General features: G+C 41.7%; 1 protein-coding gene across 1 annotated transcript; it reads left to right on the forward strand.

Moving 5' to 3' along the window:
• Window positions 1-797: 797 nt before the first annotated feature.
• On the forward strand, window positions 798-55399 carry LOC120052109 (pituitary adenylate cyclase-activating polypeptide type I receptor-like). The gene is made up of 15 exons (XM_038998959.1): window positions 798-876; window positions 999-1129; window positions 2869-2977; window positions 26758-26862; window positions 42260-42360; window positions 49720-49817; window positions 50038-50174; window positions 51204-51353; window positions 51557-51617; window positions 51770-51839; window positions 52004-52095; window positions 52520-52649; window positions 54564-54605; window positions 55002-55155; window positions 55395-55399. The coding sequence occupies exons 1-15, from the start codon at window positions 798-800 to the stop codon at window positions 55397-55399; spliced, it is 1464 nt and encodes a 487-aa protein (XP_038854887.1).
• The last annotated feature ends 5129 nt before the right edge of the window (window positions 55400-60528 follow it).

The raw sequence follows: 60528 nt of genomic DNA on the forward strand, positions 1-60528 counted from the left end.
TTCCATGGCACGAAGCCTCCAGTGATGATCCATGGCATGAAGCCTCCAGTGATGATCCATGGCAAGAAGCCTCCAGTGATGGTCCATGGCAAGAAGCCTCCAGTGATGGTCCATGGCAATAAGCCTCCAGTGATGATCCATGGCACGAAGCCTCCAGTGATGATCCAAGGCAAGAAGCCTCCATTCCGGAGCCTCCAGCGATGTTCTCCAGTCCGGAGCCTCCAGCGATGTTCTCCAGTCCGGAGCCTCCAGCGACGTTCTCCAGTCCGGAGCCTCCAGCGACGTTCTCCAGTCAGGAGCCTCCAGCGACGTTCTCCAGTCCGGAGCCTCCAGCGACGTTCTCCAGTCAGGAGCCTCCAGCGACGTTCTCCAGTCCGGAGCCTCCAGCGACGTTCTCCAGTCCGGAGCCTCCAGCGACGTTCTCCAGTCAGGAGCGTCCAGCGACGTTCTCCAGTCCGGAGCCTCCAGCGACGTTCTCCAGTCCGGAGCCTCCAGCGACGTTCTCCAGTCCGGAGCCTCCAGCGACGTTCTCCAGTCCGGAGCCTCCAGCGACGTTCTCCAGTCCGGAGCCTCCAGCGACGTTCTCCAGTCAGGAGCCTCCAGCGACGTTCTCCAGTCCGGAGCCTCCAGCGACGTTCTCCAGTCCGGAGCCTCCAGCGACGTTCTCCAGTCCGGAGCCCCCAGCGAGGGTGTGGTGATGAATGGTTTCTGGTCTAGTTCTGTGAGAGGGATAGGTGTAGTGGGGGGAGGGGGAAGAGCGATGAAGAGGGAGAAGGGGGGTGGGAGTAGTGGAGGGTATGTCTATCGGGCTGGTGCTGGAGGATAGAGTGAACAAACAGGACTCAGACCTGCCTGGCTTCGGCGCACTCACCAACAGTATATGTTTTCATTGTGAGTGCCTCCGTGGGGGCAGATCTCTGTACGTACCTTGTGCTGTCTATGGATGGATTCACTCATGTGGAGGCAACCATGAGCAGCCATATATCTGCTGCTACCAGGGCTGGAAAACCAGGAGTTGGTGCTGCGTCTTGTGCTGGGACTGTACGCCTGGAAGCAACAGGAACCGGGAACCAGGAGGAAAGACAACTTGAGGAGCAAGCAGACACACAAGGGAGCCCTAGACCCAGGGGTCAGAGATGGCCCTCCCCTGGGGTCCACTCGCTCCGGGTTAAGGTGCGATGTTTGGTCCCCCCTCCATCCTCTTTTGGTGGTGGAGGGTTCCGGGTTGGTGTGTGATAGTGGGAGGTAGGTGTAGGTAGAAATTGAGAGAGACAGAAAGGGGGGGTGGTGGTAGAAAATGTGTTCATTGGCCTTTGCTGGTGCTGGAGCCTTGGTCGTCGCGTAAAAGCAAAGCGACGCGGCAGCCAGGCTGAAGGCTAAAAACCGGGTCTGAGTTTTGTCTTGGTCTGGGCAGCTCGGGGGGCAGTTAAGATTTTGAACTTCCATCTTGCCACCCTCCTCCTCAGTCATTCATTCCACAGTTTGATGCTGGTTAGATCCTGATGTTCCTTGGCTCCCACATATATAACATTTACTTAGAAATTCACTTGATGAAGGCGACAGGACTGAAAATGAACGAATTCAGCAACATTGTCTCTGTCACTAACAAATACAGTCATGGGTAATAACTCTGCAATTCACTTGAAAAGGCAAGGTGACCTGGGAAATTATATTGGAGGCGTGGCTTGGTGGGGGCAATGTTCAAGATGATACCACTCAAATTTGGACCCCCTACAGGGTCGCAGTGACTTTATTGGTTTGAGTAATGATGACAAAATCACTTTACGTAACTGTACTCATATGTTACGTGCAACGGGTTTCCTTAAAAGTTTTGAGTAATGACAGCACATTGGGTTTTACAGTGCAGCCTCCACCTCCAGCCTGTTCACGTGTTCTTAGAAAGTCATTGCGCAATCACGTGTGAAACAGAGTTTTGACTGGCCACTATTGAAAAAAGGATCCCAGCTTTCTTGGACTGCGATATTTATTGCTCAACTCTTAAAATTAAGGACATGAATCCACTTTACAACCAGTGTAGCCTACCTGGCAAATTAAAAACGTATCCACAGGAAGCGCTCCCTCCATTCGCTATTCGAGTGCAGGATACGGATGACGTGTCTTTTTTTGCTGGAGTTGATGAATATGAGGTTGAAAAGTGGTGGAATTTTCCTATATAGACGTTGGTTTTACTGTAATATATCTCAAAGATATAGATCTATCTCACTATGTACACTTCTTCCACTGCCATTAATAATACTTTCATCCAGTTGAGCAAGCACACAAAGTTTATACTGAAACTTCCTTTTCTACTGTAGTTATAGATACTGTCACTGTCTTTGGAGAACTGTCACCTTCTCCCGTGGGTGGGTGTGGGTATATAAACAGAGCCCTAACCCAAACAGCATCAGTAGCAGATGGTCTCTATAAGGAAGTAAACAAGGTGGTGTTTCAAAGGGAGATGCTGTTTTGCTGTGAGTAGTTTTGGTGGGACTGTTTTTCACTGCCCTACAGATGGGACAGGAGGGGAGAGATGGTTGGAAGACAGGGTGATAATGAGTGTGTAACTCTACAGTATGTGTTGAATAGTTAATGATATAGTGTGCATAAAGGGACAATGTTGTATGGTGGCACTTGTCATCTCGGTAAAGATGTACAAATGCAGGAATATGTTTCACATTACACAAGTTCTGTGCTTTTTCATAGCTAAAAACATCTCCCCTTCCTTCCTTCCTTCCTTCCTTCCTTCCTTCCTTCCTTCCTTCCTTCCTTCCTTCCTTCCTTCCTTCCTTCCTTCCTTCCTTCCTTCCTTCCTTCCTTCCTTCCTTCCCTCCCTCCCTCTCTCTCATACTCCCTCCCTCCCCCCTCCAGGTCGAGGCCATCCATCCAGACTGTGCCTTGGTGTCCCAACACATGAAGGCCCAGCAGAGCTGTATCCACACACGCAGACAGGAGGGTCGCAACCGTTCTGCCAGGACAGGTACTGTAAACCCAAACAGTACTATTCATTTATTGGATTAAGTCCTGTAAATCTAATCAATGTGAAAACTTTGTAGTCACAAATGTTTTAGGTTCCCTTAACAGGCACATTCAGTCTTGATTTTGTGAGACTATTTTTGATTCAGATGAAATTTTTTAGGTGAACAGGCCTTGTGGTGATAGATTTACAAATACGTCTTTCAAGTTTTACCTTGATTACATCTGACCTCCTATACGATGACTGCACATTTAGGTTCAGAAAAAAATATTTCCAAAAATGGTGGCACAAATTGGAATTATCTACGTAGCAAGCTTTTATCTATTGTTGCCGCTTTTTTTCTCCCCAATTTCGTGGTATCCAATTGCTAGTAGTTAGTCTTGTCTCATCGCTGAAACTCCCGTACGGACTCGGGAGAGGCGAAGGTCGAGAGCCATGCGTCCTCCGAAACACAACCCAACCAAGCCGCACTGCTTGTTGACACAATGCGGATCCAACCCGGAAGCCAGGCGCACCAATGTGTCGGAGGAAACACCGTACACCTGGCTACCGTGTCAGCATGCACTGCGCCCGGCCCGCCACAGGAGTCACTGGTGCGCGATGAGACAAGGACATCCCTGCCGGCCAAACCCTCCCTAACCCGGACGACTCTGGGCCAATTGTGCGCCGCCCCATGGGCCTCCCGGACACGGCCGGCTGTGACAGAGCCTGGACTCGAACCCAGAATCTCTAGTGGCACAGCTAGCACTGTGATGCAGTGCCTTAGACCACTGCGCCGCTCGGGAGGCCCAGTGTAAACCTTTTTAATTGTAAAAAATGTGTGAATTAATTTGTATCATGATTGTGTAATTTGTCGCACTGTCAAGCTAGCAATCAGACAACTGGCAAACCAGGGCTACGTAGGCATCACAAGCTGGGTTGCATCACCTAATAAAAATATAAACGCAAAATGTAAAGTGCTGGTCCCATGTTTCATGAGCTGAAATAAAAGATCCCCAAAATTGTCGATATGCACAAAAAGCTTATTTCTCTATAAAATGTGGCACAAATTTGTTTATCTGTTCGTGAGCATTTCTTCTTTGCCAAGATAATCCATTCACCTGACAGGTGTGGCATATCAAGAAGCTGATTTAACAGCATGAACATTACACAGGTGCACCTGTGCTGGGGACAATAAAAGGCCACTCTAAAATGTTCAGTTTTGTCACACAACACAATGCCACAGATGTCTTAAGTTTTGAGGGAGCATGTTGCCAGATAATTTAATGTTCATTTCTCTACCATAAGCCATCTCTAACGTTGTTTTAGAGAATTTGGCAGTATGTCCAACTGGCCTCACAACCACAGACCACATGTATGGCTTCATGTGGGTGAGCGGTTAGCTGATGTCAATGTTGTGAACAGAGTGCCCCATTGTGGCAGTGGGGTTTATGGTATGCGCAGGCATAAGCTACGGACAACGAACACAATTGCGTTTTTATCAATGGCAATTTGAACGCACATAGATACCGTGACGAATTCCTGAGACTCGTTGTGAGGTCCATTTTGTTAAAGGTATCTGTGACCAACAGGTACTCCCAGTCATGTGAAATGTATTTATTTTATTTAACCTTTATTTTGACAAGGAATACGAATTTATACCAAGGTCTCTTTTCTTAATGCACCCTGATAATTAAGTGATAATGCCCTCGAAGCCAATGTTTGGAGGATATATTGGCACGATATATTGGCACGATACAACGGGTTACCAACATATTCAAAAAATGACTGACATATTTAAGGAAAAACATTATTTTGATGAATTTATTCATATTATTTCATCCTTCCAACAAATATAGTCCTGACACAAATCTTTGTATATATCTATAAAAATGATGCCAGCTGATTCATGATTTCGACTGAGAAATGCTGTCTGTCTTGTCCGGACTCTGCACATGTTCATTACTATGGGACAGTTTAATATTGAAACAATGTTGCAAATGTTGGAGAGACAGACAGCAAGGTTTATACAAATCTAAATGTTAAATGTTAGTCTAAAAGAAATGTGACATAATGTGTAGATGCTTTTTTATAGTGGAGATCCAGTTTTTAAATTGCCTGGCTGGGCTGATGAGACAGTGAATTTCGCAGTCAGATGGAACAGAGTACACAGGCATTTTAACATCATAGATTTAGCCGGTGGTAACTTGTAGAATAGTCTCTGGCTGGAATGCAGTTTTAACCATTCAGGATTAGAACCTCCCGTTGTATAATACAATATAAAATACACACATATATATATATATATATATATATATATATATATATATATATACAGTATATACATATATATATTACTACTGTTCAAAAGTTTGGGATAACTTAGAAATGTCCTTGTTTTCCATGACAACATACATGAAATGAGTTGCAAAATAAATAGGAAATATAGTCAAGATGTTGACAAGGTTATAAATAATGATATTTTAATTGAAATAATAATTGTGTCCTTCAAATGTTGCTTTCGTCAAATAATCCTCCATTTGTAGCAATTCCTCCATCCAGTGTCTGTTCTTTTGCCCATCTTAATCTTTTCTTTTTTTTGGCAAGTTTGAGATATTACTTTTTCTTTGCAACTCTGCCTAGAAGGCCAGCATCCCGGAGTCACCTCTTCACTGTTGATGTTGAGACTGGTGTTTTGCATATACTATTTAATGAAGCTGCCAGTTGAGGACTTTTGAGGCATCAGTTTCTCAAACTAGACACTCTATTGTACTTGTCCTCTTGCTCCAATTGTGCATGGGTTCTCCCACACCTCTTTCTATTCTGGTTAGAGCCAGTTTGCGCTGTTCCGTGACGGGAGTAGTACACAGCGTTGTACGAGATTTTCATTTTCTTGTCAATTTCTCACATGGAATAGCCTTCATTTCTCAGAACATGAATAGACTGACGAGTTTCAGAAGAAAGTTATTTGTTTCTGGCCATTTTGAGTCTGTAGTTGAACCCACAAATGCTGATGCTCCAGATAATCAATTAGTCTAAAGAAGACCAGTTGTATTGCTTCTATAATCAGCACAACAGTTTTCAACTGTGCTAACATAATTGCAAAAAGGTTTTCAAATGATCAATTAGCCTTTTTAAAATGATAAAATTGGATTAGCTAACACAACGTGCCATTGGAACACCGGAGTGATGGTTGCTGATAATGAGCCTGATAATGTGTTTCAATTAACAGGTGTGCCTTTGTTAAGGTAATTTGTGGAGTGTCTTTCCTTAATGCGTTGAGCCAATCAGTTGTGATGTGACAAGGTAGGGTTGGTATACAGAAGACCACCCTATTTGGTAAAAGACCAAGTCCATATTATTGCAAGAACAGCTCAAATAAGCAAAGAGAAACAACAGTCCATCATTACTTTAAGACTTGAAGGTCACTTAATCTGGAACATTTTAAGAACTGAAAGTTTCTTCAAGTGCAGTTGCAAAAACCATCAAGCGCTATGATGAATCTGGCTCTTATGAGGACTGCCACAGGAAAGGAAGACCCAGTTACCTCTTCTGCAGAGGATAAGTTCATAAGTTCACAGTTAACTGCATCCCAAATAAATGCTTTAGAGACTGTGTGAATCAAGCCTTCGTGGTCAAATTTCTGCAAAGAAACCACTACTAAAGGACACCAATAAGAAGAGACTTGCTTGGGCCAAGAAATACGAGCAATGACATTAGGCTGGTGGAAATCTTTCCTTTGGTTTGAGATTTTTGATTCCAACTGCCGTGTCTTTGTGAAACGCAGAGTATTTGAACGGATGATCTCCACATGTGTAGTTCCCACTGTGAAGCATGGAGATGGTGTGGGGGTGCTTTGCTGGTGACACGGTCTGTGATTTATTTAGAATTCAAGGCACACTTAACCAGCATGGCTACCACAGCATTCTGCAGCGATACCCCATCCCATCTGGTTTGCACTTAGTCCCACTATCATTTGTTTTTCAACAGGACAATGACCCAAAACACACCTCCAGTCTGTGTAAGGGCTATTTGACCAAGGAGAGTGATGGTGCTGCATCAGATGACCTGGCCTCCACAATCACCTGACCTCAACCCCAATTGAGATGGTTTGGGAGGAATTGGACTGGAGAGTGAAGGAAAAGCAGTGTGCAAAGCTGTCATCAAGGCAAAGGTTGACTACTTTGAAGAATCTAAAACATATTTTGATTTGTTTAACATTTTTTGGTTACAACATGATTCCAATGTCATTGTGTTACCACAATTTTAATATTGCAAGTGCACCCTCTTAAAATGTTGTATTCTTCCACAGAGCAATGGCAGCCTCAGACCCTCAAGCCATGTTACTTTGCATTGTTAATGCTGACCATACAAGGAAGATAAACCTCATCTCCCATCCAGCATCCACTGTTGACGTAAACATTTTGAAGGAAAAGTTTGAGTTGAACCACGACTTCCGCTTGCAGTATGAAGACCCTGACATTGATTTACAACTTACCTGCCTGATGATCATTGAAGAGTTGCCACAAAAAGCAACACTGCACATTTTAGTGGACGAAGGAGATTCAAGTTCTACTCCAACCACTGACAGAATTACAGGGACCATGTCTGTTCCCTCAGCTACGTGTTCTATTAGTTCCCACAGCCCTATATTTCCTCAGCCCTATGTTCCCTCAGCTCTATGCTGAGGGAACAATAGCTAGTATTTTTGGAGCTGCACTGAATGTACCCCTGTTTAATTAAGAGGGGGTAAACAGAAAATATGGATATTATAGACAACTGTCTGTTATGTGATAACAAATATTTCACATGGCGTATATTTTCTACACCCTTGATGTACACTCTAAAAAATGCTAGGTTGTTTGGTTGCCTCAACTGCTGGTTTGCAGATGTTGTTGGATTATTTTCTTTAACACAATACCAGACGTATTTTCATTTACCCTAATACAGGATCTTGAAACTCATACACATCACTTTCAACCAAACCATTCCCATCATTATCATATTTCCCAGCATACTCTACAGCAGCAAGTTGCAAGTGAATAAAAATGTTAGATTGGAATTACGGTGTATGTCTCTTTCTGTTGGGGAAGGGGCGGCGTATGGGCTGGCAGTTCCTGGATGGAGGTGGCAGTTGTGTTTGATCGGTGTTGTGTCCAAATCAAATTGTATTAGTCACATGCGCCGAATGCAACAGGTGTAGACTTTACAGTGAAATGCTTACTTATGAGCCCCTAACCAACAATCCAGTTAAAAAAAATATATGGATAAGAATAATAGATAAAAGTAACAAGTAATCGAAGAGCAGCAGTAAAATAACAATAGCGAGACTATATACAGGGGGGTAATGATACAGAGTCAATGTGCGGGGGCACCGGTTAGTTGAGGTAGTATGTACATGTAGGTAGTGTTATTAAAGTGACTGCATAGATGACAAGAGTAGCAGTGGTGTAAAGAGGGGGTGAGGAGGGGGTGGGGGGCAATGCAAATAGTCTGGGTAGCCATTTGGCTAGATGTTCAGGAGTCTAATGGCTTGGGGGTAGAAGCTGTTTAGAAGCCTCTTGGACTGAGATTTGGTGCTCCAATACCACTTGCCGTGCAATAGCAGAGAGAACAGTCTATGACTAGGGTGGCTGGAGTCACTGACAATTTTTAAGCCCTTCCTCTGACACTGCCTGGTATAGAGGTCCTGGATGGCAGGAAGCTTGGCCCCAGTGATGTACTGGGCCGTAGGCACTGCCCTCTGTCGTGCCTTGCGGTCGGAGGCCGAGCAGTTTCCATACCAGGCAGTGATGCAACCAGTCAGAATGCTCTCGATGGTCCAGCTGTAGAATCTTTTGAGGATCTGAGGACCCATGCCAAATATTTTCAGTCTCCTGAGGGGGAATAGGTTTTGTCGTGCCCTCTTCACAACTGTCTTGGTGTGCTTGGACCATGTAAGTTTGTTGGTGATGTGGACACCAAGGAACTTGAAGCTCTCAACCTGCTCCACTGCAGCCCCGTCGATGAGAATGGGGGCGTACTCGGTCCTCTTTTTCCTGTCGTCCACAATCATCTCCTTTGTCTTGATCACTTCGAGGTAGAGATTGTTGTCCTGGCACCACCTGGCCAGGTCTCTGACCTCCTCCCTATAGGCTGTCTCGTCATTGTCGGTGATCAGGCCTACCACTTGTGTCCTCTGCAAATGTATTGATGGTGTTGGAGTCGTGCCTGGCCATGCAGTCATGAGTGAACAGGGAGTACAGGAGGGGATTGAGCATGCCTTCCTGAGGGGCCCCTGTGTTGCGTATCAGCGTGGCGGATGTGTTATTACCTACCCTTACCACCTATGGGGCAGCCCATCAGGAAGTCCAGGATCCAGTTGCAGAGGGAGGTGTTTATTCCCAGGGTCCTTAACTTATTGATGAGATTTGAGGGCACTATGGTGTTAAACGCTGAGCTGTAGTCAATGAATACCATTCTCACATAGGTGTGGATCTGTTGGGGTGGTATACAAATTGGAGTGGGTCTAGGGTTTCTGGGATGATGGTGTTGATGTGAGCCATGATCAGCCTTTCAAAGCACTTCATGACTACAGACATGAGTGTTACGGGTCGGTAGTCATTTAGGCAGGTTACCTTAGTGTTCTTGGGCACAGGGACAATGGTGGTCTGCTTAAAACTTGTTGGTATTACAGACTCGGACAGGGAGAGGTTGAAAATGTCAGTGAAGACACTTGCCAGTTGGTCAGCGCATGATAACAGTACACGTCCTGGTAATCTGTCTGGCCCTGCGGCCTTGAAAGCGGCAGCTCTAGCCTTTAGCTCAGTGTGGATGCTGCCTGTAATCCATGGCTTCTGGTTGGGGTATGTACGGTTGAAGTCGGAAGTTCACACACACCTTAGCCAACTACATTCAAACTCAGTTTTTCACAATTCCTGACATTTAATCCTAGTATAAATTCCATGTCTTAGGTCAGTTAGGATCACCAGTTTATGTTAAGAATGTGAAATGTCAGAATAATAGTTGAGTGATTTTATTTAAGCTTTTATTTATTTCATCACATTCCCAGTGGGTCAGAAGTTTACATACACTCAATTAGTATTTGGTAGCATTGCCTTTAAATTGTTTAACTTGGGTGAAATGTTTCGGGTAGCCTTCCACAAGCTTCCCACAATAAGTAGGGTGCATTTTGGCCCATTCCTCCTGGCAGAGCTGGTGTAACTGAGTCAGGATTGTAGGTCTCCTTGCCCGCACACGTTTTTTTCAGTTCTTCCCACAAATTTTCTATGGGATTGAGGTCAGGGCTTTGTGATGGCCGCTCCAATACCTTGACTTTGTTGTCCTTAAGCCATTTTGCCACAACTTTGGAAGTATGCTTGGGGTCATTGTCCATTTGAAAGACCCATTTGCGACCAAGCTTTAACTTCCTGACTGATGTCTTGAGATGTTGCTTCAATATATCCACATAATTTTCCATCCTCATGATGATCTAGTTTGTGATGTGCACCAGTCCCTTCTGCAGCAAAGCACCCCCACAACATGATGCTACCACCCCCGTGCTTAAGGGTTGGGATGGTGTTCTTTGGCTTGCTGGCATCCCCCTTTTTCCTCCAAACATAACGATTGTCATTATGGCTTAACAGAGGACATTTCTCCAAAAAGTACGATCTTTGTCCTCATGTGCAGCTGCAAACCGTAGTCTGGCTGTTTTATGGCGGTTTTGGAGCAGTGGCCTCTTCCTTGCTGAGCGGCTTTTCCGGTTATGTCGATATAGGACACGTTTTACTGTGGATATAGACACTTTTGTACCGGTTTCCTACAGCATCTTCTTCCTTTGCTGTTGTTCTGTGATTGATTTGCACTTTTTGCACCAAAGTACGTTCATCTCTAGGAGACAGAACGCGTCTCCTTCTTGAGCGGTATGACGTCTGCATGGTCCCATGGTGTTTATACTTGCGTACTATTATTTGTACAGATGAACGTGGTACCTTCAGGCATTTGGAAATTGCTCCCAAGGATGAACCAGACTTGTTGTCTACAATTTTTTTTCCTGAGGTCTTGGCTGATTTCTTTTGATTTTTCCATGATGTCAAGCAAAGAGGCACTGAGTTTGAAGGTAGGCCTTGAAATACATCCACAGGTACACCACCAATTGACTCAAATGATGTCAATTAGCCTATCAGAAGCTTCTAAAGCCATGACATCATTTTCTGGAATTTTTAAAGTTGCTAAAAATGCAATGTCAAATTAGTGTATGTAATGTGTTATTATGTGAACTTCTGATCCACTGGAATTGTGATACAGTGAATTATATGTGAAGTATTCTGTCTGTAAACAATTGTTGGAAGATTTCTTGTCATGCACAAAGTAGATGTCCTAACCGACTTGCCAAAACTATAGTTTGTTAACAATAAATTTGTGGAGTGACTGAAAAATGAGTTTTGATGACCCCAACCTAAGTGTACGTAAACTTCCGACTTCAACTGTACGTACGGTCACTGTGGGGACGACGTCATCGATTGACTTATTGATGACGGTGTACTCCTCAATGCCTTCGGAGGAATCCCGGAACATATTGCAGTTTGTGCTTGCAAAACAGTCCTGTAGCTTAGCATCTGCTTCCTATGACCACTTTTTCATTGATCTGGTCATTGTTGCTTCCTGCTTAAATTTTTGCTTGTAAGGAGGAATCAGGAGGATAGTATTATGGTCAGATTTGCCAAATGGAGGGCTAGGGAGAGCTTTGTATGCATCATTGTGTGTGTGGAGTATAGGTGGTCCGGAGTTAATTTTCCTCTGGTTGCACATTTAACATGCTGATAGAAATTTGATAAAACAGATTTAAGTTTCCCTGCATTAAAACTTCTTCGGGATCTGTGTCTCTTCCATGGGACGGTTGAGCTAACGTAGGCTAATGGGATTAGCATGAGGTTGTGTAACAAGAAAGTTTCCCAGGACATAGACATATCTGATATTGGCAGAAAGCTTAACATCTTGTTAATCTAACTGCACAGTCCAATTTACTGTAGCTATTACAGTTAAAAATAGCATGCTACTGTTTGAGGCGAGTGCGCAGTTTTGAACATGAAAAGTTATTAATAAACATATTAGGCGCATTTGGGCAGTCTTGACACAACATTTTTAACATAAATGCAATGGTTCATTGGATCAGTCTAAAACTTTGCACATACTCTGCTGGACAAATCTAAATTGCACCTGGGCTGGAATAATACATTATGGCCTTTCTCTTGCATTTCAAAGATGATGTTACAAAAAAATACAAAAGAACGGTTGTTTATTTTCTTTGTATTATCTTTTACCAGATCTATTCTGTTATATTCTCCTATATTGCTTTCACATTTCCACAATGCTCAAAGTGTTTCCTTTCAAATGGTACCAAGAAAATGCATATCCTTGCTTCAGGGCCTGAGCTACAGGCAGTTAGATTTGGGTATGTCATTTTAGGTGAAACTTTTTAAAAAGGGGCGTATCCTAAAGAGGAAAATCGCTGGCTACTAGGACCGCTCCCGCTGGGTGAGATTTTTCGTTTTTGCTTATGGCGGAATACAGCTCATTCAATGCAGTCTTAGTGCCAGCCTCTGACTATGGTGGTATGTAAACAGCTACTAAAAATACCGAAACTCTCTCAGTAGGTAGTGTGGTCTACAGCCTATCATGTGATACTCTACCTCGGGTGATCAAGAGCTCGAGACTTCCTTAGATATCGTGCACCAGCTGTTGTTTACAAAATACATAGACCGCCGCCCCTTGTCTTACCAGACGACGCTGTTCTATCCTGCGAGTACATCGTATAATCAGCCAGCTGTATGTTAATATTTGCGTCGTTCAGCCACGACTCCATGAAGCATAAGATATTTGTTTTTAATGTCACGTTGGTAGTTAAATGTCCTGCTAACTCGTCGATTTTATTTTCAAAAGATTGCACGTTTGCTAGCAGAATGGAGGGAATTGGGGGTTTATTCGGTCACCTACGAATTCTCAAAAGGCAGCTCGACCTTCGGCCCTTCTTTCTCTGCTTCCTCTTCACACAGATCACGGGGATCGGGGCCTGTTCGAGGAAGCAGTATATCCATCGCGTCGGGCTCGTCAGAGTCGTGAGAATCGAGAGTTGTGAAAGGGAAAAAATGATTCTGCTAGTCGTGATGAATACTCGTAGTCCTGATGTCTAGAAGTTATTTTCGGTTATAAGAGACGGTAGCGGCAACATTATGTACAAAATAAGTAAAACAACGCAAATAAATGAACAAAAAAATACAATCGGCTGGGGGCACGTAAAACATCTGCCTTCTTCTCCGGTGCCATCTTACAGGGTTGGTGCTGGTGTTGTCCCTGAGACCATGAAAACCTGGGTTGGAAATTATGTTGGAGCTGGGCCTGGAAGTCGTGCTGGAACTGTAGTCCAGGGGTTGGTGCTGGGTCTGGGGACCGGGAAACCGGAACCGGGAATTGGGGCTGCTGCAGGTGCTGGATCAGGATCTGGGTCTGTAGAGGGGAGGAAGGACAACCTGAGGAGCAAGCCAACACACAAGGGAGCCCCAGACCCAGAGGTCAATTGTAGCACTCCCACTGTGGCCTGCTCGCTTCTGGTGAAAATCTGGTGCCTCGACCGCGCCTTGTCTTGTGGTTTGATGCTGGAAAGTGGATGTGGATTGATGATGGGACTGGTGCTGGATCTGCAGAAGGAAGGAACAACAACCTGAGGAGCAAGCAGGCACACCAGGGAGTCCTAGACCTGGGGGTCAGTGGTGGCACTCCCCTGTGGTCTGCTTGCTCACGGTGAAGGTTTGACTGACATTCATGTGTTTAAGTAATGATGGACTGTCGTTTCTCTTTGCTTATTTGAGCTGTTCTTGCCATAATATGGACTTGGTCTTTTACCAAATAGGGCGATCTTCTGTATATCAACCCTACCTTGTCACAACACAACTGATTGACTCAAGCGCATTAAGAAGGAAAGAAATACCATGCATGTACTTTTTAACAAGGCACACCTGTTAATTGAAATGCATTCCAGGTGACTATCTCATGTAGCTGGAAGAGAGAATGCCAAGCGTGTGCAAAGCTGTCATCAAGGCCAAGGGTGGCTACTTTGAAGAATCTCAAATATAAAATCTATTTTGATTTGTTTCACTTTTTTGGTTACTACATGATTCCATGTGTTATTTAATAGTTTTGATGTCTTCACTATTTTTCTACAATGTAGAAAATATTAGAAATATAAACCCTTGAATGAGTAGGTATGTCCAAACTTTTGACTGGTACTGTGTTATTGTAATAATGTTATACCTGGTGGCGCTGCTGAAACATGAATACACTTCCACCCGAAAGCTTGCAAGTTAAAATCTCCAAAGTATTTATGCACACATTACATGGTGTCCCTGCTCACTGCTTTTTGTTACATTGGTGATGTCAGATAATTGGACAATTACAGTGTCTTGCAAAAGTATTCACCCCCTTGGTGTTTTTCCTATTTGTTGCATTACAACCTGTAATTTATATTGATTGATTTTTATTTGGATTTCATTTAATGGACATACACAAAACAGTAAAAACTGGTGAAGGGAAACTAAAAAAATTACTTGTTTCAAAAAAATAAAAAAAAATAAAAAACGGAAAACTGCTGTGTGCATATGTATTCATCCCCTTTGCTAAAAAAGCCCCTAAATAAGAACTGGTGCAACCAATTACCTTCAGAAATCACATAATTGGTTAAATAGATTGCACAGAGATGGACTTTAAGTGTCACATGATCTCAGTATATATACACCTGTTCTGAAAGGCCCCAGAGTCTGCAACACCACTAAGCAAGGGGTACCACCAAGCAAGCGGCATCATGAAGACCGAGGAGCACTCCAAACAGGTCAGGGACAAAGTTGTGGAGAAGTACAGATCAGGGTTGGGTTATAGAAAAAATATCTGAAACTTTGAACATCCCACGGAGCACCATTAAATCCATTATTAAAAAATTGAAAGAATATGGCACCACAACAAACTTGCCAAGAGAGGGCCGCCTATCAAAACTCACGGACCAGGCAAGGAAGGCATTAATCAGAGAGGTGTAACAGTATAACTTTAGACCGTCCCCTCGCCCCGACACGGGCGCGAACCAGGGACCCTCTGCACACATCAACAACTGACACCCACGAAGCGTCGTTACCCATCGCTCCACAAAAGCCGCGGCCCTTGCAGAGCAAGGGGCAACACTACTAATAGGTTTCAGAGCAAGTGACGTAACTGATTGAAACGCTACTAGCGCGTACCCGCTAACTAGGCTAGCCATTTCACATCCGTTACAGAGGCAACAAAGAGACCAGAGATAACCCTCCGACAAACAATTGGATAAGGTACCCTGGTTCAGATGAGACTAAACTTGAGCTTTTTGGCAACCAATGGAAAACACTATGTCTGTCGCAAACCCAACACCTCTCATCACCCCGAGAACATCATCCCCACAGTGAAGCATGGTGGTGGCAGCATCATGCTGTGGGGATGTTTTTCATCGGCATGGACTGAGAAACTGGTCAGAATTGAAGGAATGATGGATGGCGCAAAATACTGGGAAATTCTTGAGGGAAACCTGTTTCAGTCTTTCAGAGATTTGAGACTGGGACGGAGGTTCACCTTAGAGCAGGACAATGACCCTAAGCATACTGCTAAAGCAACATTTGAGTGGTTTAAGGGGAATCATGTCTTGGAATGGCTTAGTCAAAGTCCAGACCTCAATCCAATTGAGAATCTGTGGTATGACTTAAAGATTGCTGTACACAAGCGCAACCCATCCAACTTGAAGGAGCTGGAGCAGTTTTGCCTTGAAGAATGGGCACAAATCCCAGTGGCTAGATGTGCCAAGCTTATAAAGACATACCCCAAGAGACTTGCAGCTGTAATTGCTGCAAAAGGTGGCTCTACAAAGTACTGACTTTGGAGTGGTGAATAGTTATGCACGCTCAAATTCTTTTGTCTTATTTCTTGTTTGTTTCACAATAAAAAATATTTTGCATCTTCAAAGTGGTAGGTATGTTGTGTAAATCAAATGATTCAAAGCCCCCAAAAATCTATTTTAATTCCAGGTTGTAAGGCAACAAAATAAGAAAATACAAAAGGGGGTGAATTCTTTCGCAAGCCACTGTATTGACTTGATTCTGGGCAACTTTTATCAAAGTGCAGAGATCTATTCTTTCCATTAAATCTTTGACCAATCTCTGTCATGCCCACACCTGGTGGAGTAGCATGAAATTCAAGTAATTAGCAACCAAGCAGTTGTGATTTCAAATCCCAAGTGAGATATAGTCACAATTAACCAGCATTCAGCAGCATACTGTCCTTTTACAGCAATAACACCTTAATTCAGTAACTTGTTGTTTACCTTACATCCACTGCAACCAGTAGCCTGTGGTGTACCGTCAAATTACAATAATTTGTTATATTTGCATTTCATGGCAGAAAAGGAAAACATGTCAGAGAGGGAAAGAACAGGATGGTTCTTCACAACCATCACAGCAGTAAAAAACGATTCCTCATATGCCCCCCAAAAATTGCTACACGTATCACCCTCACCCCTGACAAAGAACTGCTCTTTGTCAGGGGTGAGTGTATGCTTGTCCAGCAAAACCATGCCCCTCATTATCATATTTCCCAGCATGCTATAATGCAGTTAGATTTTTAGATTTGTTTGTTTCAGTATCTATGTTTTTGCATGTACATTGAGTAATTAAAACCACTTCGCTGTAAAGTCCTCTGTTTTAGGGGACCTTCGTGGTTCTGGTACTGGTTGTGGAGTTTTTTCCAGCTTAATGCGTTTGAGCCAATCAGTTGTGTTGTGACAAGGTAGGGTTGGTACAGAACCGCTCAAATAAGCAAAGAGAAACGACAGTCCATCATTACTTTAAGACATGCCTCATGGGCTTAGTTCAACTGTCACACTCCATGAGAACTCAAAATATAAGCGTGTTTTTCTCCAATGTTTTTAAACATTGTAAATGTAACAAACACTGTATAGCCTCATAACATGGTTAAAACAATCATTTTGATCATATTCATGGATGGTCAGTCCTTGCATCTATAGCTCTGTCTATGACAGTTTTTGACAATTGCTTACACATGATTTCTGAAACTATGGCTCCTTTTCTCTAGACTCTACACACAAAACCCCAAAAGACACACACAACATGCAAAATGTCACACATCTCTTGCAAAACCAAACACAAAATGGGGTTTTTGCATCAAAACTCTACACACAAACCATCAAATGATTAGCTCTTATACACGTCAACTACACACGGATGTGACAAATGTAAAACACTACTATCTTGTGTCTTTTGCATGTTCAGTGTGCAGTGGAGTCCATGGCAGTTTGTCATAGCACACACACGTACATGTATGTGCACAAATATATACAGTATGTATGCATATTCAGTATATATTTACACTATAAACAGAAATGCAAGGGGGTAAAAATGTTATGTATTTCTTTCTCAAAACATATTCTCATCCAGATTTCGGGATGAACAGTAACAGACGAAACAAATACAGTAGAAGATAAATAAATAGGTTTGTCCTTGTTCTCGTCCCCCTCTTACTCTCACTCCTCTTCCTCTAACTCTCTCTCCAAAATTGGCTTCCATTGTTGCCTATTTATAGTGCTCAAGCTCTGAGTTCTAAGTGAAGAAATTAGCTATAAGTGTTTTCACACGTCAGCACTGGGTGTAGGTAATCGGTAAATGAGTGTGGCATTTGGAATGGCAGTGTTTTCTAAATGAAACACAAGACCTGTTAGTTTTGAATGATGTGTCTAATGTAGAGAACTGTGTTTAGTGTTTTGCAAAAAGTGTGTTTTACAAATGCAAACTGAGTGTAAAGCAGATAATGTGCTTGCAGACTTGGTCTGAAGATTAGGTACATGAGGTAATGGTTTCACTAAGTGTGCCTCAAGCACCACTTTTAGTGTGTAAGCGATTGTGAAAAACTGTAATCTGTGTCACTCCCTGACCATAGAGAGCTTTTATTCTTTAGGTTGGTTAGGTCGGGGTGTGATTTAGGGTGGGTCATCTAGGCGTTTATATGTCGATGTTGGCCTGTTATGGTTCCCAATCAGAGGCAGCTGTTTATCGTTGTCTCTGATTGGGGATCATATTTAGGCAGCCATTTCCCCTTTGTGCTTTGTGGGATCTTGTCTATGGATAGTTGCATGTCAGCACTATTATTTAGCTTCACGTTTAGTATTTTGTTGTTTTTGTTCGGTGTTCATTTAATAAAGGAAAATGTACGCCTACCACACTGGACCTTGGTCCATTCATAATGACGAGCGTGACAATCTGAGAGTGGTTACATTTCTCCAGGCCCATCTCTCAGCTTTTTACCAAAACAGAGGCGGGATGGCCGTTTTGTTATTGTTTCGTCTGTGTATTTTCCCTTTAAACAGCTGCATATTATCAAGAGATCAAAGTGTCACCAACAAAAAGGTAAACAATAGGCCAAATGTAGCATATGGCATTCATTCTTCAAATGTAAATAGCACTTTTCAGTAGTGCTCAAAGGATGCCATTCCATGAGCGCAACATTTATTTTCAACCTCGAATCAATGAGCCCAATCAGTTCTCCATGACAACAAAATCATAATCAACAGAGTAGGGCTGGCTAATAAGTCCTTAGTTTTAGGGTTATGCTCAGGTAAAACAATCTATACTTCCATATTTCCAAGTCCTATTCTTGAATGTCAATGGGTAAAACATTTATTGGAATGACTGGAATTCTGATAGACTTTAGTTTTTAATGTAAAGATATAATTTAATTGTATTACTATATGTAGTAGAAAGCGATGGGTTAGAAGAAGCCTACATATCCAACCCATAAAGTAAAATGTAGCATCCATATGTCAATTTTGATATTGATTTATCCTGCAATAGATGTCGCTCAATTGGTAACATACATTTTGGTGTTCTTCTAATGTCTCTTAAGGGGAAAGTAATCTAAAAGTAACTGAATGTAATCAGATTACATTACTGAGTTTGAGTCATCCAAAAGTTACGTTACTGTTAAAAAAATTGGACAGGTAACTAGTAACTGTAACGGATTACATTTAGAAAGTAACCTACCCAACCCTGGTCTGTTATCTGTGTGAAGCAGGATGTCAAATCTGACACCACTTGAAGCTGGGATGTCAATCCTAACATTTAATTCGCTCTTCTGACTGTCCATCAACTCATTGCTCAACCTTATATCACAGCCACTAAAAACGCATATGCCTGGAATCCTTACATCATAATGCAGCAGGAGAGAGTGGTTTTGTTACTGTAGCACATGTAGAGATTGATTTATATCCAGTAATTTAAAATAATTCATAGATTTGAAACAAACAACACTTTCTCTTTGTTAAAGATGTACAAGATTAATGAGATTTCAGGAAGCCAAGCTAGAGCTCTGTGAGACGTTCACAGCGATCGGGGCAGAAGTTTTGATCAAGAGAGACGTTTAGAAAATATGCACATTTTCTCTAACAATAAATAAACAAATATGTATTTTACAATTATAAGGAAGGTGAAATCATATACTAGGTCATTTTATAAATACTATATTTAGAAAAAAAATGTCATTTCAAGCCTTATTCATACAGTTTTGTTAAAAAGGAAATACGTCATATAAAATATATTATGTTTTTATATTTTTATCATATTTGTACTGTGTACCACACCTCTGCAATTTACAACTAATTTTACCAGAAAGGTGAGATGTTAACCTTTCTTGGACTATGCAGCATTACTAGTTATTGTTTAAATAATTACTTTTGGAAATTAGGTAGATTACATTTTCGATTACATTATATTACATTTAAGAGTTACATTTTATTCTTTGTAAGGCAGCCGTCTGCTTCTCTATAGTGACCCGTTTGCGTTTCAAAATAATCCCTTTTTTATAGAGCTTTGTGAGACATATGATAAGGTCTAAGGGTCATCAAATTCCTCCAGTTTCCTTTGACAGCCGTCTTGGAAAAGGTGAACATGAAAGGTACCTTATCTGTGAGGTCTGTTTGTCTGTCAGGGCTCTTCAACCCTGTTCTTGGAGTCCTACCATCCTGTAGATTTTCAGTCCAACCCTAATCTAGCGCACCTGATTCTAATAGTTAGTTAGTTTATACGCTGAACTGGGTTAGTTATAACTGGGGTTGGTGCGAAAATCTGAAGTGCTGACGAAAGTCTACTGTATGTGTGTCTTCATCCTGGCTGACACCATTACAGACGCCCAAGGGGAGATGGAGCCTGAGCTCCTACTGGTCCTGGGCCTCCTAAGTGCCCCCATATCCCCTCATCCAGGTGTGTGTGTGTCTGTGGGCATCCTAAGTGCCCCCATATCCCCTCATCCAGGTGTGTGTGTGTGTCTGTGGGCATCCTAAGTGTGCCCATATCCCCTCATCCAGGTGTGTGTGTGTGTATCTGTGGGCATCCTAAGTGCCCCCATATCTCCTCTAGAGTAGGGATGAAAGATGGTAACATTGAGTTCAACCAACATAGAAAACAGGTAAGATTGGTGCATTAAAACCAAAAATGATTCAGTCAAAAAGAGGGCGGTTCACAGTTCACAAACAAAACAGACAAACTCCAAAATATTCATTTTGTGACTTTTACTGTGTTTATTTTCTTGTTTGGAGGAGCAGGGTGAAATATATTAAAGACACACAGGCATTTCAGTCTAAGCCAGCGTTTCCCAAACTCGGCCTTGGAACCCCTTTTTTTAGGCCCTAACACAACATAGCTGATTCGAATTATTAAAGCTTGATGATTAGTACATTTTATTATCAGCTGTGTAGTGCTAGGTCAAAAACCAAAATGAACACCCCTTGGGGTTCAGAGGACTGAATTTGGGAAAGTCTTCTTCAGTGTGTGTGAAGGAGTGCTCAACCATTATTCTGTGTGTGTGTGTGTGTGTGTGTGTGTGTGTGTGTGTGTGTGTGTGTGTGTGTGTGTGTGTGTGTGTGTGTGTGTGTGTGTGTGTGTGTGTGTGTGTGTGTGTGTGTGTGTGTGTGTTCATGTCAGTGGAGGCTCCTCAGAGTAGAAAGGGGAGGACCACATTTAAAAAGTTATCTTTTTTAGATACAAATATACTGATCAATAATATAAACACAACATGCAACAATTGAAACAATTTTACTGAGTTACAGTTCATATAATGAAATCAGTCAATTAAAATGAGTTTCATCACCTGTCCGGGTGGCTGGTCTCCGACTATCCCACAATTGAAGAAGCTGGATGTGGAGGTCCTGGGCTGGTGTGGTTACATGTGGTCTGTGGTTGTGAAGCTGGTTGAACGTACTGCCAAATTCTCTAAAATTACGTTAGAGGCAGCTTATGGTAGAGAAAATCACATGAAATTATCTGGCAACAGCTCTGGTGGACATTCCTGCAGTCAGAATGCCAATTGCACGCTCCCTCAACATCTGTTGCGTTGTGTTGTGTGACAAAATATGAACATTTTAGAGTGGCCTTTTATTGTACCCAGCACAAGGTGCTACTGTGTAATGATCATGCTGTTTAATCAGCTTCTTGATATGCCACACCTGTCAGATGGATGGATTGTCTTGGCAAAGGAGAAATGCTCACTAACAGGGATGTAAACAAATTTGTCCATAACGTTTTAGAGAAATATGCTTTTTGTGCGTATGGAACATTTCTGGGATCTTTTATTTCAGCTCATGTATAAACTCAACACTTTACATGTTGAGTTTATACACCCTGTTTTGCAATCAAAGGATCATAGAATGAGTCTAATACTGAACTCATAACCTACAGCTAGCTAGCACTGCAGTGCATAAAATGTGGTGAGTAGTTGACTCAAAGAGAGAGCAAGATTATAGTTGAACAGTTTTGAACAAATTAATTTCTTCAAAAATGAAGGAGATGCAAGAGAGAGAGAAACACAGAGAGAGAGCTGTATGTTGTCATTTTTTCCACTTTCACTTACTCTCCCTGGAGGTAGGAAGCTTGGAGAGGGGAATGAAGTGGGCTGCCTTGGAAAATTGGTCAATAATAGTGAGGATGATTGAGTTACCATTCGATGGGGGAAGCCCAGTGACGAAGTCCAAAGCTATGTGTGTGACCAGGGGCGACTGGGTATGGAAAGAGGACGAAGCAGACCAGATGTAGGTTTGGTGGAGGTTTTATTTCGGCACAGACCGAGCAGGCTGAGATTAATTCCCGAGTGTCTCTCTCCATGGTGGACCACCGAAATCGTTGGCGCAGGAAGGCGACTGTCCGATTCATGCCAGGGTGACAGGTGAGGTGAGTAGAATGGGCCCATTGAAGAACATCAGAACGAACTGAATCTGGCACAAACAGAGCCTTACAAGGACCGTTTCTAGGATCAGGCTGGTTCAGCTGAGCCTGACGAACATGGGACTCAATCTCCTAGGAGACAGCAGCAATGATGCAGGAGGATGGCATAATGGTTTCATTCTCAGAACTTGTGTTGTCTGCGGTGAACTGACGAGAGAGGGCGTTAGGCTTGGTATTCTGGACACTCGAGATGAACAAATGTCTGCATACTTGACCTGGGGAAACTTGGGCTCTCATTGAAGAGAGAAGTTTCTCCGGCTCATCACATCTACTTTGTGCATGACACGAGTAATTTTTCCAGCAATTGTTTACAGACAGGTTATTTCACTATTAATTCACTTTATCACCATAAGAGTGGGTCAGAAGTTAACATACACTAAGTTGACTGTGCCTTTAAACAGCTTGGAACATTTCAGAAAATGATGTCATGGCTTTAGAAGCTTCTGATAGGCTAATTGACATCATTTGACGCTCCCCATCCAACCTGACAGAGCTTGAGAGTATCTGCGGAGAAGAATGGGAGAAACTCCCCAAATACAGGTGTGCCAAGTTTGTAGCATCATACCCATGAAGACTCGAGGCTGTACAAAGTACTGAGTAAATGGTCAAAATACTTATGTAAATGTGATATTTAAGTAGGTTTTTTTTATTTATAAAATTATGTGTGTAGATTGATGGGGGAAAAAACTATTTTAGCCATTTTAGAAGAAGGCTGTAACCTAACAAAATGGCAAGGGGTCTGAATACTTTCCGAGTGCATTGTATATATACACCATATAAACACTCACTCACACACACACACTACATTGACACTCCCACACAAAACCCACACATACACATACACTACATATACGCACCAATGGTGGTCAGTGCTGTTTAAGATGAGGGAGGATGATACTTTTTTTTTATGAACATTACAGCATTACAGCATATTGGATGACTGTGATTCATATTATATTCACCCAGCTTAATGTAACATCGGCAGGTTTAGGCTACTACAAGATTCTTCACATTTTCCCTGTACTCATCATGAGGTTGCTATAATCTAGCCTATGATCAAAGGAAAGTTTACAACGCGGGTCGAGAGAAAGATTTGAGGTGACAGACAGTGACACATTGACAGATAGTGACACATTAAATATTACACTCTTGCCTGCATCTAGCTGATCTAGAGTGTAATCACTAGTCCAACAGTTGCAAGCAAGATTTTTTATTGAACATCTTCTAGGTATATACAGTATCTTGCCCCTTCTTCATTTCTTTCCTTCTTCCCTATTGGCCAGATGTTCACAACAAATCGGCATCTTCACATAATGTCATTTCTGGAATGCCATAGGTGTAGAAATACGGTATAGTAAATCCAGACTGAACAATATTGTAAACAGCGTTACAACCAAACCGAGAGCTATCTGTGTATGACAAATGGAGAAATGGAAAAGAAATGGAACCACTAAAAATCTGAAAGTAAAGCCTGAGGGGAAAAGTGCAAGCCAGAGGAGTGAGAGAAGGATAGATTGAAACCTGCAGAAAGGGAGAAAAAAGATGTAAGATCTTAATTGCATCACCCTGTTGCAGGAAAACTTTCCTGCAACAGGGTGATGCAATTAAGATGCAGGAAAACTTTCCTGCAAAGCAGGACATTTTTTACTTGTAGTAAAAAGGCTTCTGAGGTTTGTAATTTCCACTTCTAAATTTCAGACTTGATTTTCTCTTACGAAAAACGTATCAACCCCTACAAAAAATATCCATTATTTATAATTCACATAGTTATTCACATATCCTGTTACTGGAATATTATTTTCCTGCTGTGGCAAACGGGCTCAAATGAAGTTCCTATATCTGTACACTGAGCTTATTTCCCAATCTAATTCCACCACTCTCTCAAACCAGATCAGGTGCACTGTAAACCCCAATGTGCTGACAAAACCTGTTGCACTTAATATATAGGACAGTCACTTAAAGTACAGTTACTTAAAGTGATTTTGTACTCATTACTCAAACCTATAGAGTCACTGTGACCCTGTAGGTGGTTCAGATTTGAGTTGTGCCAGTTCCTAGGCGAATGTTCCATGCGCACGCATTCGCATACGCATATCGACGCCTCACACTTTCACACTTCATGTACGCTGTTGCTACTCTGTTTAGTACACATCCTGATTGCCTAATCACTTTTACCGTTACCCACATATGCATACGGTATTACCTTAATTACCTCAACTACTGTACTGTACCTCGTACCCCTGCACATTGACTCAGTACTTGTTCTCCTTGTAAATAGCCCCATTATTGTTTTTATTGTGTTACTAGTTCCTTTTTAATTTCGCAAATATTTGTCTTCCTTTTAACTCAACGCTTTTCAGAAAGTCTACAGCTGTTGTACTCCGCGCGCGTCTGACCAACGGCATTTGATTTGATGCACATCTCTCTGCCTCTCTCGCTCTCTCTTCTGTCGCGTGCATATGGGTCTTTCTATAAACTAGGATACCAGTGAGGATTTCCGACGCTGACCCACTTGTTACAGCTGTTGATAAGTCATTGATAATAATCTGCCAATTTGTTCATGTCATTACGTTAAAACATAAGCGGGAATCGTAGCTATATTCAATCAAATTCAACAATTCATAAGTTCTCCAGCTGCCTTATAATTATTTGTGATTACATTTTTTATCAGTTTTAGCAAGAGATGTGGCCACTTTCATTTGTTTCCCACCGCTTCAATTGAAGGGTGTTGTGCTACTCCGTTGCAGTCAAACCCAATGTGGTTATTATGAGGACGATAGCATCTAATGTTGTCTTCAACTTGGCTTTCCAAACAAATCCTTCCATTAAAAAAGGAACCTGGTTTTTGGTCACTTTCGCATAATAAAAACAACGATGGTGAGATTAATGATACAGCTATTCATGTCTTTATTACGTGTGCCTGTGTTGGCCAAATACTGTATATTACAGAAATATCTCCATGCATGCATCCAATCTACGTATTTAGCCAGGCAATATCCACATGATTTGCACATATTTTAGAATGTAAAAATATTTTCAACATCAAGGCTTAAAAAATGCATTATTCTTAAAGTGGTGTAGTGGCACACTTCATGCATGCTTTTTGGGGAGGTGGGTTCTATATTAGGCCCTATATGTACAATTATATAAATTATACAATTGTATAACATTGAGGTCCTTGAAAATTACAATTAAGTGCTTGAAAAAGTCCCTGAAAGTCCTTGAATTTGACTTGCCAATGTCTGTATGAACCCTGCTTAAAGGATGTATAGTCCTAGGTCTATGTTGTTGTATAGGTGGAGCTATGGGCTAATTTGCATATATTCACTTTTATTTCTCTAAGAACACATGAGGAGCTGCATAAAAAAATCATTTTTCTTTTGTTTCAAACCATTTTGAAATGTTTATCTCAATGTCACACATTGGCCCCATTATTTATAGAAAGACCTATATGCACGCATGATATTAGTGTTCTGTTATTAAAAGGGACTTTGTGTCTCATGGCCAGGAGTTGGTTATGATTACACACTGTCATTACTTTCCCTGTTCCTCCAGTCCCAATGTGATCTACATTCTGATCTACATCCTGACTGGTTGCATCACTGCCTGGTATGGCAACTGCTCGGCCTCCGACCGCAAGGCACTATACGACGTAGTGCGTACGGCCCAGTACATTGCTGGGGACAAGCTTCCTGCCATCCAGGACCTCTATACCAGGCGGTGTCAGAGGAAGGCCCTAAAAATGGTCAGATTCCAGCCACCCTAGTCATAGACTGTTCTCTCTGCTATGGCAAGCGGTACCGGAGCACCAAGTCTAGGTCCAAAAGGCTTCTACCCCCAAGCCATAAGACTCCTGAACAGCTAATCAAAGTGCTACCCAGACCCCTCTTTTACGCTGCTGCTACTCTCTGTTTATTATCTATCCATGGTCACTTTAACTCTGCCTGCAAGTACATATTACCTCAATTACCTCGACTAACCGGTGCCCCCGCACATTGACTCTGTACTGGTACCCCCTGTATATAGCCTCGCTATTGCTATTGTTATTTTACTGCTTTTTGTTATTTTAAATGTTTTTTTTTACTTTTCTATTTTTTACTTAACACATTTTTCTTCTTAACTTCTTAAAGCATTGTTGGTTAGGGCTTCTAAGTAAAAATTTCACTGTAAGGTCTACACCTGTTTTATTCAGCGTATGTGACAAAACATTTGATTTGATTGTTAGAGTTTACACTGGACCCATCAAACCCGGCACAAATCCGCTGTCCGTCTACAGCTTGCTGACAGGAAGTGACAAACTGTGTTCGTATCCTTTCCTCCTTCCTCCTGTGTGTGTGTTATGCGTGGGTGCATGCATGTGTGTGTGTGTGTATCTCAGGGTGGCGTATTGAGTGGGATGAAGTGAGGTGCTAACATCCATTCTTTCTGTGTGGGTGCGTGTGTGTGTGCATGCATGCCTCTGTGTGTGTTTCTCAGGGTGTCGTACAGAGTGGGATGAGGTCAGGTGCTGGTACCGGGCTGATGTGGGCCAGATTGTCAATGTGTCTTGCTCAGACATCTCCCAGCTCTTCGCCAACAAAGGTAATGATGTCCAACCTTTCACCTTTAACTTTTGGCCCTATCCTTTGACCTTTGAGCGATTTGTCCCTGAGCAGTTTTTCCTAGACAATATGCCTCTGCTTCTGCTTACCCTTTGGGGTCTATAGCCTGGGTAATGGCATATGCATTTTGTGACAACTGCTGATGTAAAAATAACTTTATAAATACTTTTCATAGATTGATTGATTGACCTTTAAACATGGCCTTAACCCACACATCTCAGTGGGGAGAAGTTTATATAAGCAGAACCAATGTAGCTTCTGAAGAGGTGTAAGGAAGGATGTCAGTATGTGTGTGTTTCCTGATCAATCCACTGATGTATATCGAAAGATCAGAGGTGAAAGCTTCTACTGTTTACTGTTGCTATGAGTTGGGTCATTAATAGCGCATGCAAACACCAAAGATACGAATCAGTTGGCGAATAAAGGCTTCTGCATGCTTCAGTTCGGCTGGCGCATACCCGAACTTGTCTAGGTTACCCGCCTGAGCATTTTTTATGCTCCTTTGGCACAAAACTACCTCCATACTTCCATTGGTTTGTATGGGTTACCGTCAGACGAGTCCCGTGACACTTGTTTCTAGCAATTTTTTTTCTTCTAGCTAACAATTTTTTTTCAAATCCTCTTCGCTATATTCCGGTTGAAACATGTATGGTTGAATGCCACCATGTAGCTAATAGAATAGAACATACAAAAATGCTCCATTGTCAATTTCGTGTTGATGAGAGGAATCACTTGAAGCCATTGCGGTCTGGTCAGTTCTTTCAGTTTTGCCCAAAGGATTGTGTTGTTAGTGTCCGCCTCCCTTTCAAAATAGCCCACCTTGTGGGAGGGACAGGGCCAGAACACAAAGCACCCGCCCCACACAAGTTGTAGTCTTTCACAGACTGGAATAAAAGGTTCAGCTTGTATATTTAGCAATGAATCCACCTATAGGAACATCACTGAAAGATGTCCAATTAATATATTGAACAAGTCCAACCATATCTACACGCACAAAACAAATAGTGCGATCAGTATAACATAGAGCCTTTGTGAAATGCCACAAAGCAGGACAACATTTTTTTTCAGATCTCGCACCTCCCCAGACCTGCCTTCCTCCTGGTCAATTATGTGTGAAACACATCTCACTGACTTAGAAATGCCTCAGACATTATGAAAACAAGCCTAGATTCCCCCAGGGTGAAATTACCCTTGAAGGGAACAAGGTGACATCACCTTAACTCTAATTTTAATACACCAATGGTAACATGATATCTATTACCTAATTTAAATAAGTACCGCCTCGGAGAAGGCATGTTTGCACAGTGGTGTGGTTTATATAGCTAGATAGCTACTCTACTGGTGGCAAAATTTGACTGTAGGGTGTCAGCAAATACAGTTAAAAATGTACCCTATTAATCTATGGCAAAGATACTTATATATTTCCCCTTTCATCTGTGTCTTATATTAGCTAGTTAGTGTCATGGAGGGCTAGGTCTTCAGGCTGTATGGAACTAAAGGAGGGGAAGGGTCGTTTAAAAACTCCAACGCAGCTGTCAATTCAACACATCTGTCAGTGCTGCTGTGAACTGCGTCACAAAAGACATGCCAACTGGGAGCTGTTTAAAATATCGTTGATACCTGTAGCTAGGTATACATCCAATTTGTGACAGATTTTCAGTTGAATATTCAAAAATCTGCACAAAACAAAATGTGCATTTTACCAGCAGAGATGTTTCCATCAAACTGACTTTTTGCGGTTGAAAGACTGTGCGTGATAACATACTGCACATAAAAATAACTTTTACCGTTAAATTCAATGGAAAAGTATCAAATCAAATCAAATTGTATTGGTTACATACACATGGTTAGCAGATGTTATTGCGAGGGTAGCGAAATGCTTGTGCTTCTAGTTCCGACAGTGCAGCAATATCTAACAAGTAATCTAACAATTCCACAACAACTACCTAATACACACAAATCTAAGTAAAGGGATGGAATAAGAATATATGAATATAAATATGTGGATGAGCAATGACAGAGCGACATAGGCAAGATGCAATAGATGGTATAAAATACAGTATATGCATATGAGATGAGTAATGCAAGATATGTAAACATTATTAAAGTGGCATTATTAAAGTGATTAGTGATCCATTTATTAAAGTGGCCAATGATTTCAAGTCTGTATGTAGGCAGCAGCCTCTCTGTGTTAGTGATGGCTGTTTAACAGTCTGATGGCCTTGAGATAAAAGCTGTTTTTCAGTCTCTCGGTCCCAGCTTTGATTCACCTGTACTGACCTCACCTTCTGGATGGAAGCAGGGTGAACAGGCAGTGGCTCGGGTGGTTGTTGTCCATGATGATCTTTTTGGCCTTCCTGTGACATCGGGTGCTATAGGTGTCCTGGAGGGCAGGTAGTTTATAGTTTAAATACATGTTAACCCAAAGTCGATGTCCGCGCCCCGCGGAAATCTAATTATCATAATAAAAAAATCCCCATCAAAATCCGTTGGGTGAAAGCTATAGATATCTGGCGGGGGGGGGGTTTCACTGGATGTGCGCACAAGCATCTTGGGACTCATCTGAAGTCGGGACAGCCAATCTGCCAACTTCTTCTGTAGCGTCCGAACAGTTTGGGCTACACACTAATATGACCCCTCTGTGGAAAGGTGAGACTCTCACAAATACGTACAAGTTGTTTTGCTCTTCTGACAGTCCCCCGGTACCAGTTGAAAAAAATTATGGAAGTATACATGGAGTCCCAAAAATAAGAGGTTGAATACATGTAAAATAAATACATTAAATAAAAATGTTTTGTGATCTTATATCTCTCAGATATAGGACAGACACTTCAGAAATAACTTCCTTTGGATTTTTTTTGGGGGGGGGGGGACTATCTGTTGTTCCATGTAGTGAATCTGTAATTCCATGCATTTGTATGGGCTAATAGCAGTAAGGCCCAAAATAATTTTTCATCAAATAATTTTTGTATATATTTTTTATACTTCAAGGGTTCTTGAGGATTTCCAGGGTTCCTTGAGTGACCACTAATTCTAGGAGTGTACACTAAAGAACCAACACTGTTATGGCCTCTCTCACGGCTCGTAAAATGGTTGACATTGGATAAGGTGTTTAAACATGATACATTCAACACTGTGTGTGTGTTTTATGTTCTTAAAACGAATACACTAAGAAAGTCTCCATGGAGTCAGAAACACACTCTGTGGAAGTATGTGTGTGTGTTGACCAAAATGCATGTGTGACTGCAGGGAAATATGTAGTGTGTATTGGTTTGATATGTGTTAACCAATATTAATGGGTAAGTTTAGGGAAATATTCAGTGTTTTTGGTGTGGAGGTTTGTGTATATGGCTTGTACTTCTCAATGACAGGGAGAGCAAAAGACGGAGAATGTGTGTGTGTGTGTGTGTGTGTGTGTGAGAGAGGGAGATAAATATCAAAATAAAAATGGAAAGAACAAGAGAAAGGGAAAAACCCCTTGAAGCATTATCTCAGTGAAACTTGAGCTTGGACTTAAACTTTAAGAGTGAGTGGGAGTAAAGGGTGGGGGTTGTCAATGTGATCGATGACCTCATAACTCAATTAAGAGTGGGAGCTAGCCTACAGAGCACTCCCTGGATCCCCTCCCCCGCAGACTCAGTCAACGATAAGTACACCAGAGGCACTTAGAGCCACGGAGGGAAAAATAAAGAAATAATCAAAAATCAAAGGGTTCAACTGAGAGAGTGAGGAGGAGTGTGAGGATGAGCATTGTTGAAGCTTGTTAGCCACAGTTGTTCAGTCTCTACTGTCTCTGGAGTTTTAGCCTTAGCCCTCAGTTACGCTATGCTACCGCTAGGCTAGATAGTACAGCTGAGTCATCCACTCACCCACCAACCCTGTCTTACCATGGCTGCAGGGCTACAGGCCTCCCCATGCTATGGCCACTAGCCACTTTATGCTAATGCTAATACAGAATCTAAAATCTCACTGGCATCTTATCAGTCAAGCCGCCCACTCTTCACTATACTGTTCAATACCCCACATTCATTCTCCTACCGCTCACCGTCTCACTGTGGAGCAAGGTACTGGATGGGTGCAGTTATAATGTATTATCCATAACAGCCAATAGACAGCTTCACAGTCCCATTGTGTTAAACCCTCTTTAACGTTCTTTTCTCAGTAAGCTGCTGTATTGATACAGGGCTACTGAGCTGTTATAAAGGTGTCATTAGTGGATAGTAATTCACTACTTCTACAGTGGGAGGCCAGAGGCAGGAGAGAGGGGGCAAGGAGATAGCATAGTGGAAGATGCTTAGTCTACAAAATAAACACAACACCTATTCTCAAAGCCATAATCAAATCTCATGCGTGGGTAAATAGCAACATCAACGCAAAACTGAGAGCGTGGACCAAGGCATTCAACTCTGGTCAGATTTCTGGGGATATGGATGAATACAAAACTACCCAAATTCAATCAACGTGTAGCTCTCGTAGTTCATTGTTATACAATGGATGGTGCTAATCCTGAATGCTGATTGTTAAAACCACATTCCAGCCGGTGTCTATTCTACAAGTTACCACCGGCTAAATCTACAACGTTAAAATGCCTATTTACTCTGTTCCATCTGATTGCGCAATCCACTTTTTCATCAGCCCAGCCAGACAATCTATAAACTTGATCTCCACTATAAAAAACATCGAGACATTATCTCACATTTCTTTTAGACAAACATATCGTTTTAAACAGCGGAGATTTGTATAAACCTCGCTGCCTGTCTCTCTGATATTTGCAACATTGAAAAAAAAAGGTAATCAAGGTAAAATGAAACGAAGTGCAGCTAGTTTGCAGTCTTTCCAGCTTCAGTTTGAGGTGATTGTGTTAGCTATGTTATTGGCTCCACTGAATAATAGTGTCCTAACGAGAGAGCACATTTTCTATGCCAGGTGAAATCGTGCCTCATTAGTTCATTGTTATGAATGTATCCAAATAAATGTCACTAGAAAACAGCTAAAACAAATGCAAATCAAATCAAACTTTATTTGTCACATGCACAAGTGTAGACCTTACCGTGAAATGCTTACTTACAAGCCCTTAACCAACAGTGCAGTTCAAGAAGAGTTAAGAAAATATTTGCCAAATAAACTGAAGTTAAAAAAACATAAAAAGTAACACAATAACATAACAATAACGAGGCTATATACAGGGGGTACCGGTACCGAGTCAGTGTGTGGGGGTACTGGTTAAAGGTAATTTGTACATGTAGGTAGGGGTGAAGTGACTATGCATAGATAATAAACAGTGAGTAGCAGCAGTGTACAAAACAAATGTAAGTCCGGTGGCCATTTGATTAATTGTTCAGCAGTCTAATGGCTTGGGGGTAGAAGCTGTCAAGGAGTCTTTTGGTCCTAGACTTGGCGCTTCAGTATTGCTTGCTGTGCGGTAGCAGAGAAAACAGTCTTTGACTTGGGTGCCTGGAGTCTCTGATAGTTTTATGGGCTTTCCTCTGACACCGCCTATTATATAGGTCCTGGATTGCAGGAAGCTTGGCCCCAGCGATGTACTGGGCCGTTCGCACTACCCTCTGTAGCGCCTTACGGTTAGATGCCGAGCAGTTGCCATACCAGGCGGTGATGCAACCGGTCAGGATGCTCTCGATGGTGCAGCTGTAGAACTTTTTGAGGATCTGGGGATCCATGCCAAATCTTTTCAGTCTTCTGAGGGGGAAAAGGTTTTGTCGTGCCCTCTGCATGACTGTCTTGGTGTGTTTGGACCATGATAGATCGTTGGTGATGTGGACACCAAGGAACTTGAAACTCAGCTACTTTGTTGTTATTCTGGCTGCACAGTTTGACGTGACTGTAAGTTAGCCATAGTTGGCTAGCTAGCAAGCAAGGGATAAGAACGTTGCCAGCCAGTATGGCAATGGAACATTAACAACAAACGACTGGGTACAGAACAAATACAGAACAAAAAGACTGAACGACTGGGTCGTGTCTCTGGCAACCGAACCGATAGAAAGAAAATGCAGCTGGCTTGGGTAGCAACCCTAGATTTGTGTCGGGACTATATCTTGTGGAAGGATGAAATAGTATGAATAAATTAATCAAAACGTTTTTAATGAAAATATGTCAATCATTATTGGAATATGTTGTTAACCCATTGTATAAAAGTGATAATGCCCTCCACGCCGGTGCTTGCAGGATACATTGGCATGGTTTGCCGGCGCTTGACTTCGTCTCGGGCCTAACAACACCCGTGCCAATATATCCACCAAACTCCAGCTTCTCTGGCATTATCACTTAAATAACCAACTGTTCCGAGACACCAAGACTACTCCATGGCTATTCTAAATAATACAAAGTTCCCATCGATGTGTCTAATAACCGAACACCCAATACTATCCATGGTAAAACACAACAGGAAAACAATCAAATACATTCCTTGATAAAGAAATAATTTACAAATATACCTTACCATTCAAGATAGGGAATGTTGTAAAATAATTCGTATTTTACTTTCTATTCATAGTATTAATAAATAGATAAATGACAATATTAGAAGAAGGGATAATTATTGAAATAATACATCTTCAATTAAAAAGAACTTAAACACAAAAGTGCTAAAAAGCCTGAAATATCAGTACCAGTCAAAAGTTTGGACACCTATTACAGTAAAAATAAATAAAAACCCTTGAATGAGTAGATGTGTCAAAACGTTTGAGTGGTACTGTAGTTAGGTAGTAGTAGCAGCAAACGGCTCTAGCAACTCCTGTGGCAGGCCGGGCGCATGCACGGCTTGGCAGGGCCGTGTTTCAGAGGATGCATGGCTCTCAACTGTCGCCTCTCCCGAGTCTGTACGGGAGTTGCAGCGATGGGACAAGACTGTAAATACCCATTTGATATCATGAAATTGGGGAGAAAAGGGGGTAAAAAGTATTTTAAAAATAAATAAAATAATGTTAACCATTTTTGCATACTGAGCGACGTATAACTCTTATCTATCCCATGTTATGTACAGCTGGGTACCCTCGCTTAGGGCAAGATGAGCTTAATGTTGGCACAACTGCCTATCTGCCAAGTAGCAGTGTGAACCCAGCCACCCTAAAGAACAGAACTATATGAGTAGCCTAATCATCTGTGGTCTGCATGAAATATCTACTATAAGCAACCTAAGTAATAAGCACCCAGCCAACCACCTGTACTGATATGCACTGAACTTCATTACGAGGACAACCGAAGCGAAGCTATTGACTGTGGGCTGAACGCCGACATAGTGAACTATATAAATCACGGGATCTCGCAGATGAACTCATCACTTTTGGCATCCAAAATCTCCTTGGCGTTTAATCTAATATAGCGTTCGTAGGAAGTAGAAGACCACGCCCTATGATCTTCAGTGTGGATGCAGGGACAGATAGAGACGCCAATGAAGCAGCGCCAATGCAAAATGAATGGCTGCGTATATCTCAGGGGATAGCCCGCAGCGTTGGCAGAGGAGACGGAGCCGTGATGAAAACCAATATCTCGTTTGCCATTATCAGTGATAAATATTGAACAGAGGTTCGCCAGGTGCTGCCCGTGTTCAGCATGCAGGCCGCATAACATGAAAGAGAGGACAAAGCGGTGTTAGTTCTGGTGACGATGACAATGTTCCACAAGTGAGAGTCCATAATGCAAACAGAACCTAAGAGATCATACAAAAGTAAAGGGAAGGAACGTTTAGTGTATTCAGACTGAAGAACCCCTAAAGTCATCATATGGACCGCCTCTGGAAAAGTGTAATGTCACCCCAACACTGTTGCCTTAACGTGAACACAAACTACTGAGAGAGAGGAGAGAAACTCTCATATGCATGTTCGCTGCTTCTCCGTAGGCCATGAAGAGTAGGCAGATAGATGGATTCTTGAGCAGGCTGCATGCTGAAGGGTCCTGACGCCCAAGGTGAACTGAAACCCTGCTATTGGAGCATGATAAGGCGCATTTGCCTGACTGAAATTGGAATAGAAAAGGCATATGTGGTTATATAACAGAAGACATTTTACAGAGAGAAGACCATACAGTAGACTTCTGCAGAGCGGCACAACTCAGCCATGACATACCATCACATAGCATAAAACATACAGTATTACTAACAATCCCTCAAAACCGCAAATAACATTAGCTACGTACCCACCTTATCTAAACAGCCTAATGTCTTACTGAAATTGCTCAGCGTGCACAGGGAGAGTCACCTGATAATCAAAACCTAGACCTACAAATAGTTAGAGCTGAAGGCTAATGTCTAATGGTATATGCTGGTAAGCCATGAGAGTATAATACAATTATGACTTGATAACGAAAGAAACAGACCCCATAGATTACTAGATCAGCCTGCATTTTCTGAATAACCGCTAACAGATCCTTCCCGTTAGAGGCAATGAATGCTTGATCGTCAACACTGATCACCATGTGGGTGTTTAGCAAGCCCAGCACATGCTAGATGATGGTAGTATCAACAGCCCATCCAACACGCTGAAACTATAGCAAGCCTTGATTAGTCATCGCACAGCTATACGCGTATGCTTCCCCACTAAGGTCCAGTGTGATAACTTAAAATCTGAGGAGGAAAGGTGAGGGTTAGGCAGAGGTATCAATTTAAAATGAGGCTGTACCTCTTTGAATATACTGAAAAGACCCAGAAATGTTTAGCCGATGACAGACTGAACACCATTCAAGTAGCACAAGAGATCCTGCTACTTGACTGCTGAACAGTTCATGTAGAACCCACACATTTGGAACAGCACAAATTGGTAGATATGTGTAACGTATTTCGTCGGAAGGAGACCAAGGTGCAGCGTGGTAGGCGTACATTCTTCTTTATTTTAAATGTACACCAAAAAACAATACAACGACCGAACAGCTTCGTCGTGCAAACTACATGCACTCAAAACAAAGATAAGATCCCACACTGAAGGAGGGAAAAAGGGCTGCCTAAGTATGATCCCCAATCAGAGACAATGAAAGACAGCTGCCTCTGATTGGGAACCACTCTCGGCCAAACACAAAGAAATAGAGAACATAGAACGCCCACCCCAAATCACACCCTGACCTAACCAAATAGAGAAATAAAATGACTCTCTAAGGTCAGGGCGTGACAATATGAGTCTCGCTCAGTGAGCTGCATCAGGGTATAAAATGCCTGCATACGCACTATGTACAAGCATGCATGATAACGCACATAAACTTGCTTACTACTATCCTAAAATGATGTGCCATCGTACTGCAATGCTCCAGCAGATGCCGTGGAAGGAGTAGCTAGTGTTGCCCTCTAGGTAACCACAACCTCACTGTGTGCTCTTGCAATAATAGCAACCATGCCATAACACTATGTGCAGATGATACAGAACACACAGCCATGAATGAATAACACAACATCCACCTACTGTAGATTATGTTTACGGAGCCTAACCAGCACGCACTCCCATAATGCAATATTGGCAGCCATGCCATGTGCTTACTGTGTGTAGAAAACAAAGCAAAGAATATCAGCCAACATCTGAATGTACGACTATTCACACCCAATTAAGAGTTGCAGCATAAACACATAATAGAACTACTACGTAAAACATGAAAATAACAAAATGCACAGAAATTGAAGTACAGTTTTTTCTGATTGCTTAGACATTATCTTTGAAACTATAGGCTATTTTTGCAAAACTCTACACACTAACCACAAAACCTTACACCAAACCAGCAAAACAGTATACATCTCTGGCAAAAGTAAACAATTCTTGCAAAACTCTTCAAACTCTTTTAAAAATGATGTTTTTGCGTCAATACAGTACACACAAACCATTTGAATAAGCACACAAAGCACCAACTACACACTGATAGTATAAATGAAAAACACTTTTCTGTGTGCAGGGCATAGCAGTTTTCAATAAAGTATAGTCATACATGTAGTAAACACACATACACACAGGTATCCAAATGTGTAAAGTATGGATGTGTATTCCGAACATAACACACTATCAATACAAATAAGGGGGAAAAGTTTTTTTTAAAATTCTCAACACTTCTCAAACAAAAAAAACACTGTTAAAGAAAACAAAAACATTTGTGCTAGAAAAAAAGACTAATCCACATCACATGAGATGTTGTCTTGAGCTAGGCAGCGTGGGAAGTATCGCCTGGAGTGCCTTATCCAGGCCTGGCATACACCTGATCAACGTCTCCACAAGCCTCCTCCATTGCCTGTAGAAAGGGTATGAGTTGGTGGGGCTGGCGATCATCCACCTTCCAACGCCATGCAGAGAAGAATTCTTCAATAGGATTCAAGAACGGAGAGTATGGGGGAGATTGAGTGCAATGAAAAGTGGGTGACTTGTGAACCAATTGCGGACCACAGCAGCCCGGTGGAAACTAACATTGTCCCAGATGATAACGTATCTGGGCTGCTCTGGCCCCTTGTCATTAGGGATTAGTCTGTTGTGGAGGGTGTCCAGAAATGTGATAATGTGTGCAGTGTCGTATGGGCCTAGGATTGCATCATGGTGAGGACGCCGTTTTGACTAATAGCCGCACACATTGTTCTGTTGCCACCACGTTGTCCCGGGACGTTGATGATGGTACGGTGTCCGATGATATTTCTGCCGTGGCCCCTTGTTTTTGCGAGATTGAAACATGCCTCGCCACTTATATTAGCTCATGATGCACTTTTAGCTCCATGACTCTCTGAAAGAGACAAGACAAAACAATGTAGCACAGTAGGAAAAGACAGGGATCAGTCAATATGATGTAGCACCATACACTTCCAGATCCAGTACCAATGATAGGATAGTATAGCTTACCTGCACATATTCATATCTCTGTTGTTTTACACGGTCTGAGTTTCTTTCGAAATGGACTCTGTACAGCTGCTTCATCCTAATTCTGTTGCTTTTAAGTAGACGAGACAATGCAGAGAGACTCACTCTGTTGACGTTTTGGAATATGGTGTTATTTGCCATTATGTGGTCCTGCAGGTCTCTGAGTCTGATGCAGTTATTTGCAATGACCATATTTACAATGTGGGTCTCCTGCTCTGGGGTAAACACTCTTGCACCAGATATTGGTTTTCTTGCAGTTCTGTAAAAACATTTGAATGGTTTTAGTGATAGATCCTTCTCATTATGAAAGAACAGTACATATTACTGTACCAGTAAGACTACAGCACTTACAGTTACTTACCGGTTCTCATTTTGAAATATCCGGATGATAGCTGCAACAGTATAGCAGCTCAGATTTGGTTGAACCCGTTGCCCAGCCTCCCTCATGTTCATCCCATGGTACATGGGAATCAGAATGACAGTTTGGGACCTTTAAAGGCTGTGAAACTGTGGGGGAACCCCTATAAGTTCTTCAAATAACCCCTTTTAATGGATCCTCAAAGAAACTTTTGAAGAACTTTTTGGGGTCCATTTTTTAAATACCCCTGATATTATTAATGATAATAATATGCGTAACAATAACACAATATTTTATTTCTCAGTTTAATATGATTTTAGTGGCAAAGTAGAAGACAAAAAATGCTAATATGCAGAGCCCCAAGTCCAATGGGTATTTCCTCTGGCGAAATTGATGTTAATGTGTTGATGTTCTCCGTATCCATAGCCAGAATGATTTTGCAGTGCGTGGTGATTGAACAGGTTGCTTGTTATATTGTGAGGTTCTATTTCTCAGAGTATAAAACACAACGGACACTACGGAAGCTCAAACCAAGTTTACTCTTCCCAGAGGGTCAATACAGCTGCATCAGACCACAACATTTCACACAAGCACTGATATGTAACCCTTCCTCCTAGGCTGAGTCTCCTCCTACTCATCTGAACAAACATTGTATCTTTATGTATTGTGTTTATGGGCCATAAACTTTTCTTTGTCCCTTAACGTGACCTGACCCTTCATCACTAATCCATGGCTCTCTCCCCTTATCAATGTCTGCCACATGTGATCGCTTTCCCTACTCTCAGTACATTCCAAGCTTAATTGCACCCACCATATACCTTCCTCCTACAGATAACCATTAACTTCTGGTGTTGACCCTCTAAACCTAAGCACTCAATATTTCAATAGGATACCTGATAATTAACCCTATCCCAAGTTTAAGAGTTAGTACCCGGAATCCATCAATATTCATCAGAGATGTAGGAAGGGTGAAGTCTGTGAATCCCAAAAAATGCAACTATACATAAGATTGACAAAACACACAACAGTATTCATACCTTGGTTTTTGGGGTGAATGTGAATGAAAAAATCTGTTTTGATGATGGTTTTCATACACATACCTTGTCCATAATGTAGAGGCCTATTGGATATTCATTGAAGAGATAAGGGAGGAAGATGGTAAATGCAATCTGCATAACATACCAATACCAATTGACATACCTGTGTATGCCTCCTTGTCTGTATACCTGCAGACACAGACACACAAGTGAGCAGTTCAGTCATCTGCACACAATACAGCTAGCCTTCAACATATTCTTATAGCCTACATATCCTTACCTCGTTGTTGATCGATATCCATTGAATTGTGTCCAGTCTCTGTTTTAGAAAGATGTGCACAAATATGAAAAGATAGATGGTATCATCATTAAACAATATCAATTTAGATCATATAAGGGACAAACCTTAACTGAAAAATGTAAAGATCTACTCAATTTAAGTGCCTTAACCTGCTGTCCTTTCAAATTCAAATCAAAATGTTTTATTTGGGCAGTTAGGTGCCTGCAAGAACCCCCACCAGCTAAGGAGGTTAGCAGTTGTACAACTGACTAGGTATCCCCCTTTCCCTTCTTGGCTGAACCTTTTGGGGGCCATTTTCAGTGCCAAGAACCCTTAGGTTCTTCGAAGAACCCTTGATGAACCCCTAATTTTTATTGTGCACTTTCTCTTTGAAGCTAGATAAGCTTAGCCAAAGTACCCTTTCTCCCACCTCCACTAGGCTCATGGTATGACCACAGCCTTGGATGGTAATATGGGAGGAACGGAGGCTCAGGTCTGTATTCATACAGATCTCCTCCCAAGCATCTGAATCCAGGGTGTCCGAGTCCAGATGCTTCCCCACCTCCTCCAGCAACTCAGCCTGATAAGCCAACAATAAAGATGTCACGTTGAGGTCTCTAATTACTTGGGCTGAGGCTTTGTACATTTCTGAAAAACGGAAGCAGTAAAACCCTCTGCCTTTCCAGGGATTGAAGCGCTGGCGTCGTTAGTAACACGGCACGAGGAGCTGAGGTGGTGAGCACAGTATAACTCTATAGCCGTGAGGCTAGTGGGGCGTTAGCTAGCAAGCAGCTACCTCATGGTGAAGCTGTGTCGTGGCTAGCTCAGTGCTGGAGGCACTGGGAGGCACTGGGCTTTTACCAGTATTTCCAACATTATCCACTAGCGTAGCTGCAGGTAGAAAATCAATGGTAAATGTTCTGTAATTGACATAAGCTGTCTCCAATCAATCAATGTTTGGTTGTGCGTGTGTGTTTGCCAGGGGGATCGCCTGAGCCAGGGGAGGCGTAGCTCTGCGAATCTTAATCACACAAAACCTATTATTTGACAAGGAATCGTATTTGTAGAAAATTAATTTTTCACCTTTATTTAACTAGTCAAGTCAGTTAAGATAAAATTCTTATTTGCAATGACCTCCTTCCCTGGCCAAAACCTAAAAGGTGCTGGGCCAATTGTGTGCCGCACTATGAAGCTCCCAATTACAGCTAGTTGTAAAACAGCCTGGAATCGAACACTGAGACGCAGTGCCTTAGACCACTGTGCCACTCGGGAGCCTCTTGATAGATCAGTGATTCTACACCTCACTTTGCTCAAGTTGATGATCTCCAAGAAGTTGTAGTTAAAAATGGGTCAATTAGGGGCAGTTAAAGGGAAGAGTCAATGAAACCAACCATGTAAGTATATTGTTGGGAATTCTGTGGGTAGCCCTGGCCAGGAGTCGAACCCTAGTCTCTATGTGTTTGGTGTGTGTTTATTTGTGTTCATTATTTCCTGCCACTATGGCCCTTATCTCTCTCTCTCTCTACCCTCCTCTTCTGTCATTGCCCTCTGTGGGGCATCTAATCCTCTATCTAATCAGTCTGTAGAAATAATAACACACAGCCCTCTGATCCCTTAACCCATATCAACATGACAAAAAACACACACACACACACACACACACACACACACACACACACACACACACACACACACACACACACACACACACACACACACACACACACACACACAGGTGCACATATGCACATACGCACACACACACACACCAGCAGCACCAAGACAACACAACACAACACATGCAATCATATACATGAGTATGATCATAAAGAAATAAACAGAACAGAGAGAAGACAGGTCCCTAGGCAATTAATTAGCCTGCTGCATTCTGAACTACAGTATTTCACTGTCTAGTATGATAAAGTATTGAACACTGTTTTACTGTAAACTTTCATTGCTTTGTGTCTTTGTTCTTTAACTATTGCAACGCACTGTATCAGGGGCATCATGCAACCCAAAAATCTAAACGGGCACAAAGTACGTGAGGATGGCTGGGGGGTGTTCTGCAGGGTGCTTATGCTCCCCGTCCGTAAGTTGGAGGATTTTGCATTTTTCAAACACCTGAAACAGATTTTTCCTGCATTCTAGAGCCATATTTATTATGCTTAAGTCTTTGCAAAAAATATATATACTTTTTTCTGCATATCTAAGCATACCTCTTGAGCTGTCTATCCTGACTGGTGGTTATTTTTAAAGAAACAAAATATGCTTCTCTGCATCTCTGCTCAAATCTGGGTAACATATTGAAAGGAATGTGAGTCTTACTCAGTACATTTAGTTATTACTTGCTTTTCTAAAGTCTACCAACCTGGCCAGCAGAAATGTCAGCTAAAATAGTTAGACAAGCTAGCTACTCTAACTTGATTAGTAGCCTGAAATGGCTTCTTGGTAGCTAGTTATGAGGTTCGGAGATTTGGAACCTATCTGGGCTAGCTAAGCCAACTTCATGAAACTGCTAAGTGGCTAGTGGTATTACAGAGAAAAAACAAACAAACACATTTTTTTTGTTCAAAATATAAACAGGATGAATCTGAGGGGGCAAGTGCCCCTGTGCCCCATATGGGAATGATGCCTCTGATCTGTAGAACTGAAGGAATTCTGCAATTCTGCATTTCAAACAAGTGGATTTCCGTCCACATTCCCTCTCCTCGATTACCTTTGATCCTTTTCAAAAGGAGGCGAGAGAGGACAGAGGAGATGGGATGCAGGAGGTGAGCAAATCTAGTTGAGAAAATACCTGCAGGCTACCAGCTCTGGTGGCTCCTCCTTCACACCCTCAGGGCTGGCCTCTGATTGGTTGATCTGTTTCTCAGGTTACATCTTCAGGAACTGTACGAAGGATGGCTGGACAGAGCTGTACCCTACGTATGAGGAGGCCTGTGAGTTCGCAGAGGAGTCAGAGACAGGATCAGAGGTTAGAGATATCACATCACTCACATACTGTACATTCTCTTTTACTCACTCTGTTATTCAGTCACTCATTGAAATGTTCCACTTTCAATTTTGTTCTGTGGGAGAAGGAATGTGATTGGTTGAGGACAGAAGGAATGTCACTTTCATTCTGCCCTTAGAACCAAATTGAATGAGGAAACCTCTAATGAACTATTTAGTCATGTGCTTGTCTGAATGATCTGGCCTGTACTGTACTCTTATTCTAACAGGCCCATTTCCCGGGCGCATCATGAAAAGTTACGAGTGCAGTTCAGAATCACAAACCGGTCTGTTTACATATAAGCAAATGCGATCAAGTCCGACTTCAGATGCAGCTCATGCAAGTAAGCAAACACTTAATCCAATGGATATCGTCTACAACATCGCAGATGTCATTGATTACCTGGGTCGTTCCACCAATTCGGTACATTTTGAGAAGTGTAACTTGGTCAAAAAATATATATATTTCAACCAAATATAAAAAGTCTCAAAAGTGAAAAAAAATATTACTATAGTAAATGCCAAATAAAGTAACAGGGTTGACGATTTCTTCTTAAATGAGCCGTACATCCTCTTGTGACAGGGGGAATGAAAGCTTGTGTGCAACAGGGAGTGGAAACCGAATACTAATTCACAAAGAAAATGAAATTGTTAAAACATTTCTAGCCTGTCTATCTATGGGTAACATGGTTGATGTATTATGCTCGACCTGCTCAGTTTTCCAACACAAAACACCAGAAAATGTCCAAAAAAGGTAGAACCAGCTCACCAGCTCACCTGCAACTCTATCATTTGACTATTAGATGTTCAATGTTACTTTTGAAAAAAATATTAAAAAAGGAATCGTTTCACCTTAACGAGAGTTCAGTTCACGTAACAGTCTTGACCTTAAAATGAGGGACTGACGTAAAATGAATCACGAATCACAGAAATGACTGTCAACTAACAAGATAACTTAGTCTTTACAATGATGGTGAAACTTGGATAAATGTTGGGATTAAGTGGGTTAAAATCTTCCTAGAAGTGACACAGGGATGACGGAGGGACATGTCAAAATAATGCATTTTGGCACTTTAAGCAATCCTTTATTCATATAAAAAAAATATATTTATTGAATTCTCTATGTGGTCTATATTAAAGCGCAATTCATTTCATATAACAGGATTTTACATTAAATATCGGTGCACAAGTTCTACTTAAAACATTTAAGGATGGCTTTTCATGGGACAACCCACCTAGGAAGCTAGGTAAAGGTAAAATATCACAAAAAGAGCTAGATAAAGCCAGAAGAATAATATACTTGTTGAGCAAGCTATAGCGATCAGTCTTGTGTGTTTTCCTCGGTCATCGTTCACTCTCTGCAAAGTTTTTCCAGGTTCAGAGATCAGTGTATAGCTACAGTGCCTTTTGAAAGTATTAACACCCTTTGACTTTTTCCATATTTTGTTGTTACAAAGTGGGATTCAAATGGATAGAATTTTTGTCAATGATCTATCTACACAAAATACTCTGTATTTTAAAAATGGAGGAACAATTACATTTATTGTTTTAATTAATGGAAAATAAAACACTAATATATATTGATTATATCAGTATTCAACCCCCTGAATCAATACATGTTAGAATCACCTTTAACAGCGATTACAGCTGTGAGTCTTTCTTGGTAAGTCTCTAAGAGCTTTGCACACCTGGATTGTACAATATTTGCCCATTATTCTTAAAAAAATGTGTCAAGCTCTGTCAAATTGGTTGTTGATCATTGCTAGACAGCTATTTTCAAGTCTTGCTAAATATTTTCAAGCCAATTTAAGTAAAACTGTAATTAGGCCACTCAGGAAAATTCTATGTCATCTTTGTAAGCAACTCCAGTGTATATTTGGCCTTGTGTTTTAGATTATTGTCCTGCTGAAAGGTTCATATGTCTCTCAGTGTCTGTTGGAAAGCAGACTGAATCAGTTTTTCCCTGTGCTTAGCTCTATTCATTTTCTTTTTATCCTAAAAAAATCCCTTGCCGATGACAAGCATACCCATAATATGATGCAACCACCATCAATCTTGAAAATGTTGTGTTGGATTTGCCCCAAACATAACACTTTGTATTCAGAACAAAAGGTTTATTTCGTTGCCACATTCTTTTGCAGCATTCATTTATGTTAGTATTGTGGAGTAACTACAATGTTGTTGATCCATCCTCAGTTATCTCCTATCACAAACATTAAACTCTGTAACTGTTTTAAAATCACCACTGGCCTCTTGGTGAAATCCCAGAGTGGTTTCCTTCCTTTCCGGCAACTTGTTTAGGAAGGGCTCCTCTATCTTTGTAGTGACTGGGTGTATTAATACACCATCCAAAGTGTCAAATTAATAGCTGCATTATGCTCCAAGGGATATACAACGGCAGCTTTTTTTTACCCATCTACCAATAGGTGCCCTTCTTTGCAAACCATAGGAAAACCTCCCTCGTCTTTGTGGTTGAATCTTTGCTTGAAATTCACTGCTCGACGCAGGGGCCTTACAGATAGTTGTATGTGTGGGGTACAGAGATGGGGTAGGCATTTAAAATGTTAAACACTGTTATTGCACTCAGAGTGAGTCCATGCAACTTAATACAGTGCATTTGGAAAGTATACAGACCCCTTGACTTTTTCCACATTTTGTTACGTTACTGCCTTATTCTAAAATAGATTAATTCGTTTTTTCCCTCATCAACCTACACACAATACCCCATAATGACAAAGTGAAAACAGGTTTTTAGAAATGTTTGCAAATTTATAAAACATCAAAACAGAAATAACTTATTTGATTGGAGTCCTCCTGTGGTAAAATCAATTGATTGGACATGTTTGGAAAGGCACACACCTGTCTATAAAACAGTTTAAAAAAATATTACATTTACATTGGTATTCAGACCCTTTGATGAAGCACGTTTGGCAGCGATTACAGCTTCCAGTCTTCTTGGGTATGACGCTACAAGCTTGGCAAACCTGTATTTGGAGAGTTTCTCCCATTCTTCTCTGCAGATCCTCTCAAACTCTGTCAGGTTGGATGGGGAGTGTCGCTGCACAGCTATTTTCAGGTCTCTCCAGAGATGTTTGATCGAGTTCAAGTCTGGGCTCTGGCTGGGCCACTCAAGGACATTCAGAGACTTGTCCCGAAGCCACTCCTGCGTTGTCTTGACTGTGTGTTTAGGGTCGTTGTCCTGTTGGAAGGTGAACCTTCACCCCAGTCCGAGGTCCTGAGCGCTCTGGAGCAGGTTTTCATCAACGACCTCTCTGTACTTTTCTCCATTCATCTTTCCCTCGATCCTGACTAGTCATCCAGTCCCTGGTGATGAAAAACATTCCCACAGCATGATGCTGCCACCACCATGCTTCACCGTAGGAATGGTGCCAGCTTTCATCCAGATTGAACTATTTGGCCTGAATGCCAAGCATCACATCTTGGTTTCATCAGACCAGAGACCAGAGTCCTTTAGGCCACTCTACCATAAAGGCCTGATTGGTGGAGTGCTGCAGAGATGGTTTGATCTTTTGGAAGGTTCTCCCATTTCCACAGAGGAACTCTGGAGCTCTGTCAGAGTGACCATCGGATTCTTGGTCAACTCCCTGACCAAGGCCCTTTTCCCCTGATTGTCCATCTGTGGGTACATTGACTTCAATACAAAACCTAAGATGATCATGGATCTCACCGCTACCAAATACTTACACCGTAATTATGAAAACTTCTTCCAACCCATGAGAGCTCTTGCAGCATGAACTGACATGTTGTCCATCCAATCAAAGGACCAGAGAATTAATCTAGTACTGAAAGCATAAACTACAGCTAGCTAACACTGCAGTGCATAAAGTGTGGTGAGTAGTTGACTCAAAGAGAGTGAAAGGCAATAGTTGAACAGTTTGGAACAAATTAAGCAGCAGAGAGAGAGAGCGAGAGAGAGATTCCTGTCTTTTTTTATTCTTCTTGGTTTACTCACTTACTTAGCTGGCTAATGCAGCTAATTTAGGCTACTTAGCAACCTGACTCAAACAGAGAGTAATGCTATTTATTTTAGATAGCTGGCTAAGGTTATCCAACATAAGGTAAGCTTTCGGTTTTATTAATTTATTGCCACCGGGGCCCACTGGTGTAACGGCTAAACTGCTTGCTGTACACTGTACTGTGTGGTTGTACACATGGATTGGATTGTGTGTTTACTAACACGTTAGTTCTAGTAGCTAGATCTAAGCTGTGTAGCGGTTAGCAGTTATGGTATGAAGGTTTGGCTTGGAGAGTTTGTTTTGCCTGGTCACAGACAGCTGTTGGGTTGTGCACAGAAGTCCACAAGCGAAGGGAAAAAGTTCAAATTTTGTTGTGTTACAGCCTGAATTTAAAATGGATTAAATTGAGATTTTGTGTCACTGATCTACACACAATACCCCATAATGTCAAAGTGGAAATATGTTTTCGAAACAGTACATTTTTACAAATTCATAAAAAATGAAAAGCCTAAATGTCTTGAGTCAATACGTATTCAACTCTTTTGTTATGGCAGGCCTAAACAAGTTCAGGAGTAAAAATGCCGTTAATAAGTCACATACAGTGCATTCAGAAAGTATTCAGACCTCTTGACTTTTTCCACATTTTGTTACGTTACAGCCTTATTCTAAAATATATCAAATTATACATATTTTCTCATCAATCTACACACAATCTACACCCCATAATGACAAAGTGAAACAGGTTTTTAGAATTTTTTGCAAATGTAAAAAACAGAAAAACAGAAAAACCTTATTTACATAAGTATTCAGACTTTTTGCTATGAGACTCAAAAATGGAGATCAGGTGCATCCTGTTTCCATTGATCATACTTGAACTCTTTATACAACTTGATTGGAGTCCACCTGCGGTAAATTCTATTGATTGGACATGATTTGGAAAGGCACACACTTGTCTATATAAGGTCTCACAGTTGACAGTGCATGTTAGAGCAAAAACCAAGCCATAAGGTCGAAGGAATTGTCCTAGAGCTCCGAGACAGGATTGTGTTGAGGCACAGATCTGGGGAAGGTTACCAAAATATTTATGCAGGCTTGAAGGTCCCCAAGAACACAGTGGACTCCATCATTCTTAAAAGAAAGAAGCTTGGAACAACCAATACTCTTCCTAGAGCTGGCCACCCAGCCAAACTGATCAATCGGGGGAGAAGAGCCTTGGTCAGGGAGGGGACCAAGATTCCGATGGTCACTCTGACAGAGCTCCAGAGTTCCTCTGTGGAGATGGGAGAACCTTCCAGAAGGACAACCATCTCTGCAGCACTCCACCAATCAGGACTGTATGGTAGAGTGGCCAGACGGAAGCCACTCCTCAGTAAAAGGCACATGACAACCCGCTTGGAGTTTGCCAAAAAGCACCTAAAGGACTCTCAGACCATGAAAAAAATTATTCTCTGGTCTGATGAAACCACTTTCGCCTGAATGCAAAGTGTCACATCTGGAGGAAACCTGGCACCATCCCTAAGGTGAAGCATGGTGGTGGCAGCATCATGCTGTGTGGATGTTTTTCAGCGGCATGGACTGGGAGACTAGTCAGGATCGAGGGAAAGATGAACGGAGCAATTTACAGAGATACACTTAATGAAAACCTGCTCCAGAGCGCTCAGGACCTCAGACTGGGACGAAGGTTCACCTTCCAACAGAACAACGACCCTAAGCATACAGCCAAGACAACGCAGGAGTGACTTCAGGATAAGTCTCTGAATGTCCTTGAGTGGCCCAGCCAGAGCCCGGACTTGAACCCGATCTAACATCTCTGGAGAGACTTGAAAATGGCTGTGCAGCGACGCTCCCCATCCAACCTGACAGAGCTTGAGAGGATCTGCAGAGAAGAATGGGAGAAACTCCCCAAATACAGGTGTGCCAAGTTTGTAGGGTCATACCCATGAAGACTCAAGACTGTAATCGTTGCAAAAGGTGCTTCAACAATGTACTGAGTAAAGTGTCTGAATACTTATGTAAATATGATATTTCTTAAAACCCGTTTTTTTCTCTGTCATTATGGCGTATTGTGTATAGATTGATGAGGGAAAAAACTATTTAACATCTCTTGGGTAGGGGGCAGTATTTTCACATCCGGATGAAAAGTGTGCCCAGAGTAAGCTGCCTGTTACTCAGGCCCAGAAGCTAGGATATGCATATAATTGGTAGATTTGGATAGGAAACACTCTAAAGTTTCATAATGTATGTGAGTATAACATAACTGATATGGCAGGAGAAACCCCGAGGACAAACCATCTCCCCCAAAAGAAAATTCAGCCTACCACTGTTTTCAATGGCTGTCACTTTTATTATAAGGCGAAATCCTCCCAGATTGCAGTTCCTAGGGCTTCCACTAGATGTCAACAGTCTTTAGAAAGAGTTTCATGCTGGTTTTTGGAAAAATAAGGCAGAAATTGTAGTTTTTCTAGGTGGCTCCCATTTTGGCTTTAGTGTTTCCAAGCGCGTGGAAGAGAGCGCGTTCTTTGGTATTTTTCTCCGGTAAAGACAATAACGATTCTCCGTCTTAAATTTTTATTTATGTATTAGGGTACCTAAGGTTTGATTATAAACGTTGTTTGACTTGTTTGGAAAAGTTTCTTAGTAACGTTTGGGATTCATTTTGTATGCATTTTGATGGAGGGAAACTGGGTGGATTATTGACTGAAGCGTGCCAGCTAAACTGAGTTTTTATGGATATAAAGAAGGACATTATCGAACAAAATAACCATTTGTGATGTATCTGGGACCTTTTGGAGTGCCAACAGAAGAAGATCATCAAAGGTAAGGCATTTATTATATCGCTATTTTTGACTTTCGTGGCGCACCTGCCTGGTTGAAAAATGTTTTTCATGCTTTTGTATGCGGTGCGCTGTCCTCAGATAATCGCATGGTGTGCTTTCACCGTAAAGCCTTTTTGAAATCTGACACAGCGGCTGGATTAACAAGAAGTTAAGCTTTATTTTGATGTATTACACTTGTGATTTTATGAAAGTTAAATGTTTATAATTCTGTAGTTGGAATTTTGCGCTCTGCAATTTCACAGGATGTTGGCCAGGTGGGACCCTACCGTCCATAAGAAGTTAATCTATTTAAGAATAAGGCTGTAACGTAGCAAAATGTGGATAAAGTCAAGGTGTCTGAATATTTTCCAAATGCATCGTAAGCCCTTTTAGGTTTCCAACTTCACTTGCACACCGTTTTCGCCATTTTTCTATCTGTACTGTTTTGTCTTTCACTAGTTTTCTCTGGAGCGAATATATGAAACCCCCCCCAAAAACTAAAACCAGTACTATATGTTTCTTTCTGACCTTTCTCCTGTTGATTTCTAGACAACATACTTTTTGACCATCAGTCAGGTGTACACTGCTGGATACGCCACCTCCCTCATCTCCCTCATATCAGCCATTTTTGTCTTCGCTGTGTTCAGGTAACACTAGGACATACTCAGTCCAATATTAGTTCCTAAGAGATACACAGATACATGATAAATAGATAACACTGTAAGAATGGACTGCATTCATTTAGGTATTATAGTTTATAATGGTACAGTATATATTGTATGGGAAAACATTTGCAAACATGGACCCTCTAAACTCGCCTGACAGGAAATGAGGTCAGTTTAACAAGATGTTAACTCCCCCGAACAGGAAGTTCCACTGTACCAGGAACTACATCCACATCAACCTCTTCTCCTCGTTCATCCTGAGAGCCAGTGCCGTCTTCATCAAGGATGGGGTTCTTTTTGCTGATGAGAACTTCGACCACTGCTTCATGTCCACTGTGAGTGCCATGATGTCATCAACAAAGGACACTTACTATACTGTGACTTCTACCTCTTACACCACCATATATTTAGATATTCTATACCGTATCTACATTAACTTCATGTAAGTTCATAGAGTATCCCACCGATCTATACTAAGTTCCTGAAACTGTATAAGTCTTCCTCCTAGCACTTTCCTCCTTTGAATGTCATTGCCTTCAGAGGGTATGACTCATCTTGTTGTATGGGAACAGCGTGAGATGGTGAGATTGTGAACACTATCTCACTGGAACACATTTTAACTTATTGAAACGAGTCTGTGAGAGAGCGAGTCGAGACTTTCTCCTCAGTATATTTTATGCTGATACGTGCTTCTAAACAGAGCGAGTCGTCCAGTTGAGAGAAAAGGGCTGTGTGTGCAGACAAGGCGATGGGGCATTCTATACTTAGAAAGTAAATCCACAGCACAGAGAGGAGATCGGGGCAATAGAGAGTCAACTATAGAAGTATAGAAAGGTGTGAAAGTGTGATTGTGTCTCAGGGAGTCATTGGCATGGTGGATGGGCCACCCGAGGGTGAAGGGGAGGGGTGGAGGTGGCAGTGTGCAGGTAATTTGCTAATTTAAATTTCCCTTGAATATTGTTGCACATTGTGTATTCTATTATAAAGTTAATAACATTATTATTTACATATTGTAACAAAGTGGTAACTATCCAAACATTGGGATATGCATGGGCTTTTGTGGAACTCATACACTTGTGTAAGCCTCATTAAAACTACAAAAGTGTCAGTGAACCGGAAAACAGATGAACCGGAATGACATTTACTCTCACGGCTGGCCAAAAACAACTATGTGGCAGCCACGCCCCTACTAAGCCACACCTCCAGTCTTCTGATCTCAATAACCCAGCATCAACAACCCAACATTTGTCTTTTTATAGAAAACAATTCAACAACTAAGTGACCCAATGCCTGTAACCCAGCAATTGGGTCAGCCAAACAACACAGCATTTTTTTGAGTGTGTGTATATTGTGTTCTCCTGCAGACAGAGTGTAAATCAGCAGTGGCGTTCTTCCAGTTCAGCATCCTGGCTAACTACTTCTGGTTGCTGGTCGAGGGCATGTACCTCCAGACCCTCCTTGCCCTCACCTTCGTCTCACACAATAAGTACTTCTGGTGGTACACACTCATCGGCTGGGGTAGGTGACCGTTCTCAATCTGTCCTCTTTCTTTCTATCTCTCTCCCACTCTTTCTGTCTTTCGCACACACACCTATCTCTCTTCACACTCACTCTATCTCTCTTTGTCTCTCTTCCCTTCTCCCTCTCTCCTCAACAACTCAAAGAGGCATGGCTTTGTTACAACATCTTGCTGATGTTTGTCCATTCTCTGTGTCTGTTAGGTTTCCCAACCACGATATTGTTGGTGTGGGTTCTGACACGAAACTTCTATGATAACAGAGGGTAAGTATGGAAACTAGCATTTGCTTTGAATTTACTCTGAATTGATATTGTCATGTAGCCTATATATTCATACATGAATCCTAATGTAATACCATTGGAGATTGGTAATAATACGGTACTGTCTGATATCATCTTGTTCTGTCCCAATGTAGTTGCTGGGACGACACCGATGTGGCCTTCATTTGGTGGATTATCAAAGGGCCTATAACTGCATCACTGCTGGTGAGTAGCCTAATACTCACCTAACCTTACCTAACCCTAACCTCAAATCTAACCCTGACCGTGGTCTCCACCCTAAACCTACCCTTAGCCTCAACTCCAACCCTAATCCACCCTGTGTTGTAAATTATTCAGCCCCAACTCATCCTCTTTCTCCACTGCTTAAGGTCAACTTAATCATCTTCATTAATGTGATCCGTATTCTGGTCCAGAAGCTAAAATCTCCCGGTGTCAGGGGACACAACACAGGCCACTTCATGTGAGTCCCCCCACCTCCACACACACACACACACACACACACACACACACACACACACACACACACACACACACACACACACACACACACACACACACACACACACACACACACACACACACACACACACACACACACAGAGAAGAGAGAATAATCACAATAATGTATTTGTGTCTACGTGTGTGAACTTGAGTGTTCTGTGTGCCAGAACAGCAATTAACACTCTAGGCCAATGCCTAGGCATTTGTTGAGGGAGCCATTACAACTGTTCTGGTCTTATATATACTCATCACGCAAGCGTGGTCACTGAACCATCATCGTTGTGTGTGTGTGTGTGTGTGTGTGTGTGTGTGTGTGTGTGTGTGTGTGTGTGTGTGTGTGTGTGTGTGTGTGTGTGTGTGTGTGTGTGTGTGTGTGCGCGCAGGAGGCTGGCTAAGTCCACCCTGTTCCTGATCCCTCTGTTTGGGATGCATTACATGGTGTTTGCCTTCCTACCAGAGAACACAGGAGAGGAGGCACGCATCTTCATAGAGCTGGGTCTGGGATCCTTCCAGGTAGATGTGTCTGTGTGTCTGTGTGCGTAAGTGCCCGTATCGCGTGCCTGCTCATGTGTGTGTGTGTTTATGCAACGTACAGCATGTGACGTGCAACGTGTGTTGGGGATGACGCTGTCTGAATAAGTGTATTTTGACGTAATACAGTTGAAGTCGGAAGTTTACATACACTTAGGTTGGAGTCATTAAAACTGGTTTTTCATCAATGGGAGCAATTTCCAAACGCCCGAAGGTACCACGTTCATCTGTACAAACAATAGTACCCAAGTATAAACACCATGGGGCCATGCAGCCGTCATACCGCTCAGGAAGGAGACACGTTCTGTCTCCTAGAAATGAATATACTTTGGTGCGAAAAGTGCAAATCAATCCCAGAACAACAGCAAAGGACCTTGTGAAGATGCTGGAGGAAACAAGTACAAAAGTATCTATACCCACAGTAAAACGAGTCCTATATCGACATAAACTGAAAGGCCGCTCAGCAAGGAAGAAGGCACTGCTCCAAAACCGCCATAAAAAAAGCCAGACTACGGTTTGCAACATAGGGGGGACAAAGATCGTACTTTTTGGAGAAATGTCCTATGGTTTGTTGAAACAAAAATAGAACTGTTTGGACATAATGACCATCGTTATGTTTGGAGGAAAAAGGGGGAGGCTTGCAAGCCGAAGAACACCATCCCAACCGTGAAACACAGGGGGTGGCAGCATCATGTTGTGGGTGTGCTTTGCTGCAGGAGGGACTGGTGCACTTCACAAAATAGATGGCATCATGAGGGTGGAAAATTATGTGGATATATTGAAGCAACATCTCAAGAAATCAGTCAAGAAGTTAAAGTTTGGTCGCAAATGGGTCTTCCAAGTGGACAATGACCCCAAGCATACTTCCAAAGTTGTGGCAAAACGGCTTAAGGACAACAAAGTCAATATATTGGAGTGGCCATCACAAAGCCCTGACCTCAATCCTATAGAAAATTTGTGGGCAGAACTGAAAAAGCGTGTGCGAGAAAGGAGGCCTACAAACCTGACTCAGTTACACCAGCTCTGTCTGTTAAGTGCCTCATTGAAGGAGGGAGGTGCAGGAATCAGGAGCAGGAGAGCAAGGAAGTCCCAGTGGCACAATAGTTTATTCCGAAGTCCTAACTCAACAACAACATGGGGGGGAATACGCCCAAACGAGGTCGCCACACACAGGGAAAATAAACGTTACACACAGGGGAGAAACCTCTACTCCTACACACACACCAAACCGGTACAATTGCCGTGTAAAAGAAAACCCTGTGGTGCAGACACGCACCCCTAACAAAGTAATCACAGCAAAACAATCCCGCACAAAGACTAACAGGCAGCGGAGGTAAATAAACCCACTGAAATCAACTAATAGGACACAGGTGTAAACAATACAGACAGACACAAACGAAAAGGAAAAATGGATCGGTGGCAGCTAGTAGGCCGGCGACGACGACCGCCGAGCACCGCCAGAACAGGGAGAGGAGCCACCTTCGGTGGAAGTCGTGACACTGTCAGGAGGAATGGGCCAAAATTCACCCAACTTATTGTGGGAAGCTTGTGGAAGGCTACCCAAAACGTTTGACCCAAGTTAAACAATTTAAAGGCAATGCTACCCAAATACTAATTGAGTGTATGTAAACTTCTAGCCCACTGAAATAAAACATTCTCTCTAATATTATTCTGACATTTCACATTATTAAAATAAAGTGGTGATCCTAACTGACCTAAAACAGGGAATTTTTACTTGGATTAAATATGTCAGAAATTGTGAAAAACTGAGTTTAAATTAATTTGGCTAAGGTGTATGTAAACTTCCGACTTCAACTGTACATGATCTTGTAATAACGTAGCTAGTCAAAATGGCCTGATGTACAGTACAACTCACTTTCTATTCCTTCTTCTTAGGGCTTTGTTGTGGCTCTGCTCTACTGTTTCCTGAATGGAGAAGTAAGCAGGGGGGTTACCAACATAGTTAGAATGACAGAATTAGAATTTTGATTGAATAACACGCAGTGTTCTTACTGCGGAGACAAAGATGAAAATCCAAAATTCTTACAAATGACTGCTTTCTCAAGTCTCTAATGTCCAGATTATCTTAAGTACTGTACGCCATGTACAGACCTCTCAATGTGCTTTTAAATTAGAGCTTTTCTCTCTCTCTCTCTCTCTCTCTCTCTCTCTCTCTCTCTCTCTCCCCAACAATTCTCTCTCTCCCCAACAACTATTTCACTCTCTCTATTGCTCTCTCTGACTCTGACTGTGTGTGTGTGTGTGTGTGTGTGTGTGTCTGTGTGTGTATGTGTGTCTCTGTGTGTGTGTGTGTGTCTCTGTGTATGTCTCTAGGTGCAGGCGGAGCTGAAGAAGCGTCTGTGGAAGTGGCAGACCCAGGGCTATATGAGCTACAGTAGGAGAAGACGCACCCTATTCACAGAGAGCTCCACCGTCACACAGATCTCTGTGCTGGAGAAGTCCTCCCCCAAGGAGCTGCCCTGCATCAGTGACACACACACACTCACACACACCGACACACACACACTCACACACAGCTCTGTCTCAATCTGTGACGACACACACCCTAACACACAACTCTGATTCCACCTGCACCGACACACTCACACACACTGTCTGAGTGAACAAAAAATAAATGTCTCTCTTTTCCTTCTCCTTCTCCTGCAATCCCCAAATATCAGATAGAACTGTCTCTAGAGAGGTCTCTCTTTGAATGTTGTTCTATAGATTGAGGTATCTGTTGTGTTGACTGATTGCCTTGGCTGAGGGGTTCCATAGACTGACGAAGAACTCTCCAGAAAAATCCTTGAGTCCCTATATCGCAATTGCCACAGTTTGACCAGATTCCCAACTGAAACAACCCTTATAGTATCTACAATATACAGTATATTTCATAGTACAATGATATACACAGCCTTGTGTGTCAGGGCATTTCGAACTGTGCTGTGTTTGGGTTGTTTGCTGGTATTTTTGCCAGACATGGGCTTGCTGGCTGTGTGCTATAGTCACTACAGTAGACTCTAGTGGACTGTGCTTGTATCCAGAGTAGTAAGAAATCGTGGTCCCGTGTGGCTCAGTTGGTAGAGCATGGCGCTTGCAATGCCAGGGTTGTGGGTTCGATTCCCACGGGGGGCCAGTACAAAAAAGTATGAATGTATGTACTTGTAAGTCGCTCTGGATAAGAGCGTCTGCTAAATGACTTAAATGTAATGTAAATGTAAATCAAACCGTGTCTGCGTCTGAAAAGGCAAATTATTCCCTATATAGTCCATGTTCAACTGACCTCTCTCCCCTCATCAACCTGAAGTGTACAGAGAAGAACACCCACTTCTCAGTGGTGGAAAAAGTACCCAATTTTCATACTTGAGTAAAAGTAAACGATACCTTAATAGAAAACTAGTAAAGTAAATTTGAAAGTCACCCAGTAAAATAATACTTGAGTAAAAGTCTAAAAGTATTTGGTTTTAAATACATGTAATTGCTAAAATATACTTAAGTATCAAAAGTAAAAGTATAAATTATTTCAAATTCCTTATATAAAGCAAACAAGACAGCATCATTTATTTGTTTTTTTATTTACGGATAGCCAGGGGCATGCTCCAACACTCAGACATCATTTACAAACGAAGCATGTGTTTAGTGAGTCCGCCAGATCAGAGGCAGTAGGGATGACCAGGGATGTTGTCTTGATAAGTGTGTGAATTAGACAATTTTCCTGTCCTGCTAAGCATACAAAATGTAACAAGTACTTTTGGGTGTCAGGGAAAATGCATGGAGTAAAAAGTACATAATTTTCTTTAGGAATGTAGTGAAGTAAAAGTAAAAGTTGTAAAAAATATAAATGGTACAGTAAAGTACAGATGCCCCAAAAAACTACTTAAGTAGTACTTTCAAGTATATTTACTTAAGTACATTACACCACTGCCACTTATACCTTATGGATTGTATTGCAACACCTTGCACAGTGCACTAGCACATCTGGAGCACTACACTGTAAAATTATTTATTTAGACCCTCTTGTTTTTTGTGATTAACAGTAGATGTGTAAATCGACATGAATTAATGAATTATATAGTCTAGAATGGTTGTGTTTTTGAAACTGTGCACTCCTGTTTTCTTGGATTACATTGCATTTATTTAGAGATACAGAACCAGATGTTATAAATACCAATTTCAACTTATTTATATAAAATATAATATTTGAGCAATCTATAACAATACACTGCCATGAAAAAGTATTTGCCCCCTTTCAACATTTTTGCATACTTTTTTATACTGAATATTAAATAAAGGGAACCTGAGTTTAAAAATTGTATACTTATTATTATCATTTTTTAAAAACTTTTACCCCTTTTTTGTGGTATCCAATTGGTAGTTACAGTCTTGTCTCATCGCTGCAACTCCTATACGGAGTCAACATGAAAATGCCTAAAAAACAACAAATTTAAAGTTTTGGAATGGCCTAGTCAAAATCCAAACCTAATCCCAATTGAGATGTTGTGGCAGGACTTGAAACGAGCAGTTCATGCTTGAAAACTCACAAATGTCGCTGAGTTACAGCAGTTCTGCATGGAACAGTGGGCCAAAATTCCTCCACAGCAACTTGAGAGACTGATCAACAACTACAGGAAGTGCAGTTAAAGGTGGCGCAAACAGCTATTGAGTGTAAGGGGGCAATTACTTTTTCACAATTACCTTTTGAGTGTTGCATAACTTTGTTTATGAAATATATATGTAATTGTTGTGTTATTGTTCACTCAGGTTCCCTTTATCTAATATTAGGTTTGGTTGAAGTTCTGATAACATTCAGTATCAAAAATATGTAAAAGTAAAGAAAATTTGAAAGGGGCAAATACTTTTTCATGGCACTGTATATACCTAGACAACACATCTTAATGATTTCATTATGATCAATCAAATATTTTTGTATCATATATGTAACTGTACTGTAGGTAATAGGTTTATATAATAAAATGAGTCGATTAATGAAATAAAATATTACATACTTGAAATAGAAATATATACATTTTATATTTAAACAATTGGAAAGATGTGTTACATACTTTGTGTGCTATCATTACATTTTAGAGAATGGTTATTGTATTAACATATTTGTCAATACGTTAAAACTGTACAGTATGCGTATGTTTTCAGATATTTGTATTGTGTAGTTGGGAAAATGTACAGTTCTTTGGATTAACGTGTCTGTTTATTTCTTGCTGTCAATAATTGCATTTCTCAACAAGGGAGCACTGTAGAGTCATATTTTATTTTTGTCAATGAAATACAGTATATGTACAAAAGTATGTGGACACCCCTTCAAGTTAGTGGATTCGGGTATTTCAGCCACACCCTTAGCTGACAGGTGTATAAAATCGATCACACAGCCATGCAATCTCCATAAACAAACATTAGCAGTAGAATGGCCTCACTGAAGAGCTCAGTGACTTTCAACATGGCACCATCATAGGATGCCACCTTTCCAACAAGTCAGTTCGTCAAATTTCTGCCCTGCTAGAGCTGCCCCGATCAACTATAAGTGCTGTTATTGTGAAGTGGAAATGTCTAGAAGCAACAACGGCTCAGCCGCGAAGTGGTAAGCCACACAAGCTCACAGAACGGGACCGGTGAGTGCTGAAACGCGTAATGCGTGAAAATCGTCTATCCTCGGTTGCAACACTCACTACCGCGTTCCAAACTACCTCTGGAAGTAACATCAGCACAACAACTGTTTGTCGGGAGCTTCATGAAAAGGGTTTTCATGGCCGAGCAGCCGCACACAAGCCTAAGATCGTCAAGCGCAATGCCAAGCTTTGGCTGGAGTGGTGTAAAGCTCACCGCCATTAGACTCATTACACCGCCAACGCCATTAGCGTTCTCTGGAGTGAGGAATCACGCTTCACCATCTGGCAGTCCAAAGGACAAATCTGGGTTTGGCGGATGCCAGGGGAACGTGTCCTGCCCGAATGCATAGTGCCAACTGTAAAGTTTTATGGCTAAGCCCCTTAACGCTACAGCATACAACGAATTCTAGACAATTCTGTGCTTCCAACTTTGTGGCAACAGTTTGGGGAAGGCCCTTTCCTGTTTCAGCATAACAATGCCCCCGTGCACAAAGCAAGGTCCATACAGAAATGGTTTGTCGAGATTGGTGTGGAAAAACTTGACTGGCCTGTACAGAGCCCTGACCTCAACCCCATCGAACACCTTTAGGATGAATTGGAACCAGGCTTAATTGCCCAACATCAGTGCCCAACCTCACTAATGCTCTTGTGGCTGAATGTCCCTGCAGCCATGTTCCAACATCTCGTGGAAAACCTTCCCAGAAGAGTGGAGGCTGTTATAGCAGCAAAAGGGGGACCAACTTCATATTAATGCCCATGATTTTGGAATGAGATGTTCGACAAGCAGGTGTCCACATAATTTTGTTCATGTAGTGTACATTTTCTGAACAGGAACAAAGTCAGAAGTATTGGTACTGTAAAATGACAAGAAAATAGAACTGATCTGATTGACTGAGAAATTGTTACCTCTTGAAAGGATCAATGGATATATCACTTGAACTTGAGCTCCTGTGTAAACAGCTTTTTTGTTATTTAGGAGTTTAAATCGTATAATATTTCTGAACGTTTCTGGTGAGCTGCTGTTTCTTTGGGATGAGGGATAGAGGGCTAGCCTTGTGCCAGATCTGTTTGTGCTGTCTTACCAACTTCTATTGGCATGTTCATGTTAGGCGAGAGAGTGGCCATAAATTGTCAAGAAAGCACAAACATTTATGTCCTAAACATTTAATGCGACTTAAAGTCAATAATGCAATAATATTATACAACACCTCTTAAATATGTACATCAAAACAAGAAGACACGTAAACACTGCAGCAGTGAAAGCAGTGGCATGTATTCATGGATGTCAAGGGAAGCCAGGCTTCCCTTAAAAATGTGTTTCAGATTTTTCCTTCAATTCGCAAGAGGCTGAATGTATCTCAGAAGGAGAAAGCATCCGAGCGAGCAAAGCAGCACCCCTCTATCTCTCTACGTGTAGGCCATCTATCTGATGCTGTCTGGTTCAAACGAGTATGACATTTACAAGATACTGCAATAGTAGCTTAATTCTGTGTCTCACACTATTCACATCTCATGTATTGCCTGACTACAGTATTGTATCTTGATATGTTAATAAATGCATGCTGTGTTCATTTTGGCATGGTTACCTGCCTACAACACCCACTGTAGTGTGCGTAGGTCGCAATCCCATAGTAAGTAAATAGAGCTAACTGGCTAGCTACTACTGTTAGCTAGCCAGATAGCCACAAAGAATTGTTAGCATTTTTGCCTCTTATACTATCTGGTTAGCTACATTATTACGATCAGTGGCGACCCGTCATTCAGGGCAGAGGCCCACCTGTATTGAGCCCCACATTTTTTGCAATTTTTTTTTTTACAAAATTAAACAGTTTTGCATGTTATTTTGGCATTAATACATGTCACATATGAGTTTGCAAACAATGTAAAAAATTGCTATAATAATCATTGAGTTAATAAAGCTGCAGTTGCGCCATGATTAGCTCAGTGTTCTGTCAATCATGGGGAGAGTACGTCACTGTCAAGTCTAACGGTAGACTTTGAAAATTCAAGCCCTTGGGTGCTGCCATAGAGTTAAATTAGAAGTGCCCATCAGAAGGCTCAAGGTCATTGGCCACAGATAAAATGACGTGAAATCACGTTAAATCTACTGTAGCTTTGATTGGACTAATCATGTCAACATCATACCTTCAAAATCTTAGCTAGCAGTCATCATCATGAATCAAGTCGACAATCTACTGGCAAATCCATTTTAATCCATGTCATATGAAGAGAAATTA

The sequence above is a fragment of the Salvelinus namaycush genome, chromosome 8 (genome assembly GCF_016432855.1).
Source record: "Salvelinus namaycush isolate Seneca chromosome 8, SaNama_1.0, whole genome shotgun sequence".
Classification (NCBI taxonomy): Eukaryota; Metazoa; Chordata; class Actinopteri; order Salmoniformes; family Salmonidae; genus Salvelinus; species Salvelinus namaycush.

Coding starts and splice junctions, on each gene's coding strand:
- LOC120052109 (XM_038998959.1), top strand. CDS start 798: ATGTCTATCGGGCTGGTGCTGGAGGATAGAGTGAACAAACAGGACTCA. Junction 49,818..50,037: donor TTTGTCTTCGCTGTGTTCAG/GTAACACTAGGA, acceptor TCCCCCGAACAG/GAAGTTCCACTGTACCAGGA. Junction 52,096..52,519: donor CACAACACAGGCCACTTCAT/GTGAGTCCCCCC, acceptor GTGTGCGCGCAG/GAGGCTGGCTAAGTCCACCC.